This window comes from Hoplias malabaricus, chromosome 18 (genome assembly GCF_029633855.1).
Source record: "Hoplias malabaricus isolate fHopMal1 chromosome 18, fHopMal1.hap1, whole genome shotgun sequence".
Taxonomy (NCBI): Eukaryota; Metazoa; Chordata; class Actinopteri; order Characiformes; family Erythrinidae; genus Hoplias; species Hoplias malabaricus.
In genome coordinates, this window is record NC_089817.1 from 31,468,771 (window position 1) to 31,540,859 (window position 72,089).

Consider the following 72,089-nt stretch of genomic DNA (forward strand, 5'->3'; position numbering starts at 1 on the left):
GATAGAATATAGCATACATTAATGGGTTCACAAAGGAGTTCATATCTATTAGCAAGGCTAAAAGGATTGACACAGTCACAGATGCATGAACTGACACAGGCCATACAAAATATGCTATCCAGCAAGCAAGGAAAACAAAAATCACTGTGCCTAATTTCCTGGCTGCTTTGATTTCAGAAGCCCTTGTTATTTTAGCTCCAGAGTTATTTGAGGCACCATTTTTCACAGCTCTGACAGCTTTGGCTTGATGTATAGCCACTTTAAAAATAACTGAATACAAGACTAATATAAAACAGAATGGGACTATGAATGCAAATACAAGTTCAGTGATGGCCCAATAATAGTTTACATTCAGACCGCACGCTCCATAACAATGGGCCTGAGATTGAAAGAAATATTCATTAAAGTATACATACACAATGACATAAAACAGACAAAATGACCAGCCTAGAATTATTGACAGCAAGGTTTTTTGAAGTGTGATTTGACTGGAACACTGCAGAGGGTCAGTGATTGCAATGTACCTATCAACTGCTATGAGTATCACACTGTACAGAGAGCCATACATTGAGACAAAACCGACGATTTGATAAATGTTGCATGCTAGTTTTCCAAGATACCAACAGAAGTCCATCAAGCTGCTTAAATCCACAGGCATACTAACCAGTCCCACAAGGAAATCAGCCACAGACAAAGAGAGGATTGTCAGGTTGGTTGGAGTGTGGAGCTGCTTGAAGTGAGAGATGGAGATGATCACCAGTAGGTTCAGAACCACAGTGCACACAGATATACATGAGAAAAAGAAGCAGAGAAAAAAAAATACAGGGCCCTCATTGACCACTCTTATACATGATGCATTATGGTCAGGAAAGCAGTATTGAATTGTGCTGTTTTCCCTGTAGTGTTGGTCGTCCATCTGAAATAGAGACAGAGCTGAAGAATCTGAAATGATTCAGAAGGTAAACTTCTCTGTTTTATACATGAGCATGAGTCCTCCCACTAGTGGATAGTGTAACCCTAACATCATCATGACGTACAGGGTTGGGTCAGCTGAGACTCGTTCAGAATGGCCAATGTCTTATTTGCATAATTTAAACAGTGAGCAAAATGTTAGAAGAGTAATTTGTAATACACACACATAGAATATATAATACATTAGATGTTTGGTCAGTCCACAAGTACAAACAACTAAATGCTTCCTTCTTTACAGATTCTTTAAAATAAATATATGGAAATAAAACAAGAAATACAATGGAAATAAAATGCATGAATGTAAATGGAAATAAAATACCTGAAAATGTGATAATTTGGGATAAATAATGCCACAATATGCAATTTGCTTAAACGCTCTATTTCAAATAGTGCAGAACAATACCTCAAATGTTGAAACTGAGAATACATATATATATATATATACCCATATTTAAATAGATGCCAGAACATTGTCAGGCTCGTGGAGGCAGACTGATGGAGGCGGACGCAAATGCTAAAACACAAAGACTTTTATTTAAACAAAATATAACAAATACAGAAACAAACAGACTTGAGGGCAAACACGAAGCAGGGAACAGATGAAGCAAAACGATGGTGGAGGACAACATAACAGAGGACCAAGGACACAAATGACCAACAACCAGGAAGTGAGACAAGGGGACTTAAATACCTAACACAGACAACGGACACCTGGAACAGATAATGAAGGGGCAGGATTACAAATGACACTGACAAGGAGTAGGAACAAAGGTGGGACAAGGGCGGAGACATGAACAATAACAAAGAGAGCCATGTGCTTATTGAGCACATGGTGGGGAAAATAGACGAGAGGACAAAGGCATGACAGATGCCCCCTACTAAATGCGCAACTCCAGGGGCGTGTACACCTAGACCCCCCAGGAGCTGGCGCAGGAGAGAGCACAAGACAGGACAAGACAATGAACCTACAGGAAACAGGACTCAAGACAAGACAGGAACAGACACAGGAGCTGGGGACACGACAGGACCGGAAACAAAAGACTGGACTCGGGACAAGACAGGAGACTGACAAAGGGGAGTGACAGGAGACAAAACTGGAGAGCAGACAGGGGACTGAACAAGTGACTGTAAAAAGGGAACAGGAGAAAGGACTTGGGACTGGAACAGGGACTGGAGAGGACTACACTGGATGGGAGTGGTGACACAGGACGCTGACAGGAGATTGAGGTCGCACACTGGACAGGAATAGAGACAAGACTGGGAACTGAACAGGTTTAAGAATGGGAGATAGGACAGGACCAGAGACGGAAGACTGGGCAGAGGCATGTGACTGGACAGGGTGCTGGACATTGGACCGGAAGGGAGACAAGACTGGTGACGGGACTGAGGCCGGTTACTGGGACTGGACAGGTGACGGAACTGGGATCTGGGAATGGACAGGGAACTGGTCGGGAGCAGAGGCTGGAGACAAGACAGGTGACGGGACTGAGCCTGGGTACTCGGACAGGACAGGACTTGGCAAGGGAACTGGGACCAGAACATTTATGGGGACAGACACAAACACAGTGACTGGAACAGAGACAAAAGCAGACAAAGGCTGAGGGATGTGGATAGAGACAGGGACTAGAACAGGGACAGAGAGAGGAACCAAAATGACTGTGCAGTGCCCAGGACTGGCAAAAGTCTGAGGTAATGTCTGAGAGGCCAGCCTGGTCACGGTTCTAGGGATCGGCCTCAAAGTCCTTGGGGCCGACCTAGGGACACGAACTGAGGTGGACGTGGCCACAGTCACAGGTCTAGAAGCAGCCGGGGCCACAGTCAGAGGAGCAGGTACAGGAGCGGCTGAGGAAGCCGCCATCGTAGGAACAGGAGCGGCTGAGGAAGCTGCCATCGCAGGAACAGGAGTGGCTGTTACCACCAACACAGGGACAGGAGCGGCCGGGTTGGCCTCCATCACGGAAACTGAAGCGGCGGAGGTCGCCACCATCACGGGAACTAAAGCGGCTGTAGGCGCTGCAGACACTGGAGCAGCAACAGTTAGCAGTCCTGCAACAACGTCCTCAGAGGCAGGGGCTTGTGCTGCTCGCAGGGCACATGCTGGAACTGTTGAGGGTTTAGGGGGACTGATTGGCACACTCTTGAAGGATTTCTTCAACCATGCATCCCCCAGAGGTTCCACCACCCTTGTCTTGAGGTTGGAGGCTAACAGCCCCTACCCTTAACCACCCCCAAAAGTTTCCCCAGACCTCAGGGGGTATTCTTCCAATGAGGGGGAGATTCCAGCACATTTCTTTCGCGGCCCCCTTAGACTCACGCTGGAGCAGTCACTCTGTCAATAAATTGCCTCGTCCTAAAGGCGCTGAGCAACTCTGCCGTGTTTGTGCTGGAGCAATTGGTTTATAACTTGATTTGGTTTAATATGAGCATCTCAGTGAGATTTTTAGAAGAACGTGCTAAATACTATAGACATAATACTATATATATATATATATATATACATATTTATCTGATTTAATTTGAGTAATTTTATTCTAGAATTACGCATTTTATGTCGCTTAATTCTTTAAAGGCTCTCTGAGATGTTCTTTTTAAACTGAATTACATCACTAACCGATTGACAATGAAGTTATTTAGATTCTTGGACCACTATATAAATGTACTAGATTTATTTTATTTATTTATTTATTTTTGTATTATTGTTATATTATGGAGCAATTTCTATATGCAAAAGAATAATGTCCAAAACCAATATAGGCTGATAGTGTTCTTCAAGCCCTTAAAGGGCAATGAATTCAAATAAAGCAGTTTTTTGTGTAAATTACTATCAGATAAATTATATCCATAGGCATAACAAACAGTCACATGATAAAATTAGTCAGAGCTAGAGACCATATGAGAATGTTGGAGTGTGAAGCTCCTTGAATACTATTTAAGTTGAGAAATTCATTCATTCATTCATTCATTCATTATCTGTAAACGCTTATCCAATTCAGGGTTGCGGTGGGTCCAGAGCCCACCTGGATTCTTGAGAAAATGTATTTGTATATTTTAAGATATATCATTGAATTATGCATTATGTGTTTTATTATAAAAAGGCTCTCTGACATTCAGTCATTCATTCATTGTCTGTAACTGTTTATTCAGTTCAGGGTCGCGGTGGGTCTGGAGCCTACCCAGAATCATTGGGTTCAAGACAGGAACACAACCTGGAGGGGGCGCCAGTCATTCAGAGGGCTAGACACATTCACACATTCACTCTCACTTATGGACACTTACTGAGTTGCCAATCTACCTACCAATGTGTAATTCAAAGTGTTAATGCATTTTATGAAGGCCCACAGGAGTTGGAAGTATAGGAAACAGGGTGCAGTGTGGTCACTAAGTGAGAGATAACGATGAAGTGTCCCTAGCATCATAGTTAGTAGCTGGGAGCAGTATGAACAGCATGGGCTCCTCCCCTTGGAGGGAGCCAAGGAAACATTCAATGCCCGGAGCCAAGACTGAAATTTAGTCGGAAAGTTAGTCAGAGTTCGTTCAGTTGAAGTTCAGTTGGAACATAAATCGGAGTTGGAGAATCGACTAGAAAAGGAACTAAATGACTTCAGGAATTATTTATTTATTTGTGAATATGTTTTTATTATGATTTTTTTCCACGCATTACACCCACAAAAAAGAGTGAAAGAAAAAAAAGATGCACACGCTTTGGACCATCTCTCAACGGTAGCGGCCTTAGCATGATGTAGCTTGGCAGTGGCTCGCTCCAATAAAAGTACATCCAAATAATAATGCAAAAACACAGTTTTAACATACCACAGACAGCGCAAAATTTAAGAATAGTTTTCTTGACAGCAGCAGAGGCAGTCATAATTACTTTCTTTTCACAAAAAATTATATTAAGAGTAGAATCATCTCAAGCAGAAACCAAGCTGGAGAACTGGGAAAATCTTGACTTAGCAAGGAAGATTACAAAGTATGTTTTCCAGAGTTGTGCACTCTGAGGACACTGCCAGAAAACATGCATGAATGTGCCAACAGTCCCTAATGAATATTTGTGACATACGTTATCAGAAGACAGATTCATCTAGAATGCACGATATGGAGTAATATAATATCTACTGGCAAATTTATAGTGAAGTAATTGGTGAGTGAAATTCTTAGAAGAGGCAAATATATTATTCCACACCCGGTTCCAATCAAATGTTTCTTCATTTACAGACAAATCAGAACTCCCAACTCTCACCACACCAATTTTTGTGGTATAAAAGATACAAGTTGTCTGTATATCTAAGAAAATATCCCACAAGAAGAGGAACTGAATTTCAAAAGCTCCAGAAACTTCAGGAATTATCTTCAAAGGTACAAGACCTGCTCACTCCTCTCAGAGCCTCTCGAATCCACATACAAAAATCTCTAAAAAGCTGACTCCGTTTTGAGCATTGAACCTTCTGCAAAAAGAAATGAATTGTTACTTGTTTTTTTTCTATTTTACTTCATTCATTTGTTTTCTTTATTGCTCAACAAAATCTTCCACATTAGAACTAATCAAAGGCTTGTAAACTTGATTTGGCCAAGCAAGTAGACCACATCTGAGATTACTTTATAGATTAGAGATTACAGAACCATGGATACCTGGCATTCATCCAAGAAAGAACTCTCCACTGAACCACTGAATCTGCCACCCAGTGCGCCAACAAACTCAAGCCAGCCCAGAGCAAGAACCACTGGTGTCTTCAAAGGTTTGGTGAACTAATCCTTCACCACCAGGAACTGCCATTCTTAAGAGCACAGCTGAAAAACCCAGAGGCAGTCCTTCATATTCCCTGATAAAGTGATGGGGTGTGATGATAATAGGAGGGGGTGGGATGATGAGTAGAGACAGAAGGAGAGAAGAGGGAGAAGGGACAAGAGAGGAGAGAGAACAGGAGAAACAGAAGGGGGCTGCATCTAAACAGGCACAATGCTGTCTATCAAGGCAGTATTCTGAGGAAAGAATATGCTGTGTCATGTCAAAATGGATGCTTAAACGTGTGCCTGTTTTCCGTTCCAATATTTTCAAAAGGCAATCATCCCTGCGAGCACTGTATGAGTCCAAAGCCAGTTTCTTATATTCCAAATTCCAGATTTCAAAAATATAAATTGACAGTGAAGACAATAAAGCATTGTAGCTAATGCCTTCTAGCCCAGACACACCCAGGAGGAGTAATAGGAAGATGAGGAATACTCTAGTCGGAGGCCTTGAGTTGGGATAGAGGAGGTTGTGACATCACAATTTCCTTCAGGATCAATGAAGTGATATCTTATCTTATCACTGTATGACTGTGAAGTGTTCCCATGCATTGGTAGTGGTGATAGTTTAGTGGTGACAGATGGACACAGTCTACTATAACATAACAAAATGTTACAAAGTGTCCCCCTTTCCCAACCTTGGCCGCTCTCACCATATCTTGAGTGTTATCTTTACCTTCAGTTACAGATAACACTACTGCACTTTACAGAAAAGGACAGAGCAGACTCTTTTTGATGCAGTTGTGGCATCAGCCATCTTTTGTGGAGAGACAAAGAAACTTATTCGGAGGGCCCACTCTGTCCTGGGAAGCCCCTAAACCCAGTGCAGGTGGTGGGAGGAAGGAAAACTCTAAAACCAAGTTAACATCTGTGCTGGAGAATGAGACTGACAGCACTGGGCAGTTCCTTCAGTGACCAGCTGCTTCACCTCAAGTGTGGGACGGAACTTTATCGCAGGACTTTACAACCATAACTGTTCCCAGTAAAACACTAACATCTACAATGTGCACAGATTTGAGCTTCTCAGGGAGCCTCCAGGAATTATTTGCATTTGTCCTAAAATGTTAATTAAACTAAAAACTAATAAAAGCACACATAGGGAACATATTACTTTTAGGAATATATACCACATATTATTAAAGTATATTAAAGTATAAAATACTTTCTTCCAAGTTCACCTTTTCATTGGGCTGTCAATGTAATATTAATAAACTATAACTGTAATATTGTATTTCTATATTTAATACAGATGTGGTCCTTTGAAGAATGTATGCATCCTTCAGTCTTGACAACTGTTAAATTTCCCTACATTCTGTGTCACTGAAAATACAACATACACCTTATATTATTCTCAGATCACCCACATGGTAAATGATGACATACTCTTGCAAATCAAATCAGTGAATCTTCAAACACAAAGCGACCATTCATTGGTCAGTGGGATGATTAACACATGTATAAAGTGACATGGCAAATTGGCTTATATGTTAGTTGAGTAATCCTCAACAACACAGTTACGCCATTTCCAACAAAAACCTTGTCGACTTAGATGGATAACCCAGTTTATGAAAATGTTACAGTCCAATACTGCTTTCCTGATAACATCTCATCGTGCAGAAAGGAGGTTCCCAACAGGCCCTGCTTATATATTTCTGTTCATTGTTCTCTCATGTATATCTGTGTGCACTGTGTTTATGAACCTGCTGCTGATCATCTCCATCTCTCACTTCAAGCAGCTCCACACTCCAACCAACCTGATCATCCTCTCTCTGGCTGTGGCTGATCTTATTTTAGGTCTGATTGTTATGCCTGGGAATATCATGCAACTGATGCATTCTTGTTGGTATCTTGGCAAATTGGCATGCTCTGTTTTCTCACGTGCCAGTTCTCTCTCAGTGTTTGCATCTGTCTTCAGACTGGTTTTAATTGCAGTAGATCGGTAATTTGCTGTGTGTGACCCCCTGCTCTATTCCAGTAGAGTCACTGTGTGTAAAATGTCTATATGTATAATCTTCGGCTGGTCTTTCTGTCTGATTTATTTCATCGTATTTATGTTCTTTAATGACCATCTCACTGCAACACAGTTATATTGCACATGCTATGGAGAGTGTGTTCTAGTCATAAAATATTCCTGGATGATTTTTGACGCTCTGCTTTCATTTGTAACCCCTTGCTCTGTTATACTAGTGTTGCATGCTTTGATTTTTAATGTGGCTAGACATCAAGCAAAAGTCATCGGTGCTTTGAGGCAGTAGTAGTAGATAAGGCTCATCATACAAAAAAATGGGTATTGTGATAAGGCAATTCTGCCAATAACTATGAATTATTGTCCTAAAAAGGGAATAGGGAACAAGTGAACAAGTCAGTATTTGGGCTTGGTGTATGATGATGATGATGAGTGGCATATACTCATCCACTGTCACACAAATCTCCAGACAATGGATACTGTTCTGTCCCATCAGTGATCACACACCAGGCACACAGAAAAACACCCCCAAGCACAAAAAACTACATCCCCCACCCGTTAACACACAACTCAACCAACATGGTGTGGTGGCTATGCACGCAGTGATTCCCTCCTGTGAGATCCCCATCCTGCCCAGATGGTTATTATAGTGCAATTTAACACCTGCAATTATAAAGTGTTATGTATTTAGCTATATCTATGTATGAGTAATTATAGAGGTTTATAGCAGTCATTGTAAGGTATATGTATGCCATAAAATGCATAATAAATACAAAATTCATAAGACGTGTAACCCAAACTTTCTACTTTGCACAATCCTTCAACTCATCTGACCTTTACAACCACAGTCACAAAACAGCTTCATTTGTGATCGTATTCATTTGAGATTCAGAGAAACTTCAACATTGATTTGCCAAATGTAGTGAACAATGTTTCTCATGTTTGGCAAGGTCAGTATGCTTCTAAATCCAAAAGTTCTCATTTGTCAGGGCAATAAGCCTTTTAAAAATCATTAAGATTTTTACTCAAATATATTACATAGATTTGGTCTGAAACCAAAATCATCAACAAAGTCCCAAAAGATTTCCATTGGGTACATTAATTCATTGTTTATAACCGCTTACGGTGGGTCCTGCACAGGACCACACACACACACACACACACACACACACACACACACACACATATACATTCATTCACACACTCACACCTATAGACACTTTTGAGTCGCCAATCTACCTACCAGCGTGGGATTTTTTTTTTTTTTCGAGTCACAATTAGCTTTGCATTTAGCTGTCACTGTAAGTCAAAACATATTGTTGAATATGGAATAGTGAATGATAGAATGTATAATAGGCATTTAGTTATGAGTAGAATTCCTTTTGTGTTCGTATCCAAATTGAAATGGTAGATGCTTTGATGCTTTAATGCAGGTAAGATCTATACTGTATACTGTATACAGTAAAAAAACATCTTCAGCTGTTCTCAGATGACCCACATGATAAGAACTCAGGGAAAATTACACATAAACCAGCTATTCACAGGTCAGTGGGAGGGTCCATGCACATGTATAAACAGACATGACCAACAGGCAGATCTCTCAGTTCAGTCTTCCTGAACAGAAAAGACAATTTACTTCTAGAAAGTAAATCTGTTTCTATTTCAGATGGATAACAGAGTTTATGAAAACATCACAGTTCAGTACTGCTTTCCTGACAACAATGCATCATGCAGAAAGGTTGTCCGAACGGGCCCTGCTTATATATTTCTGTTCATTGTTCTCTCATGTGTATCTGGGTGCACTGTGTTTCTGAACCTGCTGATGATCATCTCCATCTCTCACTTCAAGCAGCTCCGCACTTCTACCAACCTGCTCATTCTCTCTCTGTCGGTGGCTGATCTTTTTGTGGGACTCGTTATTATGCCTGGGAATATAATGCAACTGATAGACTCCTGCTGGTATCTTGGCAAACTGGCATGTTCCATTTTCCCTCTGGTCAATTCTCTCTCAGTGTTGGCATCTGTTTTTAGCCTGGTTTTAATTGCAGTAGATCGGTACATTGCTGTCTGTGACCCCCTGCTTTATCCCAGTAGAGTCACAGTTGGTAAAATGTGTGTATGTGTAATCCTTGTGTGGTCTTTGTGTTTAATTTATTGTATAATTTTCATGTATTTCAATGACCATCTCACTGCAACACAGATGTATGCCACATGTGATGGAGAGTGTGTTCTCATCTTAAAACAATCCTGGATGATTCTTGACTTTGTGCTTACATTTTTAATACCCTTTGCTGTCATATTAGTCTTGTATGCTTTGATTTTTAAGGTGGCCATGCATCAGGCCAAAGCTGTCAGTGCTGTGGGCAGTGGTGTCTCAAAAAGACAAGAAGCCAAAGCTCCAGGCTCTTCTCAAACCAAAGCAGCCAAAAAAATTGAGCTTTGTCATTTTTGTGTACCTCGCTTGTTGGATACCATTTTATTTAAGTTCTTTTTCACCTGAAAATGTCACTACATCATCAATGGTGTGGAATGTATTTTGTTGGCTGATGTTCTTTAACTCTTCCATGAATCCAATAATATATGCCGTTTTATATCAGTGGTTCAGGGTGTCAGTAAAGCACATTATGACTTGTAGAATATTTGAATCTTCATCTTCAAGGTTTAATTTGTATTCTGGCCAAGTTTAAGTCCAGACTGACATAGCCTTGGCCAATACTTAAGCTGGCTTTCTTGAAGAATTGGGATGTATTTGTTCAAACCATGGATAACACGGTATTTTATGTAGATCAGCATTTGATCTGATGCTGTTATTTCCTTATTAACCTCAGCAGTGGTGTGAGCCTTCATTTCTTCCTCCCTTTAGAACAAAGCTGATTTCCAATTAATCATTTTTAAATATTTTTATTGATTTTTGAGTTTTCTTAATGAGTTGTAATACTTAATAATACATTTGTGTTCTATTATTTCAACAATAATATTTAAATTCACGTTAGATTTCCAAATACAGTAAAATTATTTGATTACAAGAACATTTAATAGGATTGAGAAACTGAGTTTGAAAAACTTTACTCTTCTTCATAAGGGTTATACATTGATTTGATTAATAAAATACTTCAGCTTATGTGTAATTGTTTTTTTTTTTCTGCCTATGCCTATGTAACATATGCCTGCATATAGTCATAGTATATAACAGTGTTTCACGTCCCTGGTCCTGAAATCCTGAGCTTTGAATACAAAATAATCTGAATGTATTTGTCTTAAGATTGTTAAATGAGCAGTGTACTATCTTTTCAGAATGACATTAATCCATGGATGTAAATAAATAAAATAAATTATTTGTTTAAATTAGCAGCAAATTGCTTGAATATGTTGCCTATCAACTCTTAAGAATTGATTTAATATTCTGCTCCTTTTGTGCTAATTAAAGTAAAAAAGTCACTGAAGTCCATTAATCATTTATCAACTGTTATCAGGCTATTTTTATTTGTTTAACTGTACTTTCCCAGTTTGTAATAATTAAATAAATAAATGAATAACAGACAGTGTCTTGAGTTTGTGGGTTCATGCACTGCTCTGGTAGACTGTCTGTGAAAAGTTTGGTGTGTTCTCTCCATGTCCACATGTGTTTTTCTGGGTGCTCCAGAGGAAACAAATGTTGGTAGATGGATTGGCTACTCAAGTATCAATAGATGTGAGAGTGTGAATAACTGAATGAAGTAATGAATTAGTCTGTGTTGCCCTGCAATGGACTGACACCTCCTCCAGGGTGTGTTACTGACTTGCGCTCTTTGTTTCTGGGGTAGGCTCTGGACCCAGCGCAGAGGTCTTTACTTTTTTGGCAGAATTTTCAATACTTTCTACCTCTTGTAAACAACCAATACATCTTAAATTATTCTCAGATGACACACGCAGTTAGGCAATGACCTATACTCCTATATCAAATCACTGAATGTTTCATATTTATTGGTCAGTGGGAGGGTTTACACATGTATAAAAACACATGTGGTAAGCCCAATCTCTCAGTTCAGTATTCAAGTCAAGTGAGTTTTATTGTCAATTCTGCATATGTACAGGACATACAAAGGATTGAAATTACATTACTCTCCTCTCCAAGATGCAGTAACATTTAACAAAAAATAGACTAAATTCAACTAAGCTAAGTATATAAATATATGAAAGTGAACAAACAGAAGACAAGTGCAGGACATAAAATACCAGCAGCTCACTGATAGACATACACGAGACAATGGGACACTGACTGAAGACAATAACCTGATTTGGAGGTAGGATAATGGATGTACAAGGCAGTGTAAACAATAGTGCAAAACAAATGTAATATAAGGAGGTTGGATACTGGATGTACAGGGCAGAGTAAACAGTAGTGCAAAATAATCATAATAGAATGAGGTAGGATACTGGATGTACAAGGCAGAGTAGACAATAGTGCAAGATAATCGTATAACAACTAAATAAAGTGAACAAGTGCATACCGGTTCTATTGAAAAAGTCACAGTTAGGTCTGATGAGCTTAAGTGACAGTACCAATATAAACAGAACCGGTGTCAACAGTCGTGCAAATACAGGGATATGAAGCCTGGAGGCTGGTTAAAATGGTTCAGTGCCTGCCTGATTTTCAAAATCACAGTTGGGTATTGGTGGTTATTGATGAGGTTGCTGAGTAGTGTGTGTGTGTGTGTGGGGGGGGGGGGTCAGAAGTGGGAGGGGGGCAGAGCAGGGAGAGAGTTCAGCATTCTCACAGCCTGATGGATGGAGCTATCCCTCAGTCTGCTAGTCCTAGCCCTGAGACTACGCAGTCTCCACCCTGATGGCAGCAGGCTGAAGAAGTTGTGTAGCGGGTGGGTGGGATCACCTGCCAAGCAGAGGGATTTTCTTAGGAGGCGGGAGCTGTATAAGTCCTGAAGGCAGGGGAGAGATGTACCAATGATCTTCTCAGCAGTTCTCACAATACGCTGGAGGGTTCTGCGGCAGGATGCTGTGCAGGCCCTGTACCACAGCAACCCTCTCCACAGCAGCCCCATTGATGGATAGAGGGGCATGTTGTGTGCGAGTTCTCCTGAAGTCCACAGCTATCTCCTTGGTCTTCTCAGTGTTCAGAGAGAGATTGTTGTGTTTGCACCAAGAGGCCAGCTGGCTCACCTCGCTCCTGTAGTGTGACTCATTGTTGTTGCTGATGAGGCCTACCATAGTCGTGTCATCCGCAAACTTGATGAAAAGATTGGAGGTGTGTGATGGAGAGCAGTCGTGGGTTAGCAGAGTGAACAGAAGGGGGCTCAGCACACATCCTCATAGTGATGGTGCTAGATGAGTTACTGCCAACCTGTACTGCCTGTGGTCTTCCAGTCAGGAAGTCAAGTAGCCAGTTGCAGAGTGATGTGTTCAGTCCCAGTCTGTCCAGTTTCTGAATGAGTTGTTGGGGGATGATTGTGTTGAATGCAGAACTGAAATCAATAAAAAGCATTCTGACATAGGTGTCTTTCTTGTCCAGATGAGTAAGGGCTGAATGGAGAGCAGTGGAGACAGCATCATCAGTTGAACAATTTGATCGATATGCAAACTGATAGGGGTCCAAGGAGGGGGGGAGGGAAGACCTCATGTGTTGCATGACTAGCCGCTCAAAGCACTTCATGAGGATGGAGGTAAATGCAACCGGGCGGTTGTCGTTGAAAGAGGAGGGTGATGACTTCTTTGGGACAGGGATTATAGTGGTGGCTTTGAAGCATACAGGGACCTGACACAATGAGGTGTTGAAGATGTCAGAATACACCTCTACAAGTTCGCCAGTGCAGTCCTTCAGTACATGACGAGTCAGGTCCAGGAGCTTTCCGAGCATTGATCCTGCTGAATACACTCCTCACCTTGTCTGAGGACAGTGTGAGCACCTGGTGCCAGGGTGTGGTTTAGTGCCTCAAACCAAGCGAAGAACCCATTCAGGTCATTCAGCAGAGAGGAGGTGCTGTCACAGGTCTGTGGCGGGGGTTTGTAATCTGTAATGAACTGAATTCCCTGCCACAGGCTCAGAGTGTCTCTGCTGTCACTAAAGCGTTGGGCTATCCTCTTGGAGTGCTGCCTTTTTGCCTTTCTGATATACCTGTGCCATAGTACAGGTTGGCCCTAGCTGTCTTCAGGCCTGCCTGGTCTCCAGCTTTGAAGGCAGCATTCCTAACCTTCAGCAGCTTTTGGACCTCACCTGTCAGGTATGGCTTCTGATTGGCACGAATGGTGATGGTCTTGAGGACAGTTACATCATCAACGCACTTGGTGATGTAAGCAGAGACAGTTTCTGTGTACTCCTGAATATCTGTGAAGTTGTTGTAAGTTGTTTAAACACATTCCATGTTTGCTGGATTCTCCTGCAGCCCAGACCAGACCAGCTGCTCACCTTATTATTATTATGTAGCAGAATGACACTTCATTGGTTATCATTTAAAATTCAATCTATAGTTTGATCAGAGGAGGATGTGAGCCAAGACCTTTGTGAGTCTTGGTTCCTCCCAAGGTTTCTTACTCCAGCCTTGAGGGAGTTTTTCCTTGCCACTGTCGCCTTCGGCTTGCTCGCATTGGGCTTTGATTTAAATGTTCTTTCCTGAAACTGTGAAGCTGCTTTGTGACAACATCAGTTGTAAAAGGCGCTATACAAATAAATTTGATTGGATAGGATGAGAAAAGCATCAGGGTGGGCTGTCTGCTGCTCACTGATGTGCCGATACAGTTCATTCAGCGACTCATTCCTGATGTTGGTGGAGCTTGGGGGAAGATAGACAGCAGCTAAAAGCACAGCTGAGAAATCCCTCGGTAGATAGAACGGTCGGCACTTAATAACCATCAGTTCCACTACTGGCGAGCAGTATTTGCAGACCACAACAGCATTACGACACCAAGCATCACTAATGTAAACACATAGCCTGTCGCCACGTGTTTTACTTTCAGTGAGAACTCGGTCCAGGGTGGCACCGTGGTGCAGCAGGTAGTGTCGCAGTCACATAGCTCCAGGGACCTGGAGGTTGTTGGTTTGATTCCCGTTCCGGGGGACTTTCTGTGAGGAGACACCTCCAGGGTGTATTTCCGCCTTGCGCCCAATGATTCCAGGTAGGCTCTGGACCCACCGCGACTCTGAATTGGATAAGGGTTACATATAATGAATGAATGAATGAAAACTCGGTCCGCCCGGTAGCAAGTTAGCCGCTCGAGTTGAACGGCGTGGTCCGGGACGCTGTTGTTGAGCCAAGTTTCTGTGAACACATAAACACAACAGTCTCTCATGGTCTTCTGAGTTGACTGAAGTAAGTGGATATAGTCCAGTTTGGTCACCTATATGGCCAGTATCATGGTGGGGATGGCTGGCTTGTGTGGGCTAGCCGCTAGCCTCACTCTGATACCTCCGCGTTTCCCCCTCTTCTGCAACCTCTCGCTCCGCTTGTGGCGCTTCAATTGTGGGCGAGGCACAGCGTTGGGGGTCAGTGATGGTGCCGGTATCCTGAGCAAGCTGCGGATTCGCAACTCATCGCGGAGTTCAGGGTTAAGTTCCAAAATCGAGCTTCTGCCGAAATCAAGCAGGGATTCACGGCTGTATGAGTATTCCTGAACACAGCCGAATTATCTCTAACAGGCAGACTTGTTTTCATTCCAGATTGATAAGACAATTTATGGAAACATCACAGTTCAGTACTGCTTTCCTCATAACAACTCATTGTGCAGAAAAGTCGTCCGAACAGGCCCTGCTTTTATATTTCTGTTCATTGTTCTCTCGTGCTATTTTCTATCAGTGGTTCAGAGTACCATCAAAGCATGTTGTGACTTGTAGAATACTTGAGTCGTCATCTTCAAGCTTTAATTTGTATACAGAAAATTAAGAGACATATCAGGCATGTTCCAGATCTACATTTACTAACCTAATTTCACCAAAGAACTATTTTGAAGCTTTCTGATATATACGATATAAACTATGGTTCATTCTTTCTGCTAGTAATGTTATTTGATGTTTATGGCTTTCATGACTCATATGCTTGCATTATAGCAGTGGCTCTCCCCTCTCGTCCTGAAAACCTGAAAAAAATATAGCTATCTTAAAATGTAATAAAACTCTACACAATTTAAACTCTTCTATTAAATGTATTGTAACGGAATTAGGAAAAAAATATATAGGTATTTCAGTTTATTAATCCCTGAAAAGCAAAGATATATTCACACAGTAACACAATTTAGTTGAATTAAATAATTAAAATGATTGTTATCATTTAATTAAAGTGTATAAATGTAAATATGCAGCCTGTAAACTATAAGTTGCAGTTTCAAAGTCAATGAGGTCTGTATATATGTTTTTCACCTGAGATTATGCTTTTGTTTATTTTTTTTTATTTTTTTCAGTTTCAATTTGGCATGTTGTACTTTTTAAGTTGTACTTTTTATTGGCTTACATTATCATAATCCTGTGTATCCATATTGTCGCTAAAATTTGTTCATAACTTTCCTGGTAATGTAACTTTCACCCATATATATTTCTTATTTGGAGTTGAATTAAAGATAAAATGGTCAAATGTGGGCGGCACGGTGGCGCAGCAGGTAGTGTCACACAGCTCCAGGGGCCTGGAGGTTGTGAGTTCGATTCCCGCTCCAGGTGACTGTCTGTGAGGTGTTTTCCCGCCTTGCACCCAATGATTCCAGGTTGGCTCTGGACCCACCGCGACCCTGAATTTGATAAGCAGATAATGAATGAATGGTAAAATGTATGATTAGCAGAAATTATATTATGTCATATGCTATCTTGACTGTCTATACTGGACCTGTAATGTTTCAGATATACTGACAGATTTAAAAAAAAAAAAATGATAGATTGGAATTGTAGGAGTTCAATAACATTTTGCTAGTTATTACGCAGTATAATTAATGACCCATTTAAAAACATAGCAGTAAAAGAACAAAGAAATAACAGACCATTTTTTCCACAGTGGTTTGGAAAAATCCAGATTAGTTCCATATGATCAATGTTGACAATGTTGACTGGGCTAGTCTCTCAAAGTTGGTTTGGTTCATGACTTCCTACATGAAAAATAAAGTGAGGGGACAAAACTCTAAAACATTATGTTTTGCACAAACAATTTTTTGTTTCTAGGTTGGGCATGAAGGGAACAAAGATAAAGTGTGCTTTGCTGAGAAGGAAAAATCCCTACATATGTGAGCATAAAACTGCAGTAGACTGAATGTGCATTGTAGCAGGGTCCAATGTGGTCCCTGTGATGGCATTTATGTGTCTGTGTGACATTCGTATGTGTCATTATCTGATATTGTCATATCACACACCCCTACATGGAAGGCACTGAGAAATCCTCCAAAAAAATGACACTAATGGCAAGAGTCAGAGAAAAGTTCATCAACAGGCTGTGAAAATGAGCAAATCTTAGTCTTTAAGGGGGTGCGGTTGGGGTCCAGACACATTCACAGATTGTGTGGGTGAGGTAAATAGCTCGTGCACTACTACAAATGGGTGTTCTCAGCAGTTTCTGCACCAAACATTCATTCATTATCTGTATCCGCTTATCCAATTCAGGGCCACTTCCTGCAGCGCCACTGTGCCGTCCTGCACCTAACATGAAGTTAAATATTTTAGGGTTAATTCTAAACGTTAAATATGAATGTTAGTTGTTAGAGAAAGGCCTGTGGCATAGACAAAGATACTGTGAATCCTTATTTATATACATACATGTTATTGTGGATTTTCAACTGTTTATTAAAGTATAGAACAGAACAGTACTATAAAAATAGACCAAATACTGATCTCGTGAGACATATTAGTATATATGTTACTCTATTTGCCATTCCCAGAAGAAGTGAACCAGAGTCAGGAGAAGTTTGGCTTTCAGGCACTTTATTAACACTCACCATCACCATCGTAACATGTTTGTAATTGAGATTCAGGGATCGAATTGGAAAAGGTGGTTTATGAGACTTAAACCTCCCTTCATACCTGTCTCTGTTAACTTGGGCCATAGTATAATTATTAAAATTGATCACATGAAATTGCTTAGATTTTACAAGTACAGCTTTTTAAAATATCACTTTTACTTGATAATTTATAATGTTAAATTTATAAAGTATTTGAAAAAAAAAATATTAGAGCAGTAGAAGCAGTAGTAGTAGCAGTAGAGGCCTCTGCTCTGTCGATGAAAGCAGTCTGAGTTTAATGTTCAATAAAGAAATTCAGCCTTGATGATGATGATTGAAATATACTGCATGTTATAATATGCTTTGCAGATGTTCTGAACCATGGATAGAAAATAGCATACATCAGTGGGTTCATGAAGGAGTTCATATCTATTAGCAAGGCTAAAGCACATGACACAGTCGGAGAGGCTTGAACTGACACAGGGCATACAAAAAATGCTATCCAGCAAGCAAGGAAAACAAAAACCACTGTACCTAATTTCTTAGCTGCTTTGATTTCAGAAGCCCTTGTTATTTTAGCCCCATGGTTGTTTGAGGCACCATTTTTCACAGCTCTGACAGCTTTGGCTTGATGTATTGCCACTTTAAAAATAAAAGAATATAAGAATATTATAAAACAGGATGGGGCTATGAATACAAATACAAGTTCAGTGATGGCCCAATAATCATTTACATCCAGAATACATTCTCCATAACATGAGGTCTGAGACTGAAAGAAATATTTGTTAAAGTAAACATACACAATGTCATAACACAGACAAAATGACCAGCCAAGAATAATTGACAGCAAGGTTTTTTGAAGTGTGATTTGACTGGAATACTGCAGAGGGTCAGTGATTGCAATGTACCTATCAACTGCTATGAGTATCACACTGTACAGAGAGCCATAAATTGAGACAAAACTGATCATTTGTTAAATGTAGCATGTAATTGTTCCAAGATACCAACAGGAGTCCATCAAGGTGCTTAAATCCACAGGCATAGTAACCAGTCCCACAAGGAAATCAGCCACAGCCAGAGAGAGGAGGATTAGGTTGGTTGGAGTGTGGAGCTGCTTGAAGTGAGAGATGGAGATGATCACCAGCAGGTTCAGACACACAGTGCACACAACTATACATGAGAGAAAGAAGCACAGGAGAAAATATACAGGACCCCCATTGACCTCTTTTATACATGATGAATTATTGTCAGGAAAGCAGTATTGGACTGTGATGTTGTGTCTGTAGTCTTGGTCATCCATCTGAAATAGAGACAGAGCTGAAGAATCTGAAATGATTCAGAAGGTTAACTTCTGTTTTATACATGAGCATGAATCCTCCCAATAGTGGATAGTGTAACTCTAACATCATCATGACGTACAGTGTTGGGTCAACTGAGACTTGTTCAGAGTGTGTCATAGAAATGATCAACTAATAAGAAACGAGACTGAAAGTGGTCTTTGAGTAACCTTTATTGAGGGCAGCTAAAAGCTCTGCTCTGGCCTATAAAAAGGAATAAACCCTGTTTTATACACACACACACACACACGCATAAGCACTTCATCATCAAACAGTGAGTTATTTTGTAACTGAGCCACCTATAAGTGTAGAAAGAGATAACATTTTTGTGCAGAAACAAAGTTCTATGAACCAGCTACATCTCGTGCTCGTTAGAACAGAAAAAAATGTCCTTGATACCTTGGATGCAAGAGTAACTCTTTCAAGCTGCACTCCTGTGTACTCCCATCAAATTCATTTGTGAAACAGTCTAAACACAGAATAATGCAACATAAATTTCATTAAACAGCTCATCTTTATATAAAACAAAGACCTTTACTAATCTTCAGTGATTACTACTTATTACTACTAAATACTAATGATTACTACTAAATACTAGTGATTACTACTAAATACTAGTGATTCAATGAGCACATGTTTGTAAAAGAAACACACACATTTAAAATTTCCCTTCACAAATCCCCTTTGATCATTAATCACTACTCTCTATCCACCTGGGAATGAGGGGGACCAAGTTCGAGTGATACATAATATTGGTTTGTTGATTGAGATTGAACATTAATAACAAGAGCTTGTGTGGCCTTGGCTAGTGCTTAGATCAGTGTGAGCCCGACTACGCCACCTAGGGAATTTCACCCTAGGAAATAACCCCAAGTACTTTCCCAAAAGCACACAGGTACGTTCCGAAAAAGAGAAGAGACACGAAATGGAGTTCAGCGTACAAAGTCCTTTACTCTCAGTTGTCTTACAACATTTAAAATAATGATTTTATTAATAAGTTTTAAAAAAAATAATAAAACAAAAGAATACAGTGGGGTTTTACCTATTGACTACTAAAAATAACCCCTACAAGGTTATTAACTAGATTCGCTCATCATAATGATCCCACCATTTGCATACATTTTAACTGGGTTCCAGCAGACGCTATCCTATACAGAGTTCCAATACTAGAGACTATACAACCCACACACAGGTTACCAAAAAGAACCCCCTTGGGGTAGTGACTTCACACACAACAGATCGAGTGCCCAGGAAAAAGGAAAAAAATGTACAAAAAGGATAACCAGTCAACCAAAGGGACACTCATATAACAGGTTGCTCTGCAAGAACAGGTAAAAATACACAATTACGTTAAACAGGCAGATCACACGCTTAAAAGGACTGTAATACCCACACTATCCAAAATAATAACCAAAATAAAAGGGTTAATTTAAAAGGCAAAAAAAAAAAATAAAACAAAAGAACTCAATAACAAACAAGAAAACCCACAAGGGCAAATAATCAAAATAAAAGAAACAACCAGATAAAACAAGATAAAAGTGGTTCGACCCCACAATGTATCCACACAGGCAAAACAGCAGGAGACTAGGAGAAGCTCTGCTCCACACCACCTGGGCCACCTCCAATGGCGACACCCCAGAGCACCTAATAAAAGGAGCATTTTAATCATAAAAATATAAAACCGTCATAATAGGTGGGATAAAGCTAGCCATGTGCTAAGCACACATACCCTCTGTGCCTCAAGCCCTTAAACCCATCTATAACTAAAACATTCACCAGCCTAACTAAAAGAATGGAATTTGTACCTTGATGCAGCTTGAAAGCCCACTCGTTCTCAGGCACGCCAACATACATCTAAATACAACATTCTCCTGTTAAATTCCCTCCTATTTAGTCATTCAACTTCATTAAAATAGGTGACGGTAGCTCCTAATGTCCACTGTCCAAACAATCATACTCACCAACTGCTTTATATGCACTGTCCCAGATTAGAGCTGCTGCTAACGGCAAGCAACGTGGTGAATCGACAGGGAGAGTGGCACCTGTCTTCTTTCTAGTAAGACCGTCCAAGACGCTCAGCAGCAAGCACCGCAGTACCGCGACCCAAAGAATAAAAAGTGGGAGCTTAGCCTACCACATGCTAACTGCGTGTATATATTCACTGGAGCTAATGAGCAGCAGCATGACCCAGGAGAGAAAGGGGGGGGGGAAGACTGCTCCTGAACTACGGTGGCTGCACAAGCCCAAAAATAACTAATGGCCCAGTGACAGCTCTACCTGCTACATTCTACCCCCACATTTTGTGTTGGCGTCCCATTGACAAAATATTACCCAACACATGGACTAACACCAGGGTCTGAAGTGTACAACAGCCATACTACCTGAATCAGATACCAAAGGTGCCGGGTTAGGAGCTACACTTACCATGGACATTGGCAGATGATGAGGGTTCCTATGCTGGCCTGCTGTTACTCGAGTTGTTCGTCGCCTCTCATCTAACACTTGCTCAGCAACTTCTACCTCAGATATAAGAGGGGAATCCGGACCACTAGGTCCAGCCCTGGAAGGAGGACTGGCTTCAACTGGGTTAACCCCTGGTGGGACTGGAATGGACAATGGCTCCTGGGACCCAGCTTGAGGATAATCTACCACTAGCCACTGACCTAACTCTTCCTCCTCTGACTCTGAACCATCTTCTATGTTTGGGTTCCCTACTGGAGGAGATGCTGCAGAAGAGTTTGGAGAAACTAACTTTAACATTACCCGGTGTACCTGCCGGACCTGGCCCAAGTCTTGCAACGGGGCCACTGAATACACCACACCCCCAGGTTCAGGTACTTTTACTACCTGGTGAACAATGGCACTCCAAGCATCCTGGATTTTCTTATGTCCACGAACAGAATGATTCCTAAGATAAACCAACTGGCCTACCTGCAACTGGTCAGCTAAAAAACCCTGATCATGACGTTCCTTGCACCGCTGTGCTGCTACCAACAACCTCTCCCTTGCCCCTTTGAAAGCAACCTGGAGACGCCTCTGATGCTCCTGAACCCAATCACCAACTGCTCTACCCTCAGTCTCTGGGACCCTACCCAACAGGAAGTCCACTGGGAGTTGGGGTTCTTGGCCAAACAAGAGAAAATATGGTGATTCCCCTGTAGACTGATGAACAGATGAATTATAGTTAAAAACTAACTGAGGCAAATAATCTGGCCAATGGCTCTTCTGTTCCTGGGATAATGTGCGCAGCAGGTTATGCATTGTCCGATTAAATCGCTCACACTGGCCATTGCCTTGTGGATGGTATGGAGTAGTGCGTGTCTTCTGAATTCCATACAAATCGCAGAGCTGGTAGACAAGAGAACTCTCAAAGCTTGCACCACAATCTGAATGTAAACGGGCCGGGACCCCATAACGATAAAACCAGTGCTGAACAAGCACCCTGGCCACTGTCTGAGCCCTTTGATCTCGAGTAGGAATCACTTGAGTAAACTTAGAGAAAACATCAGTTATAACTAAAACCTGTTCAGTACCATCCCTAGCAGGCTCCAAAAAAGAGAAGTCAATGGCCACTACCTCATTTGGTCTCGAAGCCAAAAGGTGTCCCATTGGAGCATGCAACTGTCTCTGTGGGGGTTTAGCGATGGTACACCTCTCACATTGTTGACACCACTGCTTAATATCATTAGCCATTCCAGGCCAATAACACCGCTCCCTTACTAATGCTGTAGTACGCTCTATCCCTTGATGGCCATGCTGGTTGTGCAATTGCTGCAGCACTTCCTCCTGCAGGCATTCTGGAAGCAAAAGCTGCATAATCTCTTCTCCACCATCTGGCTTCAGAATCCTACGGTACAACAAGTCATTACGCTGGACAATCCTATCCCATTGGCGAAGGAACCCCTGAGTCCGGGTTGACAAGTCTTCCCTCACACTCCGACTAGGTAGTCTATGCTCCTGCCAAAAAGAATTAAAACTGCAGATAGCTGGATCGGCTTCCTGCAAACACTTCAAGTCCCCAAAATCACGGGAGGGAAAAGCAGAAATAAAAAACTGAGCTACTGATGAAGGGGCTGCCTCCCTACCCGGCTGCCGAAGAGCCAGAGGCAATGTCACTGAACCCTGCAGCTCTTCTGGCGTGGGCATTCTCTGCCGAGATAAGGAATCAGCATTTTTATTTATACGGCCTGGCCGATAACGGATAATATCAACCTGGTCTCATGGGTTATACGTACCTCTGAACACTTTTTTGCAGAGGACCAAATACGTACTGACTGGTACATTTTGGTGCCGATTTTAGAAGCAAATCTCCACAGGGGGTGCTAAAGAGAAATGCAGACTAATGAAAAACTGTGATGGTTTTTCTATTAAAACTCTGGTTGACGTTAGGATTTTTGAAGCTGTTAATCGTCACTGTTAATTTTTTGTTAATGTTTAGAATAGTTTGGGATCGCCCATGATGACTGTCTGTTCTTGAGTGAGCAAATCAACTAACTATTGCCTCCTGTAACGTAGCATCTGTGTAGGTGAAGCTATATCGTTTAGTCTGGTTGATGGAGCAGATTGTGCACTTTTTTGCTACCAAACTAAAGGTTCCCATAACCTTTTACCTAGACATATCGGGGAACGAGACGTGCTGTCTACTGATTAAATTATTAAATCGCATGAGTGACTTTTTAAATTACGTGTCTTGTCGTCAGGCGACACCTGAGCATATACGTAGCTTTAGATACGTTTTGTAGCCTGGTGGCTAATGAGTTGGCGTTTGCTAAATAAAACGGTCAGTGTGTTTCTGTGGCCGTAACGATGTACTTTGTAAACACCATCGCTCTTGTTATGTTACAAGAATGTAAAAGATATCGTGGCTCCGTCAGTGGAAAAATAACAGCGTACTTCGGTTGCTATGGTAACAACGAGTCTATGGCTGTGTCTGAAACTTGAAGGTATGTGCCTTGACCTCTTGTTGCCTATGTAGGGCCTTAGAAGGTAGCATTGAGATAAAGGTATTTCAAACCAAATCTCTTTTGGGACACATTCAGCAGGCATTAATTCATTAACAATATTCCAACAGCTTACATCTAGCTCTCAGTGTACATTTAAAAAGTGGCCAAACCGAGTTTTAAAATGCATTAATTAAATATTGGATTTGGGACACTACTTCATACCGTCCTGCTTAGCTTGTGTTGGCAGCATTTCTTCGTCTATTTAGTATTATTATTATTATTATTATTATTATTATTATTATTATTATTATTATTGTCATTGTTATTGTCGTTATTATGATTAATGATAATAATAATAATAATAATAATAATACTTTTGTCGCACATTTATAAGCAAATAAATAAACTACATATTCCATTTAAAGAAAATAAGTTAATAGGAAAAAAGAAGCAGAATCTTTTGAAAAAATAAATTTCTTTAGAAATGTAAAATTGAGGCTGTACGGAGTTCCGCATGATTGGTTTTAAGTAGGCCGTTAATCAGTGCAACACCGTGCTTAACGGGAGCAGGAGTGAGCGAGTGAGCGAGTGTGTAAAACTTTGTCACGTTAGTAATGAATGGTACACATTTATATGAGATTAGTAAGAATTATTAAATGTGTGCTGAACTTTTCTACGCTGTGTTCAACTTAAATACGCTGTTAATGTTACAGCAGTATGTTTACACACGGGACCGATTCCCTCCAGTCCACCTTAAATTCAGCCTTTAAATTACTCGTTTTTATCCATTTTCACATGCTTTATTGTTACGCTCTTTAAATGTTGTGTATAACTGATAACCACATCTCATAAACTTTTCCTGCCCTCAACGTCATATGTAACGTTAACTTAAAATACTTTAAAAACATAATTTAGTGAGTAAGGTGGACATGATTTACTTTTTGCGCGTTTTCATAGACACTTTCGGTGTGCGCATGTGTGAAAATGTGCCTGTGTCTGCTTGTACTTTTGCTTGCGTGTTTGTATTTAAATCGCATGAGTGACTTTTTAAATTAGCCTGGTGGCTAATGAGTTGGCGCTTGCTAAATAAAACGGTTAGTGTGTTTCTGTGGCCGTAACGATGTACTTTGTAAACTCCATCGCTCTTGTTATGTTACAAGAATGTGAAAGATATCGTGGCTCCGTCAGTGGAAAAATAACAGCGTACTTCGGTTGCTATGGTAACAACGAGACTATGGCTGTGTATGTTTGTGTGTCTGCGCGTGCTTGTGCGTTTGTTTGCGTATGTGTACATATACGCCTGTCCATCTATTCGTGTCGTGGATGTACGTACGTTTGCTCATGTTTGTACCTTTGTTTCTTGTGCTCTTGTTTGTGAATGAGCCCGTATGTGTTGAGAGTTGCTGTAAAGTAGTCTCTATATATTTATCCGTATTAAAACCACAGATCCCATGAATCTGCCAAACTATTCGGTACTGTAGTTATAAGAATGTCATAAGAATTAATTGTTTTGGCAGATGACGGACACACAAATCCACTAGTTAGATAAGGTGTGTGTCAGAGGACAAATTTTTATTGTCCCTTGGAAAATAAACGAGGCTTTGTAATCCAGTATTTTTTTAAATGCTGTTCACAAGTAGGAAGTTAATAAAAGTAGGAAGTATAAAATCCACTACTTAAATATTTTAATTTAAAATGTAATTTATCTTGTGACCCTCAGGTGTAAAAACATGGCTGAAAAGAGATCATCTGGTAAACCTGCACAAGAGGACAGAACGGAGGAGGAATTACAACTTGATATTGATGAACTAATGGCTGATTTGGAAGAGATGAAGGTAATTTGTATGAAAATAATTACTGCATCAAACAGTATTTCACAACTCCTTCTCTGCATGGACATTTTATAAGTATGTTGTTTCCTTGTTATAATCATTAATTTTGTTCTTGCAAGTATTTGAGGGTCACTAACAATGAAATTACTGCATTCAAAAAATTATTTATGAATTATTTAGGAATTTAATAGCACTGTTATTAAGTATTTGTGCTTTTTGCAAAATGCTATTTTCTGAAATACCACATTGTTCTACCTCTTAAATGTTTATATGAGTAATATAGAATGAAGAAGTAGTTGAACCAAAAAAAAGCATGTTGAGCCAAAGGTGCGCTGGAAAAAGAGAAATAAAGAAGGATACTTGGTCTATGAGAGGCGAAAACAAAAGAAGGGTATGTTTTGATGTTTTTGATCCTTTGCTCTTTGTGAATTATTTTAGAACTCATTCAATCATAAACTTTTGGATTTGGTTTACTCTAGATCAGTCTCGACGTTCCATGGCTTTTGCAAGTAACCTACAGGAACTTGAGATTGGTAAGCCATTTTTAATTTATGGTAATGTACAAATGGTAATGTATTTATTGAATTAAAAAAAAAAATCATATAATTCCAGAAACTGCAAACACATCTAAACCTTCAACTAGCAAACAAGACCTGGCAGATGTAGATGTACAACAAGTTATAGGTGAATATTTTTTATACTTAATGTCATTTTATATTTATTGTAGCACTGTCTTCATTAAGTTCCACTGAATTAGTTACTTTCTGTTTGCACTCGAGAAATAATGTCTTTTTTAAAATTAAATAGGACTGTCTGTTCTCAATGAACAAGCTCATAATGTAAGGAATTGCTGAATGTTTATTAATTAATTTTATTTATTTTTGCAAGATTTACAACTACAACTACTCCAGGATACACTGGACTGTGATGTTGCAGAACCCAGATCCACAGCATCTCACAATTGGGCATTAAGGCAAACTTTGTCTGAAGATCGCTGGCGGGAAGCAAGACCTAAACTCCTTGACAGTTTGCTAGCTTCAGGTCATGTACATCATGGGTATTGTGATCACTGTAAATCAAAAGAAGCAGTGATCAGATGCAAGGAGTGTTTGCCAAAATCCAGTTTCTGTGGAAATTGGGATATTTCCACACACAAATATCTTGTCTTTCACAACAGAGAGACTTTTGTTGATGGGTTCTATAAAACTCTCCCGCCATCAACTGCTGTGCAAGACATCAGTGGACAAAATGTCCTATTTGAACAAGGTAAGAACTACTTAAAAATTAAAAGCATGTTCATATTTTCCCATTTTTGTAGTCAATATATTATTCCGTTCTGATAGCGTGTTTGATGGCAATTACACAACCAGACAGAATCTGTGATTGTGACACTCACAACCTGTCCATTGATACTGGACGACCAGTTGTACTCATCTGTATTAATGGTATGTGAAACTCAGAGTATTTTTATTGTATATTAGGTTAACCTGCTGACATACAGTATGTGTTGATAATCACTGTGTATGTCCTGTATTTTGTTTTCTTTTTAATTGTGTACAGGTCGCTATGATCTCTTTCTGCCTGTAGTGAATTGCAGAACATGTCTTGTGTCATGGACACCTGAGGTACGGGATCTGCTTTTTAGTGGTTACTGGCCAGGAACAGTTGCGTTTCAAACTGTATACCAGGTAGACCTTTTCAGGTCTTTTGAGGAACTAAAGATCACTTCACCTGGGCTTTCAAGAGAAGCATTTGTAAAAATGTTACAACAGCGCTCACAACTATTTGGAAGGGTAAGACTGTTGGAAGGCTGTATGTCCACTGCAATTGTCCTGTCTGCAGTTTGGCATGTAACCATGTTTCATTATTTTCCTAATTCCAGAGTGGCAACATATGTGGTGATGTCTTCCAAAAAGCTTTTCTTGAATGGACATACTGTCGTCATGAAAAAGAAAAACTCTGTGGAATTGACCACTTCTCTTGCCCAGCTTGCACCCCAGATACAGTTGCTGTGTCTGCTGATGGAAACAGAAAACTATATTGTTTCAGCAAAACAAAGGGGTATATTATAATTGAGAACATTTTCACTGTATAGAACTTGTGACTGTCTCTTGTAGCATTAAAATATTTTCTTTATGTAGGGTAGAGGAGCAACCATTTTTTGATGGTGATTTTCTGGCTGTAGCAACTTTTGTTGGCTGTATTCGTGAGAAGACCAAGGCGGTAAGAAATGTCTTTGGACTGTACACAGTAAATCAGTATTTGCATACATATCTTACATTGACATTGTGTTACAGGTACATGGAAAAGGCATCTGTGGAAAGTCAACATGGGCTGCAGCTAGGGAGACCTCTAAAAAGACAAACACAAAATGCGATGAAGAGGGCCTAGAGGTCGCAGTTTGCAGACACTGTATATTGCTTAGAGGTCTGAACATGTTTAGGGGGGAAATATTTGCTTACCCTCTGTTTTTGCAAAAAGAACTTGCAGCTAAAACAAATTGCCATTTCTTCTGCACTGACATAATGTGTCGGTATTGGCCCTATCTGCAAAAGGTGGCTCATGTGTTCCCAGAATTAAAAATCTTGACTCAGATGAAGCCTTTTCTCTCGGTTATGCATGCAAAGGGGCACTCTACAAAATGTGAGGTAATTGTATATTCCTCAACTAACAGGTAAGTTCTTTGACATGTTGATGTTGTTGTTAAACTCGATATTTATATTCTTGACATCTGATGTATATTCTATAGGTTCAGTGGGGTGGCAAAAATCAAACAGGGGCAGGTACTACCCTAGGTGAAGAAGTTGAACAAGTTAACAGCTTTTTGTCACGAGTGGCTCTAACTACGAAGTACATGAGTAAGGCTGGTAAGAGAACCTTTATTTACAGTTCTCATGTATTGTGCTCAGTTTTTGGCATTATAAACTGCTTGGTTGTTTCTTTACTCATACTTAGTGACTTGCTTATAGTTGAGCAGCACTTTTATTCTTTCATCATCACAGCACGGGTAGACATGATCACTTTGCATGCCAGGGGATGGAATGAGCGAAAGAAAAGAAACCTGCACAAGTACTTGTATAAACGCTATGTGAAGGTAACTGTGAAAGATTTTATTTATTTCAAACTGACTTAAGTCTGCTAATGATTTTCATACCTAATAATAGTATTGCCAAAGGTTTGTTTAACTTTCAATTTATTATACTTTTGAGATTTTACAAACAAGTAAGGAGGTCAAAGAGGACATTGAGGCTATAAAGAAAAGCACAGGAAAATCCGATGAGGAACTACAGCAGTGGGTCACTGATGTAAAACAGTGGGCAGTTGACAGTAAGTATTTACGTGTTGTTGCCTCTTGTGAATTGTAAAGAAGGATCACCATCATCAGTTTTTTTTTTTTTATGTATTTCCATGCCTGCCGCCTTAACTGGCTAAAACTATCATGTGACCATGCCAGACAAAGATGCAATGTGTTGCATGATCAGTAACTGTTTTAAAAAGGTAAACCTAGGTGAGGTAGCTTTCTCATTCAAAACATTGAGATATTTATTAGTCACCATAAAACATAAAGGGCAAACTGTATACATGTTCTCTGATTCTTTGGCAGAAAGTTAGTGAATGTTCTTTTTTGACTTGTTCTTTTTTTTGACCTGTATTACAATTTCTCTTTATTTTTTGTAATTTAATTATTTTTTTTTTTTTTGCTTTTAGATTTGTTAGATTCATATTTAATGTAAATCACTTTTGTCAAAAAAATATAAATTGTGTTATTTTTCTTTTTTGTATATGGCACAGAAAATGCATGATACTGATTAAATACTTATATAAAAATGTTATAGCTCCAGATGACCTCAGCACAGATGATCCAGTGAGGTTGCAACATTTGATTGAAAGCCTCTTTTTGGGTATCCAGCAAAAAAAGCGGGATCTATATAGAGTAACCGGTAAGTATCCATGACCAAATTGCCTTACTGTCATCATGTATTTGGGTGACAATTTTTTTTTAAATGTGAGATATATATGCCCTATACATTTCTAGGAGTACAGAAAGTTACGCTCCTTTGACCACATATACGTGGTATGGTATTTGTTGACTACAATAAAACACGCACACACACTAGTGCACTCTATGGGTTGTGATCACACACCCAAAGTGGGGGGCAACAATCCCAGCACCCGGGGAGCAGTTATGGGTTCAGTGCCTTGCTCAAGGGCACTTCAGCCCAGTCTCTAACCATTAGGCCACGGCTGCCCTGTCAGATTTAAAGTCCTCTGTGGGAGTCCTGACCATTGAAGAAACAGTGTAATATGAGCATTTTGATTTGTTATGGTACACTGTATCAGTGTACACTGAGGAAACAACCCTACCTTCCAATGTCTGGTGTAAAAATAAGCATTCCTATGTTTAACATTACCTGACTGTCTGCACTACTGTTCTTTTTATTACCAGAAATTTATGATAGTGCTGAATTAATAAAAAGTAAAATTTCAGGTATTGAAGTATTCACAATTACTTTCTTAATTACTGATATACAGTATTGTTTATAAGGTGCCTTTTGAGTGTCCACTAATCAAACTTTATGCATATACTCCTGAAACCTCTTTTTAAATTTTTTTCATGAATTTTACTGCAGACCGTAACAAACAGCGACACAAGATCCGAAGACGGATTGCAGAGGATAAGATAAAGCTGTCTGATGCCATATCCCAATATAATGATCTTCCGACCAGCACAGAATCTGTAGATTCTGTTGAAGATCTTTTGGTATCAGAAAGTCCTATCTGGCCTTGGGATTCTGGTATGATACTTTTAACATGAATTATTTTAGTGAAACTTTATTGAGTACTTCATTGAACTCTGTCTTTGAAAGGTAAGAAGCCTATGTATTTTTCATTTGTTTTGGACTATAGAAGTGTGTGGATTTCCATGAAAATAAGATTTATATATTTACCCCTTTTTCACATACTTGAACTGTGCCATCCCTCCCATAAAGTGACCATCTCTCACACACTTCAGAAGTGACTCCATGCCTGACTCCTCTGATTATGGTGTCAAGGAGGGTCTCTGTCTTCTTTCTCCACACTTGTTGGCTTGTGTTGTCAGGACAGACAGCTGCACCACTAACATTTGCTTTTACTCCCAAAGGCATTAAGAAGTATTAATTAATGTATTTGAATAGGATATTTATATCAATGTGTTGTTTGTATTTCTAGAACTTGACACTTCTCTAGGCATGAAGAAGAAAGTTTTTGACAAGGTGATGCAGCTGGAGAGACTGATCGAAGAAGAGGCTATACTTTTGCGAGAAATGAAACAACATTGGAACCATCTTACAAGAACCTGCAAAGCTTTAAGGGACCAGGCTGGTGTAATATCAGAAGACCTGGCAGCATACAGTGAGTATTCATTTCTTAATGTTGTTTGCTCCATATTAGATACATTCTTGAATCATTTTACAGATTATTTTTATGTCCACATTGAAGCATACTTTATGAACACAACCCAACATTCACAACTAGATCATACTTTTCAAACCCTAATACTATGATCAGATGAAGGCATGTTATTTGTGTATACTGCTTGACTATATATGTTCTTTCAACCTTGTACCATTTTTTACATTATATTTGGTGTTTAATTGTGCATTGTACTATATATCCCAATTTGATATTTAGGCTACTCTTGAGGAATTTCTGATCAAGCTTACCATGGCCTGCACAGTGCTGTCCTCCAAAAACTTGAGGAGCTTAAGACTGAGTTGTTAGCTGTGAAAGAAACATACCACCAAATAGTGGTTGGTCATCATGGCACTGTTGTGGAAGAAGAAAATGAAGACCCATATGAGGATGTTTCCACAGATGCATCTACAGATGATGAATTGTAGATTCCATCCACTGCAGTAGCCGAGTACATTTCAGATCTGTTTACATATGTACATTTTTTTTCTTAAACTTACATACATGTAAGCATACATATTTTTCACCTGAATAGGATTACGGTTGATTTTGATTATAATCATCTAAGTTTGATTATTTGATTATAGCTGTTGTGTCCAGAGTTAATATATGAGCATTCAACATTTTAGTTGATTATGGACGTTTGCATCTATTGAATGATTGCATCTGTTAATATTTTGTCCTCTACATATTTGCTGCATTGACTACATTGATTCAATCAAGATCACATGCTTTACATAAACTGTAGCTGAAACTGGGACCCTAATATTGCATGCTCAGTGATGTCCTTTTGATTATTTTTTTTTTTTCTTAATAAATAAGTATAATGGACAAAGATTGTTTTTGATTATTTATTTATTCTTTTGTGGCACACAATCAAATCATTATGTATACTGACAAAAAACATTAAATGAAGTTCAAATTGTGGGCAGGCTCCAAGGTGTCGTCCCATGTTTTCACTCTAAAAGGCATCATGGATGCAAACAAACTTAGTATTTCATATACTGACATTATTTTATTTGAATTTGGTATTATGATTAATTAGGTTCAGTTTTGCAGAAACCTGGTAATAAACTAGTAAAGAAGGAGAATGCATATTTATTAACAAATCAATGCTGGCAAAGGTTCTTAACATAAGGCTTAAGGCAGCCAGCTGATACTTGCCTCTTCTCATCCCTACACACAAACACAGACAAAAACAAGTGTTAGTCATTTCAGCAACAACTGATAAATTTATAATTATACATCCACAGTCAGTTTCAACATCTTGCCTCCTTTTCTCTTTTAAATACAATGCAAAAATCCAATGTTTTTAATACACAGGTATCCTTGTTGCATATGAACATTTAACTACATTCATTCATTCATTGTCTGTAACCCTTATCCAGTTCAGGGTTGCGGTGGGTCCAGAGCCTACCTGGAGTCATTCCACATTCACTCACACCTACGGACAGTTTTGAGTCTCCAATCCACCTACCAACGTGTGTTTTTGGACTGTGGGAGGAAACCGGAGCACCCGGAGGAAACCCACGCAGACACAGGGAGAACACACCACACTCCTCACAGACAGTCACCCGAAGAAAACCCATGCAGACACAGGGAGAACACACCACACTCCTCACAGACAGTCACCCGGAGGAAACCCACGCAGACACAGAGAGAACACACCACACTCCTCACAGACAGTCACCTGGAGGAAACCCATGCGGACACTGAGAGAACACACCAACTCCTCACAGACAGTCACCCGGAGCGGGAATCAACATTTAACTACAACATAGCAAATTCATGATTATATTACAACTATAAATTTTAGTAGAATGTTGATGTGATTTCTTTATATGCCATATGATCCCCCAGTGATGAACTGGAGGTGTTTCTGTGCAGTGCCCAGCCTCAGTGCAGAAAGCATGCAGTTCCTTCACCAATACTGTGGATTTACACTTTGTTATTAAGCTTGCATAATAGTAAATGACCAGGGGCCAGGAAAAATGTGGTATGAAAATGTCAAAAATAATTATTAGCCAAATGAGTAAACTTCCTGACTGGCCATTGACATTAATATGCTACAATGCCAAAGCCATGCAGGGCAACTGAATATATTGTATCAGTCCTTGGTGTAGTAAAATACAGCAAACCTCTAGCCAGCTAGACCTCTAACCAGCTGTATCGAGCTGTCATTCTCTTCCCTGCCCTTGTCTTACAACTAAAACACAGAACATATGATGAGAACGTATGAGCATTACTTTTCCCCTAGCTCATTAACTCTGCACAACTTCATGCTAAATGTTCACAGCCATACCAAAAGTGTTTCAATGAAGACAACAGATGAACCAATTATATTATCATGGGAACAAAAAGCTCACTGAAGCGCATGGGGAGAAAAGGTTAGCGACCTAGCCTAATCCCACAGAAGAGCTACTGCAGGACTACTGAAACGTTTAAGATGGATATGATAGAAATGTGTAAGGACACAAAGTGCATTACAGATTGTTGCATATGAGGCTGCATAGCTGCAGACCAGCCAGAGTTCCCAAACTGACATCTGTCCACCACTGGCAGTGCCTACAAAGGGCATATGAACAACATAACTAGACCATGGAACAATGGAAGATGGTGAACTTGTTTAATATATCTGGTTTTATTTTATATCATGTGGGAACCTGGGAAGACATGACAAGACGATGCTGGGTGAGGCAGTGTTAGTGAAGCAATGTTTTGCTAGGAAACCTGGGGTCCTGGCATTTACATGGGTGTTACTTTGACACATAGCACCTACATATGCACCTACATACACATTAGCACATAGCAAGAACACCCCTTCAGGACAACAGTAGTTGTAATATTAGGGCTGATCTATGTGTGTCCAAATATATGTGTATTTATTTTAATGCATGCTAAGTTACTTTAAGTTGCACCCATAAGTGACACATATATACAAATACACACACACAGCTTGTCAAGTACCTGTAGAGAAGTATTGCCAATAGAATATGACTTCCTGGAACACATAAACACGAATCTAATAGCACCATATCTAATACCAAGTGTTGTCTAGAGAGGTACAAACACCCCAGCATTGAGGTGTGTGATATTGGGAGATGGGGGTGAGGTGATGGTGGTGATCATCCAACATCTTGGACGCACAAACGCTAATCACTGAATGCAGTCAAATCTTCAAAGCAAGGTTCCAAAATCTAGTAAAAAGTCTTCCCTCGACATAAAAAGGAGAAACTCTTTTTAATGTCCTTGATTTCAGAAGAAATAATAAGCAAACAGGTGTCCCAATACTTTTGTCCAAATTGTATTAGTTTATTTTGCATCATACCACACCATCTTACAAAGTCTGTTTTGACCTCTTGAATTGTTATTGTGGCAATCTTAAATATGATTTCATAAAAAAAAACTGTTGGCAAGTATAATTTATTCAGTGATTTTCCAGTTACAATTTAATCAAACATTGTAAAGCATATGTGTGTAAGATCAAGAGATTTTACTGTAATTTCAGCTATATACCAGTACACTGTGAAACTAAATAATCTCTTTCAGGAATATTGTATGACACAAAACATAAGTGCAGGACAGCACAGTATACAGAGTGCAATAATTACAAAGACTTACAGTAAATACAGATCAGGACCAATAGTCAGAAGACTTTAACTATTGAATCTACTAACTAAAGTAGATGTGGAATGAAGTTGTTCATAGAAAGATGTAACATGCTACGACATAAGTATTTTCAGACAGTCCACATATATAAGCACAGAAGTCACATGTAGCATCCAGAACATCAGTAATGGAATACAGTACTAGTTAATACACTAATTTAGTGGCAGTAACAGAATACAGTATTAATACAGTACTCTAGGAGAAAACTGTGCAAGGTGCTACAAAATACAGATTTTTGGAATTACAAAAAATGCATCTCAGTGTTAAGTACAATAATTGCATTGAAAATAATTTTTAAGTGAAACTGTGTCTATGTGTTGTGTTTGAGGGCATGCTTGTGTATGGAGGTTACATAGACATGTCATGTGGTTGTTGTGGCACAGTAGGTAACATCACACTATGTCCCCTTCAGTCCTTGGGTACAACTCCTAATAATACATTGGTCTACCTGCAATACGAATAGCCTTGTATGTCACTCTGGATAAGAGTGCCTGCCAAATGCCATAAATGTAAAAAAAAAAAAAAAGTGAGCAAGTGTGTTTGACAGATAGAGGAGGTTACATAGACGTTAATTAGAGTGTGCATGTGTGTGTTGGGAACTGTCCATTCAGATTCTGGGAATTAAGGAGTATGTTAGCTTGTGGAGGGGAATCAATGTCATACAAAATGTAGCAGTATTGGACTGAATGCTATGGTACCTTCTTCCAGACATAAGTCAGAGCTAACTTCAAATTAAGTAAATATTGAAAATTCACGTAATCAAATCCTCACAGCAATGTTACAAATCTAATAGAAAGCCTTCCTCAGACAGTAAAGACAGTTATTCCAACAAAAGCAGGAGAAACTCAAACATTTGATGATACAGTGTACATTCAATATTGTAGTGTGCAAAGAGAAATGTGGTCATAACACATAAGTGACTCATGATAAATTCAAGTGATCAGATATATTCAATTGTCCTAGTAGTCCTAATATACAAAGAGCAGTTTGTGATAAGAATAGTCATAGCAAGTTTAGTTAAAATGTTATGCCATCAGGATTTGGGTAGGTGTACAAAGAATTTCCATCATCACCAGCAGTTTTACCAGCATTCTGTCCTACACAACCTCCTACAGTGTGATCTGCTTGGATCCAGTGAGAGACTCAAGTCTTCTTTATGAGTTTATTCAGTCCGTTGGCCTCCTTTGTTGTGTTGCCCTCTCCCCAGCACACCACAACATAGAAGATGGTGCTTGCAACAACAGGGTGATAGAACATTTGTAGCATACTGTTGCACACACTGAAGGACCTGGGCATTCTCAGAAACTAAAGCTGGTTCAGGCACTTCTTGTGGATGTCCTCAGTGTTGGTATACCATTCCAATTTTGACCCAGCTGGCCATCATTGTCAACAGTTGTTGATATCTGGGTGAATTTAGGCCTAGACCTCAGAAGACAGATGTCAACAGTTGTCCTTGTACATCACTGCAGCTCTCTCATTGTTCTTATGTGGATCAGGCAGGTGAGAATCTTCTTTGCATTCTCTGTTAGATGTACTTAAGTATGAAAAAGATGTCATTATACAGACATTTAAAATTGGTGAAAAGTATGTACAAAAACAAAGTAAAAGTGAACATTTACTTTGCAGGTTGTCCTTCGTCTGATAGAGAGATAACTTCAGAGAATCACACACACAAGGATCACAAGGTTCTTCTTCCCCTCTTGAAGCTTTGCAACACCAATGACTCTGTGAGACCTCTTTTTGTGTGAAAAACACCCAAGCCTGTAAAACATTGATTTGGAAGGTTAAGCCCGCTTACACAAAATATGTACGCTCAGAGACAAATGATCTTGTCAAGTCAATACAAGGAACAACTGTAAATGAATCTTTTGTGGATAAGGAAGGGACTAGTACAGCAGCATATTAGCAGCATGATGTTTGAGCAATGAACTATACAGGTTGATATGACAATGCATGGCAGTATGGACAGTTAATTTAAATGAGATATTCCAATAGCTGTGCAAATATGAACTTACATGTTTGGCTTTGCTGTGTATGTGACACAAATCTGATGACATCTTTGTGATTAGTGATGAAGATAGCTTGACAAGCTAAAGACAAAACATAACAGCTTATAATGAACAGCGACAGGTTAGGTATAGTTTGCTGTACAATGCATAATTGTGTAGTTTGTCATTTGTTGATGTAGAGTGTGAATATGTACGTTCTTGAATACCTTGCTATACAATGTAATGATTGTGGTTTACATCAACTGAGACCACAAATATTGCTGGGGTGCAGTAAGGACAGCTAAATAGCTTCTTGCAAATGGAATAACTTCATATTGATTATTGTTTAAAATGAAGCAAATGCGAAAATGTAACAGTAAATTAACTGTATGTAGTTTATTGAACAGAGAATGTTAGTTAGACCACAAAACTGACACAGCAGGAGTTTGTAAATATCAAAAAAGCTTTTTTTTTCATGAACAGAACAGTTTAGAAAAATCTAACCTCTTAAATTGTAGCCATTATTTTAAAGTAAATAATATATTAATGTACAAAGATTATACAAATGTTATAACAAATTCATTTGTCAATAAAGGATGATGGCTCCCAGGAATCTTTCCATTTGGTCCCACTGTAAACATAAATGAAATACTGTCAGTAATCATATTTAGGTAATTTTTCAAGCTAGCAAATTGTACATGTAAATATTATATTGTACTTTTATACAGTATTATAATTAAAACAAATATTTCAGGAACTATTGATACTTTAGAAATATCACACTGTTTAAACAGTTGTGGATTGTGAGCCCATTACCTATAAAGTTTCAAATGTAACAACTTTATTTACACACATACCAAGACTTGCACGGAACCCATCGAATTAGGACCTCCTTTTCCCCTATATAATTAAAAAAAAAAAAAAAAAAAAAACGATCATAACACAAGTCTGAAATTTCAGAAAAAAATATCAATATCCAGCTGCATTTGTTTGGCACAATGAATGCATAATACCTCTGCTGTACTTCCTGCAATTGTGGTGGTAATATCAGATACTGATATTAAGATGAATGAAACAGTCTTGTTTATATAACCAAAGATGATTAAAAAAAAAGAATAATAAGTGAACCTGAGTATATCTATATAAAACCTGTGAAAAGGCTTAAGGAAGACCTACATTTTTCACTCTTCTTTTCAAAACACTGGAATAAGGAAATTGGTTCTGCATCTTTCTTCTAGTGCATTCAGGACACTCATCTGAAAGACAGGCCATTACAGCCATTACTGGTTTATTACAGTAACAGATAAAAAGAACATACCAAACAGAGCCTGCATACACCAAGTTTTGACTAATGAACACCTTATTAAATTATAATCATACACAGGATAAGATCCTATGCTAATCCATTAGCGCGGCTCTATATTATAATTATATATATACACAACAATTCAGGTATAATTTGACAAAAACTGCATTTTATATCACTATTTCAGGTTTGTGATAATATAATAATGTATATTAATTATGTTAACATATTTTAAAAAGAGAAAATGTTCATTACGTTTTTGCTTTTTGTTTTTCTTCTCAACTCCTCTTTGCTCGCCTGGCTCTAAATACAATTAATAAGATAAAAGCAATTAATACGAAATAAAACAATATGTAGTGTAACATACAATGCCTTTAGAACGTTTTCAGAACTTTGACTTCGTTATGTTGAGGCTTTGGGATAAATTTCAAGTGTCATACAAAGGTTCTGAATACTTATGTCCATACAAATTTTATTTTTTGCCTTATAATAAATTTGCAAACATTTCTAATATTCCATATTCACTTTGTGATTGTGGGTAATTGAACGTAGATTCATTGGGGAAAACTTTGTTTTTAATTTTATTTTATCACAAGGCCTCAACATAAAATGTGAAAAAGTGAAAGGGTCTGAAGACTTTCCAATCGCATTGTAACTACTGTGATACACAACACTTTACTGTCTATTAAGAAAATATACTTCACTTCTCGTTCTTTTTTTGGCCTTTTGGCCCTGGGGACCAGCAATATTGCTTCCTTTTGCGGGTCTGGTGGTCAGGTTGGTGGTCTGCAGATGATGGGTTCCTGGGCTGGCAGATTCCAAATCAGAAGTCTGTGCGTCATCAGTCTCTTGACTGGTGACCTGCAAGCCAGAGATTTCCAGACTGGCAGTCTGTGGGTCTTCAGTCTCTTGACTGGTGATCTCTGAGCTACCATCCAGGACAGTGGTTTTTGGGCACCCAGTGGCCTTGTCCTTCTCTCTTTGAAAATGAACTTAAAGACAAGACAAATTTAATTAACAAGACAACTCCAACACATTTTGCACAATTTTTTTAACAATTGCACTTTATGCCATAAAATCGATGGCTAATTGGCTAATTATTGATGCTACAAGTAAGGGGCTTGCAAAAACTGGTGCAGTATTATTATAATTTGGATTGTAAGTAAATATATAAATATCAAGTATCGCAACATTTGTTTTGCAATATGGTATAGATTCTTAAAAACAAAGTTTACATTTTTAATTTGTAGTTTACAGGTAAAGATTGGTGGCAGACAGTGGTTTATTTTGTACTGTGTTTAAACCCCAACACCTTTCTTTTAATTTGATTTTATGCATATATGTTTTTTATACTAAAACAGTTTTATAAACTTCGGTTCTAAATTGGTTTCTTACAGTGTCATCAGAAAATTCCGGATTTCCATGGCAATGAGAGAGGTAGAGTGCTACAGACACAGCTTATTCTATTGGTTGCATATTTAGAAGGGGGATACACAAAATATAAAAAATGCTGGATTCAAACCATTGTTTCCACAGGAGGACCAATTCATTTTATAATTCTCATTTGGTTGAGAAAACAGGAATTGGGTACTGACATGTGGTGTTAATGCTATAGCTGATCTGTGTAAATGTTCATTTGATTTGTAATTTTTTTTCACCAAGAATAATTACATAACCCTTAAGAGGGGAGATTTAGAATAGCTTTATTTTACCATGGAAATTCATGGAAATTCATTATCTGTAACACTTATCCAGTTCAGGTGGGTCCAGAGCCTACCTGGAATCATTGGGCACAAGGCGGGAACACACCCTGGAGGGGTGCCAGTCCTTCACAGGGCAACACACACGCACAGTCACAGTCACTCACACACTCACACCTATGGAGTCGCCAATCCACCTACCAACATGTGTTTTTGGAGCGTGGGAGGAAACCGGAGCACCCGGAGGAAACCCACACGGACACAGGGAAAACACACCACACTCCTCACAGACAGTCACCCGGAGGAAACCCACACAGACACAGGGAGAACACACCACACTCCTCACAGACAGTCACCCAGAGGAAATCCACACAGACACAGGGAGAACACACCACACTCCTCACAGACAGTCACCCGGAGCGGGGCTCGAACCCACAGTAGCAATATTTAAAAAAACTATTTTTTTATACTTACTCTTTAACATGGCTTCGTACATCATTTTTAACCTCTGAAGCAAATCATCATCTAGAAGGTAATCCCCACCTAGTACTGCATCTGCCACCAAACTACCTTTGCATTTCTTCCCCAAAAGCAATACAGGGAAGAAATCAAGGGTTGCAAGTTTGTCAAGCTGAAAAAAAGACATTAAATAGCATATAAGACGACTGTCACATCAAATAATATGTGACTAAGTGCTTTTTATACTTCATAACCAAATAATACAAAAATACTGTCTTATTGATCAATTTCTCCTGTACAAAATATTGTGTTCAAAAACCTTAAAACTCATGTATACAATACATAATACAATACATAATACAAAAAAAAAAAAAACAGTAAAAGACAAAACAATTATCTGTGAAATATGACTGGGTAACTGACTTAACTTCTTAAATAGCTGGTAGCACCTTTAGCAATGACCTGACCTTACCAATACATGGCTGCTGTTAAGAACAGTCCTGTTGTTGTTCTTTTTGATATATTTTTTCCACTTGTTTTTATTGTCTTCGAATAATTTTCTCTTTTCCTTAAGTTTGGCTTTATATGGTTGTGGCTCTTTGCAAATTGGGCAAGCTTTGTAGGAGACACTTATCTGACCATTGCACCCTGGGCATATCTTCCTGGTGCTTCCTGGCATATCTAAACAAATAGAAAGCAAATGGCATTAAAAACCATAACAACTCATTTCTGTTAATGTGACTACTTATATTTGAGCCCCTTAAACAAGAGGCCCAATTATGCATACAAGTTTTGAAATTAAGTAAAGACATCTGTGACTGGCTGGCCTAGCCACCTCAGTTGTTTTCACTGGGGCACCATATTTGCACTGGCCTTTCACAGACTTCTCTACTTTTACACAGAATATGCCATCATGGCAGAGTCATGGCTGCACTTTATTTTATATGAGTGAGCCTAGTTTAATTTATATATTGACATTAAATGTACATAGTAAATTTGTCTGGTTAATAAGATAAAGACTGCAATATTTAAACGGTTTTCTGTGTCCTGAAAACCATCTTCATCATGAACGACACTAATAGATTGACACGTGCATATTTTCACACATGCGCACACCGAAAGTGTCTATGAAAACGCGCAAAAAGTAAATCATGTCCACCTTACTCACTAAATTATGTTTTTAAAGTATTTTAAGTTAACGTTACATATGACGTTGAGGGCAGGAAAAGTTTATGAGATGTGGTTATCAGTTATACACAACATTTAAAGAGCGTAACAATAAAGCATGTGAAAATGGATAAAAACGAGTAATTTAAAGGCTGAATTTAAGGTGGACTGGAGGGAATCGGTCCCGTGTGTAAACATACTGCTGTAACATTAACAGCGTATTTAAGTTGAACACAGCGTAGAAAAGTTCAGCACACATTTAATAATTCTTACTAATCTCATATAAATGTGTACCATTCATTACTAACGTGACAAAGTTTTACACACTCGCTCACTCCTGCTCCCGTTAAGCACGGTGTTGCACTGATTAACGGCCTACTTAAAACCAATCATGCGGAACTCCGTACAGCCTCAATTTTACATTTCTAAAGAAATTTATTTTTTCAAAAGATTCTGCTTCTTTTTTCCTATTAACTTATTTTCTTTAAATGGAATATGTAGTTTATTTATTTGCTTATAAATGTGCGACAAAAGTATTATTATTATTATTATTATTATTATTATCATTAATCATAATAACGACAATAACAATGACAATAATAATAATAATAATAATAATAATAATAATAATAATAATACTAAATAGACGAAGAAATGCTGCCAACACAAGCTAAGCAGGACGGTATGAAGTAGTGTCCCAAATCCAATATTTAATTAATGCATTTTAAAACTCGGTTTGGCCACTTTTTAAATGTACACTGAGAGCTAGATGTAAGCTGTTGGAATATTGTTAATGAATTAATGCCTGCTGAATGTGTCCCAAAAGAGATTTGGTTTGAAATACCTTTATCTCAATGCTACCTTCTAAGGCCCTACATAGGCAACAAGAGGTCAAGGCACATACCTTCAAGTTTCAGACACAGCCATAGACTCGTTGTTACCATAGCAACCGAAGTACGCTGTTATTTTTCCACTGACGGAGCCACGATATCTTTTACATTCTTGTAACATAACAAGAGCGATGGTGTTTACAAAGTACATCGTTACGGCCACAGAAACACACTGACCGTTTTATTTAGCAAACGCCAACTCATTAGCCACCAGGCTACAAAACGTATCTAAAGCTACGTATATGCTCAGGTGTCGCCTGACGACAAGACACGTAATTTAAAAAGTCACTCATGCGATTTAATAATTTAATCAGTAGACAGCACGTCTCGTTCCCCGATATGTCTAGGTAAAAGGTTATGGGAACCTTTAGTTTGGTAGCAAAAAAGTGCACAATCTGCTCCATCAACCAGACTAAACGATATAGCTTCACCTACACAGATGCTACGTTACAGGAGGCAATAGTTAGTTGATTTGCTCACTCAAGAACAGACAGTCATCATGGGCGATCCCAAACTATTCTAAACATTAACAAAAAATTAACAGTGACGATTAACAGCTTCAAAAATCCTAACGTCAACCAGAGTTTTAATAGAAAAACCATCACAGTTTTTCATTAGTCTGCATTTCTCTTTAGCACCCCCTGTGGAGATTTGCTTCTAAAATCGGCACCAAAATGTACCAGTCAGTACGTATTTGGTCCTCTGCAAAAAAGTGTTCAGAGGTACGTATAACCCATGAGACCAGGTTGGATAATATAATTAAATGCTGACAACTGAGCAACCCAACGCTGCTCTGTAGCACCCAACTTGGCAGTATTCAAATGGCTCAGGGGGTTATTGTCAGTCCAGACAACACACTCCTGACCCCAAAGATACTCACGAAATGTTTCTGTCATTGCCCACTTCAAACCCAAAAACTCCAGCTTCATTGAGCTATACAACTTTTCATTAGGGTTGAGGCTACGACTTGAATAGGCCACGGGACGCACTCGACCATCCTGTTCCTGGGAGAGCACTGCTCCCAAGCCCTGGTGACTAGCATCAACCTCTAAAATAAATGGAAGCGAGAAGTTGGCAAAGGCAAGTGTAGGTGCGTTCACAAGCTTGGACTTCAGTGTCTGAAAGCTGGTCTCACATGGCTCTAACCAGAAATCTGACAACTGGGAACCAGGGCCCTTCCTAGTCCTTGTCCCACCCAATTCAGCAACTAAGCGGTGCAAAGGAGCAGCCATTTTTGAAAACCCCTTAATAAACCGCCGGTAATAACTAGCAAAACCCAGGAATGAACGCAACTCTGAAACAGACGTGGGACGGGGCCAGTTAGCCACAGCAGATACCTTCTCAAAATCTGGGGATACTCCCTTATCAGACACCAAATGACCCAGGTACCGGACTTGATGGCGGAAGAAACAACATTTCTCCAACTTGGCTTTCGGCCCGGCTTGATCTAGTCGATTTAGCACCAACTCCAAACGACTCAAGTGCTGATCTAGGTCAGAAGAGAACACAATAATGTCATCCAGATACAGCAACACTGATTGGCAATTCTGATCACCGAACATCCTTTCCATCAGTCTCTGAAAGGTGCTAGGGGCATTACACAACCCAAAAGGCATGCGATTATATTGGAATAGACCAAAGGGGGTACAAAAAGCTGTCTTTGGGTGATCACCCTTAGTAACTGGAATTTGGTTGTACCCACTAGCTAAATCCATTGTCGAAAACCACTGGGCACCTGATAGGGCATCTAAAGTCTCCTCAATCCTAGGCAATGGAAATGCATCCTTCCTGGTTTTGCTGTTAAGCTTACGGTAGTCAACACACATCCGGAGGGTACCATCTTTTTTTCTAACCAGAACAATAGGCGAGGCATAAGGACTACAGCTTTCCTGAATAACCTGATTCTCAAGCAGCTGCTGAATGTGAGCCTTAACAGCCTCATAGTCAGATGGCAGGATGCGTCTGTATCTCTGTCTTACTGGCACCTCATCCAACAAAGGGATGTCATGGGAAATCAAACCCGTACAGCCAATATCCCCTTCGTAGGAAGAGAACACTGCAGCATACCTACAGAGAAGGGACCGCACCCTTCCCTGATCTATTGGGGACAAAACAGACAGATCCAATGCGTCAATTTGCTCCAAAATTGAACTGGGCTGAGCTGTTTGAGCCTGAACCTGGGCAACCACCATAGGGGGCTCACTCATTTCCTCTGTAACTCCAAGAGGCAGACTCACAACCTGTGCGCTAGTCAACAATCCTAAGGGACGGCATGGGGGCAAAACAACCCTAGAGCAACCCACATTTACCAAGGGGACATACACGGTCCCTCCGACTACCTTGACTAGAGAAACAGCAACCAACAGGCCATCAGGTAAGGCACCTAAAGTATCAGGAGGTTCGAACAAAACCCCAGTAGTACACTCACTGAGATGACTGGAACAGGTGGCAGCAACCATCTTGAATGTACCTGCTGGTATATGAATAGGTCTCCGCCCCCTAACCCTAGCTACCCCTGTGTCTTGTATAGAGGACCTATCAGAAACCTGATGACAATACTGCAGGGCTTGCTGCCAAGGTGGGGATGCGTGCACAACTGGCGGTAGGTCAAACAATGCAGGACCATGCTGACAGAAAAGTTCCTGATAACACTCTCGAATGACGTTCATACCCAACATGCCAGGGACTATAGGTGAGGTACTACAACCTGGGGGATCTTTAATTACCAACCAACCACGGTTAGGTAGGGATTTTCCAAGTACCTCAACGGTTAACTCAACGTAGCCTACATAGGGTATTTCTAGCCCATTAGCCGCACAAAGCTGCAACCACCGGCAAGAACGCAAATCACCCTGAATGTGTTGACGAAAGAAACTCTCAACTATGGTTGAAACCATCGACCCTGTATCAAGCAAACAGTTCACCACCACACCCCCCAATTGAATAGCCACTTTTGGGCACTGCCCAACTAAGGACGGACTGGTCGACTGAAGTAAAGCAGGCTGTGAGGTACAGCCAATTCTGTCCCCTCCCACGGTGTGGCTCTGCACCTGGAAGGGAGCTAGTTTTCCGCCAGCTGAGAATTAGGGGCTGCACGACTCTGAGGAGGAGTCCCTATTGGGTGCACTGAAACACGTTCATTATCACAGTCGCTGGCGTAATGCCCTGGTTTTTGACAGCGTCTACAGATAATATTAGGCCGGCTAGGACCAGTAGGCCGAGAAGAGGCACCTAATTTAGCAATGCTCTGGGCTAACTGATTAATCTGTTCTTGCTGTTTAAACAGCATAGCCCTTAATTCTGTCATCTCAGAAGATTTAAAATTATCTGCAGCATGCTGAGCCTGATAAGACTCCCCAGACATCTGCAGTGCACACATAGAGGGGACAGAATAGCTCCTACCTCCCCCATTATCAGCTGGCCTACTCTCACGCTCCCATCGAATGGCCGCTGCCCGCACCTGCAGCATAGAAAGTGCTGGTGTCTGATGGATCAACTGCTTTAGCTCCCTACACAGAGCAGAGTCTAGAACACTCTCCACAAACTGGTCACGAACCAACGTATCAGCATCCGGTACTACAGAAGGTGCACACTGCTTTATTTTTTCCATAAGGGCTAAAAGGGCATGAGAGTACTCCTGTAAAGATTCCCCTTTCCATTGCTTACGGCGAAAGAAACTCTCCTGCAGGGCAATATATGACTTCGAGCACCCATATAGCTCTTTAAGGATAGATAGAATCTTCTGAGGATCCTCCCTTTCCATTCTAGGCCTATACCTTATTTCATCCTTAGCTTCTCCTTCTAGATGATCTAACATAAAATAAGCCTGATCAAGGGGCGCCAAATGGCGTGCACAAATGCTTGCCTGTACCTCTTCACTCCACTCTTCTATACCTATACCAGCCCTGCCTCTAAACACTGGGCATTTACGCTCACGAGGAAGGTACAACACCCTTTCGACTGGGGTAGGATTACTCACCAGCCCTCGAGATTCACCACCACTACTGGGACCTGGCTGAGACTGGGAAGAAGCCCTTTCCTGTAAAAGGCGCTCATTATCTGCCCGGAGCTGTTGCACCAAATCCCTCATTTCCTGAAGCTCACTGGCCATCATAAGGACAGAAGGGAAAGAAACAAATAAGAAAATGAATTAGCTTAACACCTCCTTACAGGCACACAAGTACAATCCTTGTGACCCAACGTCAACTGCTGTTTTGCCTTTGAATAAGAACAACAAGACAACACAACTGAACTCCAAAACACGTCTCTGTTTCTGGATCCTGCCGACTACGCCACAAATGTGGCCTTGGCTAGTGCTTAGATCAGTGTGAGCCCGACTACGCCACAAATGTGGCCTTGGCTAGTGCTTAGATCAGTGTGAGCCCAACTACGCCACCTAGGGAATTTCACCCTAGGAAATAACCCCAAGTACTTTCCCAAAAGCACACAGGTACGTTCCGAAAAAGAGAAGAGACACGAAATGGAGTTCAGCGTACAAAGTCCTTTACTCTCAGTTGTCTTACAACATTTAAAATAACGATTTTATTAATAAGTTTAAAAAAAATAATAAAACAAAAGAATACAGTGGGGTTTTACCTATTGACTACTAAAAATAACCCCTACAAGGTTATTAACTAGATTCGCTCATCATAATGATCCCACCATTTGCATACATTTTAACTGGGTTCCAGCAGACGCTATCCTATACAGAGTTCCAATACTAGAGACTATACAACCCACACAAAGGTTACCAAAAAGAACCCCTTTGGGGTAGTGACTTCACACACAACAGATCGAGTGCCCAGGAAAAAGGAAAAAAATGTACAAAAAGGATAACCAGTCAACCAAAGGGACACTCATATACCAGGTTGCTCTGCAAGAACAGGTAAAAATACACAATTACGTTAAACAGGCAGATCACACGCTTAAAAGGACTGTAATACCCACACTATCCAAAATAATAACCAAAATAAAAGGGTTAATTTAAAAGGCAAAAAAACAACAACAAAAGAACTCAATAACAAACAAGAAAACCCACAAGGGCAAATCATCAAAATAAAAGAAACAACCAGATAAAACAAGATAAAAGTGGTTCGACCCCACAATGTATCCACACAGGCAAAACAGCAGGAGATTAGGAGAAGCTCTGCTCCACACCACCTGGGCCACCTCCAATGGCGACACCCCAGAGCACCTAATAAAAGGAGCATTTTAATCATAAAAATATAAAACCATCATAATAGGTGGGATAAAGCTAGCCATGTGCTAAGCACACATACCCTCTGTGCCTCAAGCCCTTAAACCCATCTATAACTAAAACATTCACCAGCCTAACTAAAAGAATGGAATTTGTACCTTGATGCAGCTTGAAAGCCCACTCGTTCTCAGGCACGCCAACATACATCTAAATACAACATTTTCCTGTTAAATTCCCTCCTATTTAGTCATTCAACTTCATTAAAATAGGTGACGGTAGCTCCTAATGTCCACTGTCCAAACAATCATACTCACCAACTGCTTTATATGCACTGTCCCAGATTAGAGCTGCCGCTAACGGCAAGCAACGTGGTGAATCGACAGGGAGAGTGGCACCTGTCTTCTTTCTAGTAAGACCGTCCAAGACGCTCAGCAGCAAGCACCGCAGTACCGCGACCCAAAGAATAAAAAGTGGGAGCTTAGCCTACCACATGCTAACTGCGTGTATATATTCACTGGAGCTAATGAGCAGCAGCATGACCCAGGAGAGAAAGGGGGGGGGGGAAGACTGCTCCTGAACTACGGTGGCTGCACAAGCCCAAAAATAACTAATGGCCCAGTGACAGCTCTACCTGCTACATTCGCATAGTGGCGGTGTGGACCAAACAAGTTGCGCAGACCCACAGGATGCATGGGACTACGATCACTAGTAGTAAAATGGTTACAAGGACTGGGATTGCTATTACCATCAGCTGCATAAACCATCCACCAAATAATGCAGCCAACCAACTCCCCCATTCATTGCTAACCTCTTGGGGTGTGGTTACTGCACCTCTCATGTGGTCTATATAATTGGTCACATTTTCTGAAACATCAGGTATATAAAAACAACACAAAGTGTTCAGCATAGCACAAACTCCTCCTTGCTGAATAGTTATTAAATCTTAAACGTTTCTGTGTTGTATGACTGTAGCCCTTAAAGCCTGTTGCTCTGTACTAAATGCTTACATTGCTCCTGTGGTGTCATTCATTATTATCAGGAGTTCATACATAAGTTCATTCATCTTTGACAGGGCTGTTGCTGCTCCCACGCTGCCAAAGATAGACCAGCCAATGACTGCACCCAGAGTGATCCATGGGGGTGTAGAAGGTTCCTCCTGGAGCAGTCAGGAGCCCCAAAACCATCAGACACAGGAAAGCCATAGCCATTCGATTTCTTGACGTACCTGTTCTCAGAGGGGCACTCCCCTTCTTCCTGCAGTCGCGACTACTAGGGCTTTATGGACTCACTGGTAGGTGGTGGGGTCCTCAGTGGACATGTTGGCTTCTCGTGGAGCCTTCTTGCAATTGGCCTCCTGATTTGGAGCTGTGGAGTGGGGTCTCAGTTGGACTGGTGCTGCTTTAACCTGCTTAGACAGAAAAGAAAAAGGCTTGTGCAGTGTTATCCAATACTGAAGGTATGTTTCGCCCACGTGGTGTCCGCTGGCAGGGGAGGTCCTATGCCGGTATTGGGGGTTCTTCCGAACACAATCTCAAAAGCACTGCACCCAGTTTTGGCTTGTGGTCTTGTTCTGGTTTGCCAGAAGACCAACGGTACCACTTTCAGCCACGTGAGACTCGTGCTTTGAGTCAAATTTGCTAATGTTAATGGTGCCATTGGCACGTTCCCCTGCACTGGCAGGATGATAACTACAGTGTTTTCTCATATCTGTTCGTAGTGCAGATGTAAGTGGTTTTAATGCATGCTGCAAAGAAAAGGGGTGCCGTTGTCGCTCGAGATGTGTATTGGAAGGCTGGGAATTATTCCCACCTGGGAATAATTTTTGTAAAAAGAGATCTGGCTACCGCTTGCACATCCTGTTTGCTCTTGCAAATGCCTCTGTCCATTTAGAGAACATGCACAGATACACACCAGTAAAAATCTGTTTCCCTCTGCTCGAGTTAATTCTACAAAATCTATCTGCCAGTGTTGAAATGGTTCTGTTGCTGGGGGGGGGGGGGGGGGGGTGGTGTCCAGCTAGTGGAGGTGTTATAGTGGTTCCCCCTTTGCTGGTATTTTGCGCAAACACCAGGCAGGAGGTACAAAAATGTAGTGAGTATTGAGTCTCTTTTCCCATACCAGTACTGCTGTATACTGTCCACTATTCCCCCTTCTGGCTACGCCCATGAGCAATCTTTATGAGGCCTTTCATATAAGTTTCAGGTAAACAGGGTTTGTTAGTGGGTGTATGTATCCATACCCCATCTTTGAGAACACAGCTATCTTTGATCTATTCTTTTTCACGTGGTGTAGCAGTTGATTGAATTTCTGTTAGAGTATCTGTAGGCTCTGACGACTCTATGGATTGTGGGAGCAGCTGAACTGCCTTTTTTGCCTCTGCTTTAACAGCTTTATCAGCTCTCTCATTGCCCTTACTTACCATATCCTGTTTCCTGGTGTGTGCGTCACATTTACAGATGGCTAAGTGTTTTGGTAAAAGCACTGCATCGAGCAAAAGAGGCAATCGGTTTATGATGAATTAGTGTACACTGTTCCTGATTTTTTTGCTGCCAACTCACGTGCTTTGGTGAGGGCTACCAGCTCAGCCGCCTCCGTGGAATAGGAGCTTGGAAGTGGTGCGCTTTGTACAATTTCATGATCTGACAACTGCAATTCCTACTCTATTAATACCTGTTATATCTTTTGATGCTGATCCATCCACATAGTAGACAACATCTGGGTTAGGGAAGGGTTCCTCAGTGAGGTCTGACCTTGGTGAACAGACCTCAGTGCTGATTGCCACACAATCATGTGGTTCTCCTTCTCCCTCAATGGGAAGGAGGGTGGCTGGAGTGGTGTGAAATCTCAAGCACCGTTGGGTCGACAAATGTGATACTTTTTGGTCCTGGAGTATGTTATGTACAGCCCATTAGTTCAAGTTCAAGTTCGAGTTCAAGAAGTATATCTATCAACTATATCTCTAGATGCTACTACAGCCTTTTCAGCTGCTGACACTGCCCTGAGGCACAAAGGAAGGCCTTGTACTACAGAAAAATGTGCAACTGGTCTCAGTCTGTCTCCCTGCTTCTGACATAACACAGAGGTCATAGAACCTCCTTTTTCATCTACAGTTTGAACAAAAGGCTTTTCAGGATTAGGAACCCTAAGTGCAGGCACCTGTTGTAGGGCCTGTTTAAGCTGCACAAATGCCTCCTCAGCTTCAGGAGTCCACTTTAGATGTGTAGTGGAACCTTGCTTGGTTGGGATTATGTCTCTCAGGGGAGCTTCCAGTTCTGCATAAGAGGGAACGAATGACCTGCAGTAAGAACACATACCTAGGAAAGACAACAGTTGTTTTTTAGTTAATGGCTTAGTAATTTGTGCAATTGCTGACGTCCTGTCTACAGCCAGTGTGTGTCTCCCTTCAGAATGTGACCGAGAAAGGTCACGTCTCTTTTCAAAACTGCAGTTTATTTCAGCTGGCCTTGTGACCTTCCTTAGCTAGATGTTTCAGTAGGGAAAGTGTGGCTTGTTTACACAGCTCTGCGGACGGTGCTGCTATCAATAGATCATCTACATACTGGATTAAAGCCACACCCTCAGGCATGGTTAGTGACTCAAGGCTGTCCCATAGGGCAGCATTATAGATGGTGGGATATGCACAGTAACACTGGCAAAGTCATGTGAAATGTGTACATTTTACCTTTAAATGAAAACACAAACCAGAATTGGCTTTCTAGTTGCATTGTTACGCTAAAGAAAAGAAAAACAAACTGGCTAGGTTTTCCACTGAATAATGAGTTGTATCGGGTGGAATTTGAGTCAAAATAGTGTGATGGTTTGGTACTTCTGGGGCTCTAGCCTGCACTGCTGCATTTACTGCCTGTAAATTCTGAACAAACCTCCACTCATCCCGGCCGGGATTTTTATTTTATTTTTTTATTTTTACAGAATATAGGTGTTCTAACTGGGGAGTCCAGACATGGAATAATTAACCCTGCTTTCAATAGAGATTGAAAAACCGGTTTTATACCCTCTATGGCTCCAGGTTTTCGAGGGTTTTGGTGTTGTTTAGGCCTATAAGAGCTCATTGGAGTGATTGTTACGGGTTCACACCTTTTAATTAAACCCACATCATCCCTAGTTTTAGCCCACAGTGTTTCAGGGACCCCAGCAAGCTCCTCCTCAGAGGGGTGTTCCAGCTGAGGTGTCTGAAAGTCCCATTGGTGTTCTGATACCAGCTGCACTGCTTGGTGCACGAGCATAGTGCAACACAGAGGTTTCCTCCATGCCCTGTAAAGGGCACAGTATTCAACCCCCGGTGTAGTCACGGTTCCCATTGGGGACTCCAAGTGACTCCGAGCAACTTTGAGCATCCATGGCCCTACCTCCTTCCATTGAGCTGAGTTGGATGCCTTTCCCAATAAAATGTGGGGTACTGACTCATCCACATTAAAACATGCATCCAATAGAGATGAGTGCTGTGGAGGGTTTCGCCAGGAGGGTCCCGTTCCAGGAACTCTTTTTCATATTCCTGGTTAGGCCCTTCATGCACATACGAAGTACAGTGAAGATGGTCAGAATACATGTCACAGCCTGGGCCTGCCGAAGCAGGTGTCCAGCTGGGTCCGAGGTTCCCTTTATCAGCTGCCATTGATAAGCATACAAGGGGGTGTGGGCATTATATTGTACCAATTGAAGATCACTCATCTCCATTCAAACTCCTTCTGGGGTGCTAGTCAATACACATCCCAATTTGCACATTAAATCCTGTGCAAATAAATTTATAGGGCATACATAAGACATTCGAAAGGAATGAATGATCTGTCTGTCTGCTATATTACACTGTACATGTATGGAATATTTTTCTACAGTAGCATGCCCCCCTGCCCCGAGGGTATTTTCATTTTTTTCCGACAGGGGCAGTTTAAATTATTTAGTCTGAATTACAGAACATGCAGCTCCTGAGCCTACCAAAAACTTTAATAACTTGCCATGTACCCTCATTATAATTAGCAGGAGCCCAAAAGGGGTGGAGCTCAACTCTTTAGCATATAAAGAATAATAATGGTTAGTTACTTCCCTGTCAGGTGTCTCTGGATGTCCACCCGGTCATGTCGCCGCCTGTCATCCGTCAGCCTGCTTCTCAGTCATTCCTGGCAGGCCGTCAGGACAGTCCTTAGTGAAATGTCCTTCTCTGCCGCAAACATAATATCGGTTCCACCACTCCTCACCTCTGTCCAGTATCTGTGGACCAGTATAGGATGTTCTGGTCCAGACACTGTAACCATGGGGAGTTGGATGGTGTTCCCATACTGCTGATGCTTGGGTGATGACACGGCTGGCCCTTCATAAAAGGCAGATTCTCTCCTTTCCTGTCTGTCCCGAGGTCTGGTGTGCTGAGACACAGGGCTGTGGTCTGAACTGTGAGATGGGTTTCTAGGGCTGAGGCTCGGAAGGTCCGGGTGAAGGTCTGCTTGCTTCAAGGGGTAGTCTGTTTAACTCTTCTAGGGGATATGTCTGTCTTTGTTGTGGGGTTCGATACGGTGGATTTTCCTATTGAGGGTTTTCTGTGGCTACAGGATGCTCTTGCTGCTTCTGCACTGGCTGTTGCTCTGGCTGTTACGCTTGGGGTGTTGCGCTGCCTGCTGCGCTCTGGTAGGGCAGTGTTGAGATTGGGATCAGCCACCTTAAGAGACACACATTTAGAGGTTTGGTTAGTATCAGCCCCCCCTCCCTTATTTGCTTCCGTCTGTTTTTGTTTCTCTTCCTTGGAGTGGGCCACATCTCCACTGCCTCCAACATTTCATTTTTACAGTTTTCCCACAACTTCCTGGTTTTCTAATCCTTAGGGGTCTCTGTTAATTTCCTTTTAATGACACGCAACCTTTTTACACTTAAAATGTTCCCAACTCAGGAAACCCATAACAATTGACCCATATTTTCATATACTTCATGGAAGCTTCAACATAATTCCTTCCCATATCAAAAGACATAGCTGAGGTCCACGTTGAAGGGCCCATTTACTACTTTGGGATCCCATGATCAGTTCTCTCAAAGACCTTTTACTGCAGTGTAATTTATTTCCCCTAGTGCCCCTATAAGCACCTCACAAAGTTTTCATTATACTCACTTTGTTCTCGCGGAACCCAGAGGCCTCTCTGTTATTCTAGCACATGTCTAATACAAGAGGACCAGTTTCAAGGGATGGCCTGTTATGTCTTAACTGTTATGTCTATCATATACTTAACTGTCCCTGACAGTTCAAACGTATACCTAACAGTTCTATATTTCCGTCGAGATACTTTGAAAACAGAGGGGGAGAAAGGTTTTCTATTCACTGTTTTTAGGTCGGATGACGGGTCCTCAGGTCCTTCTGTCATGGAAATTGTCAGCTAATAAGAAATGAGACTGAAAATGGTCTTTGAGTAACCTTTACTGAGAGCAGCTAAAAGCATGCACTAGTTCTCTACTCTGCTCTGCCCTATCTAAAGGAAAAAAACTCTGTTTTATACCCACACACATGCATAAGCACTTCATCATCATACAAGGAGTTATTTTGTAACTGAGCCACCTATGAGGGGAGAAAGATAACATTTTTTGTGCAGAAACAAAGTTCTATGACCCAGCTACATCTCTTGCTCGTTAAGACAACAAACATCCTTGATACCTTGGATGCAGGAGTGTAACTCTTTCAAGCTGCACTCTTATGTACTCCCATCAAATTCCTTTCCTACTAAAGACTCAGTTGGTGAAACAGTATAAAGACAGAATAATGCAACATACTTTTCATTAATCAGCTCATCTTTATATAAAACAGAAACCTTTACTAATCATCAGTGATTACTACTAAATAATAGTGATTCAATGAGCACACGTTTGTAAAAGAAACACACACATTTAAAATTTCCCTTTACAAGTGGTATAAATGTTAAGAAACTGTCTAAAGCTAATCCATAATTACAGATTTTACACAGTGAGCATAACACTAGAAGAGTCCAGTGTTCATTGTGTGTATTAGAGACCGCCATGAGGTTATGGTTATAAAAACTACCCTTGGATCAGGTTCCATAATGCCAGAAGACTTGTGATTATTCCACAATATACGTAATATATATTGATGCAGCCTTCTTCATAAGTTCATTAAAACAATGTATGGAAATACAACAAAAAATGCAAAAGGAGGTTTAATCCTTCACAATTTGGGACAGTGAGACTTTAATATTGAATAATGCCACAATATGCTATTTATCTAAATACCATTAAGATAATACAAAGACAATACTTCAGAAGTTGAAACTGAGATATGTTATAGTTTGTTGAAAAAAATATATATCCCCATATTTAATTAGATGCAGGAATACATGCCAACAGATTTAAAACAGGACAAAAACCTGGTAGTTTTGCAATGGTTCAAGAACCTAAATGACTTCATCAGCAAATTGTTAGTGACATGATTTTGTTAAAAAGAACATGTCAGAGATCTTCTTAAAGAGAATTCAAGAACAACGTGTTTCAATTTAAATCTGATACATCATATTTATTTTATAATTTAGAGAATCATGGAGCAATCTCCACAAGTCCTGCCCTGATGTGGCAATGAATTGAAATTTATGTAGAGTTTTGTAGTGGACATTACTATCAGTCTATGAAAGGCATGACAAACATTATTATTATTATTATTTTAAATTTCATTCTGCATAGTGGTGCAACAGGTAATGTTTCACTCACACAGCTCAAGGGTCCTTGGGTTCTGTGTTCGAGGCCCACCCTTGGGTTTGGTTTCCTGTGAGTGCTCCGGTTTCCTCCCAAAGTCCAAATATCACACACTGTGTATTGGCTACTCAAAAGTGTCCCTGGGTATGAATGTGTGAGTACGTGTCTCCTTGCGAAGGACTGGCATCCCTCCAGGGTGTGTTCCTGCCTTGCACCCAGTTAAATGAATGGTTTTTAATACATAAATATTGGACTACTGAACATTATGTACAGTATATGCACTCAATACTTGGACTGGCCTCCTTTTGCATGAATTACTGCGTCAATGCAGCATTGCAAGCAAGCGATCAGTCTGTGGCACTGCTGAGGTGTTATGGAAGCCCAGGTTGCTGTGATAGTAGCCTTCAGCTCGTGTGCATTACTGGGTTTGAGGTCTCTCATCTTCCTCTTGAAAATACTTCATAGATTCTCTTTGTGGTTTAGGTAGGGCGAATTTGCTGGCCCATCAAGCACAGTGATACTGTGGTTATTGAACCGGGTATTGGTATTTTTTGGCAGTGCAGACAGGTGCCAATCCTGCTAGATAGTGAAATCTGCATCGCCATAAAGTTTGTCAGCAGTGGGAAGCATAAAGTGCTCTAAAATTTCCTGGAAGATGGCTGCGCTTATTTTTTACTCGATAAAAAACACAGTGGACCAACACCAGCAGATGACATAGTTCCCCAAACCGTCACTGATTATGAAAAATTCACATTAGAAATCAAGAAGCTTGGATTGTGTGCCTCAAAACTCTTCCTCCAGACCCTGGGACCATGATTTGGGACCACAAATGAAACGCACAATTTACTTTCATCTGAAAACAAGAATTTAGACCACTGAGCAACAGTCCAGTCCTTTTACTCCTTGGCTCAGGTACGAAACTTCAGGCCTTGTCTCTGAATCATGAGTGGCTTGACAGAAGGAATGCAACAATTGTAGACAATGTCCTGGATATGTCTGTGTGGTGGCTCTTGAATTACTGACTCCAGCAACAGTCCGCTCCTTGTGAATCTCCCCCAAATTTTTTAATGGCCTTTTCTTGACATCCGTCAAATCAGCAGTCTTTCCTATGATCGTGTATCCTACTGAGCCAGACTAAGGGGCCATTTTAAACACTTAGAAAACTTTTTGCATGTGTTTTGGGTTGATTATTCAAATTTTCTGATATTGTCTTCTGGGTTTTCATTGATCAATCATCAACATTAAAATAAATAAACGCTTGAAATAGATCACTGTTTGTAATTTATCTATATATGAGTTTCAGGTTTTAAACTGAATTACTGAAATTAACAAATTAACTCTTTGATGATATTTTAATTTATTGAGATACACCTGTATGTGTTGTAACATGACATAAACCCATAAACCACCCCCTGGAATATGTGTAAGTTAGATTTAGTATTTGCTCCATGAGGATTACCAGAAATCTGTAGAGGAGAAGGAAAAACAGAATGCACTGTATTGAATACTGGTGACTTTCCAGGATCTCAGGGAATTTGTGCTGAGAGTTTGCCAGAAACTCACTGCTGTCTTTAACTAGCCAGATTTACTCATTACAAATGGTCATATTGTAAAATGTACAAAAACTTAATTTTTCATGATACACAGCGAATGCTAGTTGTTAGAGACTAGTGCATAGACACAGATCCTCTGAGACCTGGCATATTTATATGTTATATTGTGGATATAAATGGTTTATTTTTAGCTATATTGTTTATAGCTAAACTAAAAAAAAAATACTAATCACATGAGACATATTAGTATACATGTCACTCAGTTTTCCATTCCCAGAAGGAGTTAAGCAGAAGCAGGAGCAGTTTAGCATTTAGATAGATAGATAGATAGATAGATAGATAGATAGATAGATAGATATAAACTTTATTGATCCCCAGGGGAATCTCAAGGAAAAACAAGTTTGCTGGGTCGTTGCGATTGGTCCATATACATAGGATAGAATAAAACACTCCTCAAGGTGTGTAACCAAAAAGTTGCAAGATAAAAAAAGTAAATAAAGTAAAAAAACCACAAAGAGACGGAGACAGAGCTACCTCGAGATGCTGCCACTGTCGCCGGCATCATTTTGAAAAGGAGGACACTTTATTTGGACACTTTATTAACACTCTCCATCTTAAGAAAAAGATACTGAGGTATTTGGTGTTTGACACTCTCCTCAGCTCTACCTCATATTTTTAAATGTTTGTATGTTAGTGTTAGTCAGGGACAGAACTTGAGGTTTATAAGGCATCCCTGCATCTTGTCTCTGTTAATTTAGGCCATAGTTTCATAATTAAAATTGATCACATGAAATTGCATAGCATTTAGCAGTACAGTATAATGTATAATGTTTAAGTTATGAATCATTTGGTTTCCTTGGTAAATAAATAATATATTAGAGCAGTACAATATGAAGTGGCCTCTCCTCTGTCAGATGAAATCAGTTTGAGCTTAATGTTCAAGAACAAAATTAAGCCTTGAAGATGATGATTCAAATATTTTACATGTTACAATATACTTTACAGATGCTCTGAACCATGGATAGAATATAGCATACATCAATGGGTTCACAAAGGAGTTCATATCTATTAGCAAGGTTAAAAGGGTTGACACAGTCACAGATGCATGAACTGACACAGGCCATACAAAATATGCTATCCAGCAAGCAAGGAAAACAAAAACCACTGTGCCTAATTTCTTGGCTGCTTTGATTTCAGAAGCTCTTGTGATTTTAGCTCCAGAGTTATTTGAGGCACCATTTTTCACAGCTCTGACAGCTTTGGCTTGATGTATTGCCACTTTAGAGAGCCATAAATTGAGACAAAACTGATTATTTCATAAATGTTGCATGCTAGTTTTCCAAGATACCAACAAGTGTCCGTCAGGCTGTGTAGATCCATAGGCATAGTAACCAGTCCCACAAGGAAATCAGCCACAGACAAAGAGAGGATTGTCAGGTTGGTTGGAGTGTGGAGCTGCTTGAAGTGAGAGATGGAGATGATCACCAGCAGGTTCAGAACCACAGTGCACACAGATATACATGAGAAAATGAAGCAGAGAAAAAAAAATACAGGGCCCTCATTGACCACTCTTATACATGATGCATTATGGTCAGGAAAGCAGTATTGAATTGTGGCATTTTCTCTGTAGTGTTGGTCGTCCATCTGAAATAGAGACAGAGCTGAAGAATCTGAAATGATTCAGAAGGTAAACTTCTCTGTTTTATACATGAGCATGAGTCCTCCCACTAGTGGATAGTGTAACCCTAACATCATCATGACGTACAGGGTTGGGTCAGCTGAGACTCGTTCCGAGTGGCCAATGTCTTATTTGCATAATTTAAACAGTGAGCAAAATATTAGAAGAGTAATTTGTAATACACACACATAGAATATATAATACATAGATGTTTGGTCAGTCCACAAGTACAAACAACTAAATGCTTCCTTCTTTACAGATTCTTTAAAATAAATATATGGAAATAAAACAAGAAATAAAATGGAAATAAAATGCATGAATATAAATGGAAATAAAATACCTGAAAATGTGATAATTTGGGATAAATAATGCCACAATATGCAATTTGTTTAAACGCTCTAATTCAAATAGTGCAGAACAATACCTCAAATGTTGAAACTGAGAATACATATATATATATACCCATATTTAAATAGATGCCAGAACATTGTCAGGCTCGCAGGACTGACGGAGGCGGACGCAAATGCTAAAACACAAAGACTTTTATTTAAACAAAATATAACAAATACAGAAACAAACAGACTTGAGGGCAAACACGAAGCAGGGAACAGATGAAGCAAAACCATGGTGGAGGACTAAACAACAGAGGACCAAGGACACAAATGACCAAAAACCAGGAAGTGAGACATGGGGACTTAAATACCTAACACAGACAACGGACACCTGGAACAGATAATGAAGGGGCAGGATTACAAATAACACTGACAAGGAGTAAGAACAAAGGTAGGACAAGGGCGGAGACATGAACAATAACAAAGAGAGCCATGTGCTTATTGAGCACATGGTGGGGAAAATAGACGAGAGGACAAGGGCATGACAGATGCCCCCTACTAAACGCGCAACTCCCGGGGCGTGTACACCTAGACCCCCCAGGAGCTGGCGCAGGAGAGAGCACAAGACAGGACAAAACAATGAACCTACAGGAAACAGGACTCAAGACAAGACAGGAACAGACACAGGAGCTGGGGACACGACCGGAAACAAAAGACTGGACTCGGGACAAGACAGGAGACTGACAAAGGGGAGCAACAGGAGACAAAACTGGAGAGCAGACAGGGGACTGAACAGGTGACTGTAAAAAGGGAACAGGAGAAAGGACTTGGGACTGGAACAGGGACTGGAGAGGACTACACTGGATGGAAGTGCTGACAGGAGATTGAGGTCGCACACTGGACAGGAATAGAGACAAGACTGGGAACTGAACAGGTTTAAGAATGGGAGATAGGACAGGACCAGAGAGGGAAGACTGGGCAGAGGCATGTGACTGGACAGGGGACAGGACAGGGTGCTGGACATTGGACCGGAAGGGTGACAAGACTGGTGACGGGACTGAGGCCGGTTACTGGGACTGGACAGGTGACGGAACTGGGATCTGGGAATGGACAGGGAACTGGACGGGAGCAGAGGCTGGAGACAAGACAGGTGACGGGACTGAGCCTGGGTACTCGGACAGGACAGGACTTGGCAAGGGAACTGGGACCAGAACATTTATGGGGACAGACACAAACACAGTGACTGGAACAGAGACAAAAGCAGACAAAGGCAAAGGGATGTGGATAGAGACAGGGACTAGAACAGGGACAGAGAGAGGAACCAAAATGACTGTGCAGTGCCCAGGACTGGCAAAAGTCTGAGGTAATGTCTGAGAGGCCAGCCTGGTCACGGTTCTAGAGATCGGCCTCAAAGTCCTTGGGGCCGACCTAGGGACACGAACTGAGGTGGATGTGGCCACAGTCACAGGTCTAGAAGCAGCCGGGGCCACAGTCAGAGGAGCAGGTACAGGAGCGGCTGAGGAAGCCGCCATCGTAGGAACAGGAGCGGCTGAGGAAGCTGCCATCGCAGGAACAGGAGTGGCTGTTACCGCCAACACAGGGACAGGAGCGGCCGGGTTGGCCTCCATCATGGAAACTGAAGCGGCGGAGGTCGCCACTATCACGGGAACTGAAGCGGCTGTAGGCGCTGCAGACACTGGAGCAGCAACAGTTAGCAGTCCTGCAACAACGTCCTCAGAGGCAGGGGCTTGTGCTGCTCGCAGGGCACGTGCTGGAACTGTTGAGGGTTTAGGGGGACTGATTGGCACACTCTTGAGGGATTTCTTCAACCATGCATCCCCCAGAGGTCCCACCTCCCTTGTCTTGAGGTTGGAGGCTAACAGCCCCTACCCTTAACCACCCCCAAAAGTTTCCCCAGACCTCAGGGGGTATTCTTCCAACGAGGGGGAGATTCCAGCACATTTCTTTCGCGGCCCCCTTAGACTCACGCTGGAGCAGTCACTCTGTCAATAAATTGCCTCGTCCTAAAGGCGCTAAGCAACTCTGCCGTGTTTGTGCTGGAGCAATTGGTTTATAACTTGATTTGGTTTAATATGAGCATCTCAGTGAGATTTTTAGAAGAACGTGCTAAATACTATAGACATAATACTATATATATATACATATTTATCTGATTTAATTTGAGTAATTTTATTCTAGAATTACGCATTTTATGTTGCTTAATTCTTTAAAGGCTCTCTGAGATGTTCTTTTTAAACTGAATTACATCACTAACCGATTGACAATGAAGTTATTTAGATTCTTGGACCACTATATAAATGTACTAGATTTATTTTATTTATTTATTTATTTTTGTATTATTGTTATATTATGCAGCAATTTCTATATGCAAAAGAATAATGTCCAAAACCAATATAGGCTGATAGTGTTCTTCAAGCCCTTAAAGGGCAATGAATTCAAATAAAGCAGTTTTTGTGGAAATTACTATCAGATAAATTATATCCATAGGCATAACAAACAGTCACATGATAAAATTAGTCAGAGCTAGAGACCATATGAGAATGTTGGTTGGAGTGTGAAGCTCCTTGAATACTATTTAAGTTGAGAAATTCATTCATTCATTCATTCATTATCTGTAACCGCTTATCCAATTCAGGGTTACGGTGGGTCCAGAGCCCACCTGGAATCTTGCGAAATTTTATTTGTATATTTTAAGATATATCATTGAATTATGCATTATGTGTTTTATTATAAAAAGGCTCTCTGACATTCAGTCATTCATTCATTGTCTGTAACCGTTTATTCAGTTCAGGGTCGCGGTGGGTCTGGAGCCTACCCAGAATCATTGGGTTCAAGACAGGAACACAATCTGGAGGGGGCGCCAGTCCTTCACAGGGCCAGACACATTCACACATTCACTCTCACTTATGGACACTTACTGAGTTGCCAATCTACCTACCAATGTGTAATTCAAAGTGTTAATGCATTTTATGAAGGCCCACAGGAGTTGGAAGTATAGGAAACAGGGTGCAGTGTGGTCACTAAGTGAGAGATAAAGATGAAGTGTCCCTAGCATCAAAGTTAGTAGCAGGGAGCAGTATGAACAGCATGGGCTCCTCCCCTTGGAGGGAGCCAAGGAAACATTCAATGCCCCTGAGCCAAGACTGAAATTTAGTTGGAAAGTTAGTCAGAGTTTGTTCAGTTGAAGTTCAGTTGGAGCATAAATCAGAGTTGGAGAATCAACTAGAAAAGGAACTAAATGACTTCATGAATTATTTATTTATTTGTGAATATGTTTTTATTATGATTTTTTCCACGCATTACACACACAAAAAAGAAAAACAAAAAAAAAGATGCACACGCTTTGGACCATCTCTCAACGGTAGCGGCCTTAGCATGATGTAGCTTGGCAGTGGCTCGCTCCAATAAAAGTACATCCAAATAATAATGCAAAAACACAGTTTTAACATACCACAGACAGCGCAAAATTTAAGAATAGTTTTCTTGACCGCAGCAGAGGCAGTCATAATTACTTTCTTTTAACAAAAAATTATATTAAGAGTAGAATCATCTCAAGCAGAAACCAGCTGGAGAACTGGGAAAATCTTGACCTAGCAAGGAAGATTACAAAGTATGTTTTCCAGAGTTGTGCACTCAGTGGACACTGCCAGAAAACATGCATGAATGTGCCAACAGTCCCTAATGAATATTTGTGACATACGTTATCAGAAGACAGATTCATCTAGAATGCACGATATGGAGTAATATAATATCTACTGGCAAATTTATAGTGAAGTAATTGGTGAGTGAAATTCTTAGAAGAGGCAAATATATTATTCCACACCCGGTTCCAATCAAATGTTTCTTCATTTACAGACCAATCAGAACTCCAAACTCTCACCACATCAATTTTTGTGGTATAAAAGATACAAGTTTTCTGTATATCTTAGAAAATAACCCACAAGAAGAGGAACTGAATTTCAAAAGCTCCAGAGACTTCAGGAATTATCTTTAAAGGTACAAGACCTGCTCACTCCTCTCAGAGCCTCTCGGATCCACATACAAAAATCTCTGAACAGCTGACTCCGTTTTGAGCATTGAACCTTCTGCAAAAAGAAATAGTACATTTAAGTAAATTGTTACTGGTTTTTTTTTCTATTTTACTTCATTCGTTTTCTTCATTGCTCAGCAAAAGCTTCCACATTAGAACTAATCAAAGGCTTGTAAACTTGATTTGGCCAAGCAAGTAGACCACATCTGAGATTACTTTATAGATTAGAGATTACAGAACCATGGATGTCTGGAATTCATCCAGGAAAGAACTCTCCACTGAACCACTGAATCTGCCACCAAACTCAAGCCAGCCCAGAGCAAGAACCACTGGTGTCCTCAAAGGTTTGGTGAACTAATCCTTCACCACCAGGAACTGCCATTCTTAAGAGCACAGCAGAAAAACCCAGAGAGGCAGTCCTTCATATTCCCTGATAAAGAGATGGGGTGTGATGATAATAGGAGGGGGTGGGATGATGAGTAGAGACAGAAGGAGAGAAGAGGGAGAAGGGACAAGAGAGGAGAGAGAACAGGAGAAACAGAAGGGGGCTGCATCTAAACAGGCACAATGCTGTCTATCGAGGCACTATTGTGAGGAAAGAATATGCTGTGTCATGTCAAAATGGATGCTTAACCGTGTGCCTGTTTTCCGTTCCAATATTTTCAAAAGGCAATCATCCCTGCGAGCACTGTATGAGTCCAAAGCCAGTTTCTTATATTCCAAATTCCAGATTTCAAAAATATAAATTGACAGTGAAGACAATAAAGTATTGTAGCTAATGCCTTCTAGCCCAGACACACCCAGGAGGAGTAATAGGAAGATGAGGAATACTCTAGTCGGAGGCCTTGAGTTGGGATAGAGGAGGTTGTGACATCACAATTTCCTTCAGGATCAATGAAGTGATATCTTATCTCATTACTGTATGACTGTGAAGTGTTCCCATGCATTGGTAGTGGTGATAGTTTAGTGGTGACAGATGGACAGATGGTGTGTTTATAGTAGCTGGGGATTTTAACCACGCCAATCTAAAGACTGTGATGCCTAAATTCAATCTGTTTATTGATTTTCCAACCAGAGGAAACAACACCTTGGACACAGTCTACTATAACATAACAAAATGTTACAAAGTGTCCCCATTTCCCAACCTTGGCCGCTCTCACCATATCTTGAGTGTTATCTTTACCTTCAGTTACAGATAACACTACTGCACTTTACAGAAAAGGACAGAGCAGACTCTTTTTGATGCAGTTGTGGCATCAGCCATCTTTTGTGGAGAGACAAAGAAACTTATTCGGAGGGCCCACTCTGTCCTGGGAAGCCCCTAAACCCAGTGCAGGTGGTGGGAGGAAGGAAAACTCTAAAACCAAGTTAACATCTGTGCTGGAGAATGAGACTGACAGCACTGGGCAGTTCCTTCAGTGACCAGCTGCTTCACCTCAAGTGTGGGAAGGAACATTATCGCAGGTCCTGCCGCTCTTAGATTTAACAACCAGCACTGCTCCCAGTAAACCACTTTACAACCATCACTGTTCCCAGTAAAACACTAACATCTACAATCTGCACAGATTTGAGCTTCTCAGGGAGCCTCCAGGAATAATTTGCATTTGTCCTAAAATGTTAATTAAACTAAAAACTAATAAAAGCACACATAGGGAACATATTATTTTTAGGAATATATAACACATATTATTAAAGTATATTAAAGTATAAAATACTTTCTTCCAAGTTCACCTTTTCATTGGGCTGTCAATGTAATATTAATAAACTATAACTGTAATATTGCATTTCTATATTTAATACAGATGTGGTCCTTTGAAGAATGTATGCATCGTTCAGTTTTGACAACTGTTAAATTTCCCTACATTCTGCGTCACTGAAAATACAACATACACCTTATATTATTCTCAGATCACCCACATGGTAAATGATGACATACTCTTGCAAATCAAATCAGTAAATCTTCAAACACAAAGCTACCATTCATTGGTCAGTGGGATGGTTAACACATGTATAAAGTGACATGGCAAATTGGCTTATATGTTAGTTGAGTAATCCTCAACAACACAGTTACGCCATTTCCAACAAAAACCTTGTTGACTTAGATGGATAACCCAGTTTATGAAAATGTTACAGTCCAATACTGCTTTCCTGATAACATCTCATCGTGCAGAAAGGAGGTTCCCAACAGGGCCTGCTTATATATTTCTGTTCATTGTTCTCTCATGTATATCTGTGTGCACTGTGTTTCTGAACCTGCTGGTGATCATCTCCATCTCTCACTTCAAGCAGCTCCACACTCCAACCAACCTGATCATCCTCTCTCTGGCTGTGGCTGATCTTATTTTAGGTCTGATTGTTATGCCTGGGAATATCATGCAACTGATGGATTCTTGTTGGTATCTTGGCAAATTGGCATGCTCTCTTTTCCCACTGGTCAGTTCTCTCTCAGTGTTTGCTTCTGTCTTCAGTCTGGTTTTAATTGCAGTAGATCGTTACATTGCTGTGTGTGATCCCCTGCTTTATCCCAGTAGAGTCACAGTGTGTAAGATGTCTATATGCATAATCTTAGGCTGGTCTTTCTGTCTGATTTATTTCATCGTATTTATGTTCTTTAATGACCATCTCACTGCAACACAGTTATATTGCAAATGCTACGGAGAGTGTGTTCTGGTCATAAAATATTCCTGGATGATTTTTGCTTTCATTTGTAACCCCTTGCTCTGTTATACTAGTGTTGTATGCTTTGATTTTTAAGGTGGCTAGACATCAAGCAAAAGTCATCGGTGCTTTGAGCAATGGAGTTCCAAATAAACAAGAATCCAAAGTTTCTGGCTCTTCTCAAACCAAAGCAGCCAAAAAATTGAGCTTTGTCATTTCTGTCTTTCTTATTTGTTACATACCATGTTACTTAAGTTCATTTTCAGTCGAAAACGTCACTACATCATCGATGGTGTGGACTGTGTTTGGCTGGCTGATGTTCTTTAACTCTTCCATGAATCCAATAATATATGCTATTTTCTATCAGTGGTTCAGTGTGTCTATAAAGCACATTATTACTTGTAGAATATTTGAATCCTCATCTTCAAGATTCAGCATGTTTTCTGACCATGTTTAAGTCCAAACTGACAAAGCCTTGACCAATTCACCAGCCAGCCCTCTTGAAAAAGTGGGTCTTTTCTTACTTTATCAATCACAGCAGTGCTATGAGCCTTAAATTTGTACAAATTGTAAATGTAAATGGATTCATGAGGTTTCTTAAACTTAATTATGTGATATAGTTGCTTATTTTTTTTTTTTACACTTACATGTCCAATCATATTTAAATTAAATAAGAATGTAAACTATTTTTTCGTGATTTAAAATGTAATTGCATAGTCTTACTAAAAGTATATTTAATGGACTTTGTTACCTTAGGGTTACTTTGCATGTAGAACAACTACACCAACTATTATAAAATATGTGCGTTGAACAACTTCAAAATATATATAAATATATAATACATAATATTATATGTGTATATGTCTGGGGAATCTGTAAAGAAAAAATGCTATTCATTATTTTGGGATAGGTTAGTCATGTTTGTAGATTTTGAACAATTATACTCTACCCTCAATGATTTTACTAAATATAAAACACTAAAAACAGGCTGAGAAGAGATGTTTTGATCTACTTATGGAGAACAAAGCCTTTAGATATTCTGCTTTTATTCTGCTTTTATCTGGATATACTTCCAGTAGTGATCTTATTCTGCTAAATATATTCTCAGGTTACAGTAGTCCATAAATTATTTTATTAAGTGGGATTTGGCTTCACTAATATGTGTATATATCTTTTAGGCTTTATGTGATTGTTGAGTTCTTATCAGTGCTTTTGTCTCCCTGTACTTGCACAGTCAGGATTTAGCCATACTGATACATTTTACACCAATGTTCATTAATGTCACCTGTCAAAATCTAAACCAAATGAAGAGAAGTGGAATAAATATTCAATGATGTTCACAGGCCTGAGTGTTTCCTTTTAAAATCAAACTTTGATAACACTTCATATGAATATTGTATTCATGAAACCTTATAAATGCATTCAAAATAAGCCTGTATATTCACTCATGAAAAGATATTGCTAATTTCATGACACTTTATGAAGTATGAGTGCATAACTTTAAAAAGGCAGGTGTTAGAATGCACTATAATATCCATCGTTAAGAACATTGTAAAATTTGGGAAAACGTTGAGGCATTAGTATGTAGATAAGGCTCATCATACACAAAAAAATGGGTATTGTGACAATGCCATTATGCCAGTAACTGTGATTTATTGTAGGGTATTGTATAGGGAACAAGTGAACAAGTCAGTATTTGGGCTTGGTGTATGATGATGATGATGAGTGGCATATCCTCATCCACCGTCACACAAATCTCCAGACGATAGATACTGTTCTGTCCCATCAGTGATCACACACCAGGCACACAGAAAAACACCCCCAAACACAAAAACTACATCCCCCACCCCATAACACACAAATCAACAAACATGGGGAGGTGGCTATGCAGGCCGTGATTCCCTCCTGTGAGAACCCCATCCTGCCCAGTTGGTTATTATAGTGCAATTTAACACCTGCAATTATAAAGTGTTATGTATTTAGCTATATCTTTGTATGAGTAACTATCGAGGTTTATATCAGTCATTGTAAGGTATATGTATGCCATAAAATGCATAATAAATACAAAATTCATACGAAGTTTATCCCAAACTTTGTATTTTGCACAATCCTGCAACTCATCTGACCTTTACAACACAGTCACAGCTTTTTTTTCTGATCAATTCATTGGAGATTCAGAGGAACTTCAACTTTGATTTGCCAAATGTAGTGAAAAATGTTTCTCATGTTTGGCAAGGTCAGTATGCTTCTAACTACAGAAGTTTTCATTTGTCAGGGCAATAAGTGCCTTATACACAGGACTGAGGTTTTCAAGAAGCCTTTTAAAAATCATTAAGATGTTTACTCAAATATATTACATTGATTTGGTATAAAACAAAATTCATCAACGTAGGTCCAAAAGATTTTCATTGGATACATTCATTCATTCTTTCTAACCGCTTATCCAGTTCAGGGTCGCGATGGGTCCTTCACAGGGAGACACACACACACACACACACACACACACAAAGTTCAGCATTCAGAGTTCAGCATTCTCACAGCCTGATGGATGAAGCTATCCCTCAGTCTGATGGTCCTAGCCCTGAGTCTACACAGTCTCCGCCCTGATGGCAGCAGGCTGAAGAAGCGGTGGGTCGGTGTGATCACCTGCCAAGCAGAGGGATTTTTGTAGGAGGCGGGAGCTGTATAAGTCCTGAAGGCAGGAGAGAGATGTACCAATGATCTTCTCAGCAGTTCTCACAATACGCTGGAGGGTTCTGCGGCAGGATGCTGTGCAGGCCCCGTACCATGCAGTGAAACAGCTAGTCAGGTTACTCTCGATGGCCCCCTTGTACAAGGTGATCATGATGGGGGTGGGAGCTCTTGCTCTTCTTAGCTTGCGTAGAAAGTAGAGCCGTTGGTGAACCCTCCTGGCCAGTGATGCTGTGTTGATGATCCAGGAGAGATCCTCTGTGACGTGCACACACAGGAACTTTGTGCTGCTCACCCTCTCCACAGCAGCCCCGTTGATGGATAGAGGGGCATGTTGTGTGCAAGTTCTCCTGAAGTCCACAACTATCTCCTTGGTCTTCTCAGTGTACAGAGAGAGATTGTTGTGTTTGCACCAAGAGGTCAGCCGGCTCACCTTGCTCCTGTAGTGTGACTCATCGTTGTTGCTGATGAGGCCTACCACAGCCATGACATCCGCAAACTTGATGAAGCTAAAAGTACAGCTGAGAAATCCCTCGGTAGATAGAACGGTCGGCACTTAATAACCATCAGTTCCACCACCGGTGGGCAGTATTTGCAGACCACAACAGTGTTACGACACCAAGCATTGCTAATGTAAACACAGAGCCCACCGCCACGTGTTTTACCTTCAGTGAAAACTCGGTCCACCCGGTAGCAAGTTAGCCGCTCGAGCTGAACGGCGTGGTATGGGACGCTGTTGTTGAGCCAAGTTTCTTTGAACACATAAACACAGCAGTCTCTCACGGTCTTCTGAGTTGACTGAAGTAAGCGGATATAGTCCAGTTTATTATCCAACAAACGTACGTTGGCCAGTATCATGGTGGGGATGGCTAGCTTGTGTGGGCTAGCCGCTAGACTCGCTCTGATGCCTCCGCGTTTCCCCCTCTTCTGCAGCCTCAGCGTTGGGGGTCGGTGATGGTGCCGGTATCCTGAGCAAGCCGCAAATTCGCAGCTCCTCGCGGGGTTAAGTTCCAAATTAGTTCGGGGTTAAGTCCCAAACGCAAGCTTCTGCCGACATCAAGCAGGGATTCACGGCTGTATGAGTATTTCTGAACACAGCTGAATTATCTCTAACAGGCAGACTTATTTTCATTCCAGACTGATAAGACAATTTATGGAAACATCACAGTTCAGTACTGCTTTCCTCATAACAACTCATTGTGCAGAAAAGTCATCCGAACAGGCCCTGCTTATATATTTCTGTTAAATGTTCTCTCGTGCTATTTTCTATCAATGATTCAAATCAAATCAAATCAAATTTATTTATATAGCGCTTTTCACAACTGATGTTGTCACAAAGCAGCTTCACAGAATTCCAGTAAGACAAGATTTGACATGAAATGTAAAGACAAATGTAAAACCCTCAAGTGAGCAAGCCAGGGGCGACAGTGGCAAGGAAAAACTCCCCCAGCTGAGGAAGAAACCTTGGGAGGAACCAAGGCTCACAAGGGGTGACCCATCCTCCTCTGGTCAATCTACTGGTGATGATAGTTAGTAGTCCATGAGAACTTCAGTGTAGGGACAGCTTCAAGGCACTTGGTGGTTGCAGGAGCGTGGGCAGCTGGTCTGAAGCGTGGAGGAGGATCTCGACAGTCATCCATCAGTGTCCAGACAGACAGGTGGGCAGTCGTTTACTCTGAAAGATGTAAAGGGATGGAATTAGTTTTGAACTAATTCAGAGTATCATCAAAGCATGTTGTGACTTGTAGAATACTTGAATCGTCATCTTCAAGCTTTAATTTGTATACAGAAAATTAAGAGACATATCAGGCATGTTCCAGATCTACATTTACTAACCTAATTTCACCAAAGAACCATTTTGAAGCTTTCTGATATATACAATAAAAACTATGGTTCATTTTTTTCTGCTAGTAATGTTATTTGAGGTTTATGGGTTTCATGACTCATATGCTTGCATTATAGTAGTTTTTCTCCCCTCTCATCCTGAAAACCTGAAAAAAATATAGCTGTCTTAAAATGTAATAAAACTCTACACAATTTAAAATCTTCTATTAAATGTATTGGAATTAGGAAAAAAATATAGGTATTTCAATGTATTAATCCCTGAAAAGCAAATATATATTCACACATTAACACAATTTAGTTGAATTAAATAATTAAAACAATTGTTATCATTTAATTAATGCAATTCACGGTGCTGAGAAAATATATTGAGTAAAAATGTAAATATGCAGCCTGTAAAATTATAAGTATACATTTTGCAGTTTTTTTCTGCAAATTAAACAAAGTCAATGACGTCTGTATATATTTTTTCCACCTGAGATTATGCTTTTGTTTTTTTTGTTTTTTTTTTCAGTTTCAATTTGGCATGTTGTACTTTTTAAGTGTATTGGCTTACATTATCATAATCCTGTGTATCCATATTGTAGCTAAAATTAGTTCATAACTTTTCTGGTAATGTAACTTTCACCTATACATATTTCTTATTTGGAGTGGAATTAAAGATAAAACGGTAAAATGTATGATTAGCAGAAATTATATTATGTCATATGCTATCTTGACTGTCTGTATTGGACCTGTAATGTTTCAGATATACTGACAGATTTAAAAAAAAATGATTGATGTGTATTGTAGGAGTTCAATAACATTTTGCTAGTTATTACGCAGTATAATTAATGACCCATTTAAAAACATAGCAGTAAAAGAACAAAGGAATAACAGACCATTTTTTCCACAGGGGTCTGGAAAAATCCAGATTAGTTCCAAATGATCAATGTTGACTGGGCTAGTTTCTCAAAGTTGGTTCGGTTCATGACTTCCTACATGAAAAATAAAGTGAGGGGACAAAACTCTAAAACATGATGTTTTGCACAAACGATGTTTGTGTTTCTAGGGTGGGCATGAAGGGAACAAACATATAGTGTGCTTTGCTGAGAAGGAAAAATCCCTACATATGTGAGCATAAAACTGCAGCAGATTGAATGTGCATTGTAGCAGGGTTCAATGTGAATCTCCTTGTGATGGCATTTATGTCTCTATGTGACATTCGTATGTGTCATTATCTGATATTGTCATATCACACACCCCTACATGGAAGGAACTGAGAAATCCTCCAAAAAATGACACTAATGGCAAGAGTCAGAGATGAGCTCATCAACAGGCTGTGAAAATGAGCAAATCTTAGTCCTTAAGGGGGTGCGGTTGGGGTTCAGACACTTTCACAGAGTGTGTGGGTGAGGTAAATAGCTTGTGCACTAGTACAAGTGGGTGATCTCAGCAGGTTCTGCACCCAATATGAAGTTAAATATTTTAGGGTTAATTCTTCATGATAAATATGAATGTTAGTTGTTAGAGACAGGCCTGTGGCATAGACAATGATCCTCTGAAACCTGATTTATATACATACATGATATTGTGGATTTTCAACTGTTTATTAAAGTACACTTTGAGCAAATAAGAAAATGTGATAGCTACTCAGAACAGTACTATAAAAATAAACGAAATTCTGATCTCGTATAATCAGTATTTATTGATATATTAGTATATATGTTACTCTATTTGCCATTCCCAGAAGAAGGGAACTAGAGTCAGGAGAAGTTTGGCTTTCAGGCACTTTATTAACACTCACCATCACCATCGTAACATGTTTGTAATTGAGATTCTGGGATGGAATTGGAAAAGGAGGTTTATGAGACTTAAGCCTCCCTTCATCCCTGTCTCTGTTAACTTGGGCCATAGTATAATTATTAAAATTGATCACATGAAATTGCTTAGATTTTACAAGTACAGCTTTTAAAAATATCACTTTTACTTGATAATTTATAATTTTAAATTTATGAGGCATTTGAAAAAAAAGTATTAGAACA

At 40.1% G+C, this 72,089-nt stretch overlaps 2 protein-coding genes across 9 annotated transcripts; one reads left to right on the plus strand and one right to left on the minus strand.

Moving 5' to 3' along the window:
• Window positions 1-23,198: 23,198 nt before the first annotated feature.
• LOC136674279 (uncharacterized) lies at window positions 23,199-32,015 on the plus strand. 7 transcript variants are annotated; one of them, XM_066650198.1, is made up of 18 exons: window positions 23,199-23,437; window positions 25,624-25,738; window positions 26,019-26,126; window positions 26,215-26,268; window positions 26,348-26,419; window positions 26,624-27,001; window positions 27,079-27,180; window positions 27,296-27,528; window positions 27,618-27,796; window positions 27,877-27,958; window positions 28,033-28,383; window positions 28,485-28,602; window positions 28,738-28,829; window positions 28,945-29,062; window positions 29,572-29,676; window positions 30,367-30,531; window positions 30,947-31,129; window positions 31,409-32,015. In XM_066650198.1, exons 4-18 carry the CDS (start codon window positions 26,232-26,234, stop codon window positions 31,417-31,419), a joined length of 2,226 nt encoding a protein of 741 aa, XP_066506295.1. In that variant the 5' UTR covers window positions 23,199-23,437; window positions 25,624-25,738; window positions 26,019-26,126; window positions 26,215-26,231; the 3' UTR covers window positions 31,420-32,015. The 7 variants fall into 7 exon arrangements, with proteins under 7 accessions (XP_066506295.1, XP_066506296.1, XP_066506294.1 ...); XM_066650199.1 differs by lacking the exon at window positions 23,199-23,437 and adding an exon at window positions 23,456-23,482; XM_066650197.1 differs by lacking the exon at window positions 23,199-23,437 and adding an exon at window positions 24,461-24,491.
• A 4,049-nt stretch (window positions 32,016-36,064) lies between these two features.
• Window positions 36,065-43,087, minus strand: LOC136674290 (uncharacterized). 2 transcript variants are annotated; one of them, XM_066650212.1, is made up of 10 exons: window positions 42,804-43,087; window positions 40,784-40,992; window positions 40,327-40,483; window positions 38,857-39,144; window positions 38,408-38,455; window positions 38,023-38,102; window positions 37,704-37,746; window positions 36,874-37,477; window positions 36,478-36,619; window positions 36,065-36,392 (listed from the first exon to the last, which is right to left on the minus strand). In XM_066650212.1, the coding sequence occupies exons 2-7, from the start codon at window positions 40,988-40,990 to the stop codon at window positions 37,729-37,731; spliced, it is 798 nt and encodes a 265-aa protein (XP_066506309.1). In that variant the 5' UTR covers window positions 40,991-40,992; window positions 42,804-43,087; the 3' UTR covers window positions 36,065-36,392; window positions 36,478-36,619; window positions 36,874-37,477; window positions 37,704-37,728. The 2 variants fall into 2 exon arrangements, with proteins under 2 accessions (XP_066506309.1, XP_066506308.1); XM_066650211.1 differs by lacking the exon at window positions 42,804-43,087 and adding an exon at window positions 42,383-42,438.
• Between the last annotated feature and the right edge of the window lie 29,002 nt (window positions 43,088-72,089).

Bases quoted from the DNA above. Each gene is read 5' to 3' on its own strand.
- LOC136674279 (XM_066650198.1), top strand. From the start codon at position 26,232: ATGGCTTTTGCAAGTAACCTACAGGAACTTGAGATTG. The intron at 26,269-26,347 runs GTAAGCCATTTT...ATATAATTCCAG, and splicing joins CCTACAGGAACTTGAGATTG to AAACTGCAAACACATCTAAA. The intron at 29,677-30,366 runs GTAAGTATCCAT...ATTTTACTGCAG, and splicing joins GGATCTATATAGAGTAACCG to ACCGTAACAAACAGCGACAC.
- LOC136674290 (XM_066650211.1), bottom strand. From the start codon at position 42,422: ATGGTAACAACGAGTCTATGGCTGTGTCTGAAACTTGAAG. The intron at 39,145-40,326 runs GTAAGTATAAAA...CTTGTCTTTAAG, and splicing joins GTACGAAGCCATGTTAAAGA to TTCATTTTCAAAGAGAGAAG. The intron at 38,103-38,407 runs GTAATGAACATT...CCTGTCTTTCAG, and splicing joins GAAAAACAAAAAGCAAAAAC to ATGAGTGTCCTGAATGCACT.